Below are 72,089 nucleotides of genomic sequence, written 5' to 3' on the forward strand. Positions count from 1 at the left end.
GCTGGACCTGGTGCTGGCTGTTCCTCTACCTCCACCGTGCTACTCTGCCACCTTCCCCCTCTTGAATGTCAAACCTAGGAGGGCTTGACAGGTAACTGATCTCTTTCCATGACCAATGAAAAATTGGAAATGTAACTTTTTTCATGGTTAGTAAATAAAAGAAATTGAAAGAAAAGTAAAGGGTAACAAAACTTGGCAATTCTTTCAGATTAGATTCATTAGGAAGAAAACAAAAGGCAAAATATATGTTTTCCGATGGTCTTAGGTGACCCCTGTGGAAGGGTTGTTCGACCCCCAAAGGGGTCACGACCCACAGGTTGAGGGGATTCTACTCATCCCCTCAATGTCCCGAGGAAAAAGCCAGGTCTTAAGTGCCTTTCCAGAGGTCAGTTAGGATTGAGACTCATTGTAGTATTTTGGGGGGTCTTAAGTGCCTTTCCAGAGGTCAGTTAGGATTGAGACTCATTGTAGTATTTTGGGGGAAGATTGCTCCAAAAGTCAGGGGCATACATTCTAATCCCCAAAGAAAAAGGAGACCCAGAACAAGTTTAGTTTCTTACACAGAATATAGCTGTGGAACAACAGCCATTTCTATTCAAATATACCCCCATCCAAAGACTGGGTATTCCCCATTTGAAAGAAATATCAGGAGACTCCAGGGTGTGCATAAGGAAGGAAAAATGATCAGGAGAAAAAAAAATGCCAAAGCAGAAAAGAAAGATTATAAAGGATTGACCATATCTTTTTGACTGGAGCTAGATAAAAAAAATAGGGAATGAAGATTTTACAGAGAATGATGTAATTGGCTGGTTGGAACTTGCAACAGGAAGACTCTGTCTTGTGGTACTTTCTTGCCAATCCCACTTCTTCCAGCTTAATGGCCATTACCCATAAACCATCACTGTTTCCAATGAAGGAAAACAAAGCAAAGAGAAGATGGGGAGTTAACCCATTTGTCTAAAACAGTGGTTCTCAACCTGTGGGTCGGGACCCCATTTGGGGTCGAACGACCATTTCACGGGGTCACCAAACAACGCAGTCCGCCATTTCCCCCCCCCTTTTCCTTAGCTGTGCTACTCCCTTTTATTCTATTGGCTTTTGAAAGCCAATAGAATAGACTCTCTTGAATAGAGTCTAATTCTATTGGCTTTCAAAGCCAATAGGAATTGTCCAGGCTGTCTCTGCCCTGCTGAGCCCGCCAAAAGTCCCATTCTGCAAACGGTGCTGCACCAGTTGAGTAGTCCTCAACTTACAACCGGTTGAGTAGTCCTCGACTTACGACCGGTTGGGGGTCGCAACATTAAAAAGGTTGAGAACCACTGGTCTAAAGGATTTTTCCTCAAGCATTCTTCATGCCATGTTTCCACCCTTTGACCTGCATGCTTCAACCTGGCATGTTTCATCCCCGTGGAGTTTCTGCCACCTGCCTGCCAGTTCAGGGAGAAATCTAATTTGCCCACTGGCTGAGTCATCCATCTATTGCTGAAGGAGACTCACAAAAGGGGAGCATGCTTTCTGTTGACTCACTGCCCTTCTTTAGCCACTCTGTTGCCTTTGGTACTCTTGCTGGGAGTTTGAAGCAATCATAAAAGCAAAATGAGTCTGTGCTTCATTGGAAGAAAGAAAAAGTTAAATTTCAAACTGGATTGACCTTAACAAGAGAGGTTTACAAGTGGATTAGAAAAAACTCCTCACTACCCTGAATCCATCTGCCCTCTGCAATGTATTGAAAGATGTGCTGTATAATAGAAGTTGTCGCCTGGAAAAAGGAACAGATGTAGCCTGCTTCCTCTGGATTAAGAATGCTGGATGAAACAGTGGGTTTAATTGCATTTCCACAATCTATTAATCTCCAGTAGAGATTAAGGGAACAATATTCTTGGCCAAATGTCTTTATTGATATGAGGTCAAAAAAAAAAAAAAAGAATAGAAAATGTTGCTGTAATTTATAAAAGGAATTTTGCCAATAAGATGAAAAATACATTTAAAATGTTTAGATTGCTATTCATTTCTTCCAATATACCTCCAATGCTACTTATATGATTTTCATCTTTGTGTGGATTATACATACATACAAACACACATGCGGGCGCGCACACACACACACACACACACACACACACACACACACACACATGCACATAGATTGGATGGAAGAAAAGGAGCTGGACATCTCTTGCTACCAAAGTGGTTGAATGAGCTAGTGAAAACCAGTGAATGACCCCCATCATACACTGGGTAACTCCTGATGGACCCCCCTTTTTTATGAAAAGAAGTGTTGTGGAAAAGAAGCCTTAACTCAATTATATATTCCAACCGGGCACAATCCAGATTGGTTTGTCTGTGAAAATCACCACATTTTCATATTTTAAGATGGCACCTTGGAGACCTGTTTAAAAAGTTACATATTAAATGTCTTTCTCATTTTTACTTTACTTCTGCCTGCCAGAATTGGGTATAAAATAAAGGCAAAAATTCAATGGGGCTGGATCTTTTTTTTTTTTTATTGAAAATTTTTATAAATTTTTACAGAAAAACAAAATAACAATACAAAAAACAACATATACAAAAGAAAAAAACTAAACATGACTCCCCTTCCCCAACCCCCCCCCCAAAAAACCCCCCCCTTCCCCCCCCTGAGCTTCCCAGAGCAGGATATAGGCTTTATTAAGAAAGAATTTTAAAAAAATTATATATATATAAAAAAAGAAAAATATAACACTAAAATATATGTATATATATATAAAAATAAAAGTTATAGAAAAGCTATATAGTATTTTTTAATATCTAATCTAAATTGTATAAATTTTATCCATTTATCCCAAACAGCAAGAAAATTCTCTTGCGTTTGTTCCTTTAAAAAAGCCGAAATCTTTGCCATTTCCGCCAAATAAGACACTTTAAGAAACCATTCCTGTCCTACTAACAGCCTTGCTGCTGTAATCAAATTTAACATCAATGTAACCTCCTTTGTGTCACAATCAGTAACTATACCTAACAAGAATAGTTGTGGAGTAAATTTTACCCTCCTTCTAAAAATTCTCTGAATATTCCACCATACCTTAATCCAGAAGGCTTTTATCTCTCTACACGACCACCAAATATGATAATAGGTGGCATCCAAACAACCACATCTCCAACATTTAGGCTGTAGGTCAGGGTACATGAAAGACAATTTTTGTGGATCAAGGTGCCATCTATAAAACATTTTATAAAAATTCTCCCTTAAATTCTGTGCTTGTGTAAATTTGACATTTCTCACCCAAATAATTTCCCAGGTATCCAGTGGAACTGGTTCACCAAAATTCTGCGCCCATCTAATCATACAGTCTTTAATTAATTCCGTTTCTGAGTCCAATTCAACTAGAACCCCATAAATTCTCTTAATATGAGTTTGTCTTTGATCCTTCACTTGCCTAATAAAATTTCCATCTTCTCTGAGAAAACCCACCTTACAATCCACCTTCCATCTATCTACTAATTGCCTGTATTGAAACCAAGAATAAATAATATTTTCTTGTGCTAACTCTTCCCGTGATTTTAACTGCCAATTTTGTCCATCCCAACTGAGTAGGTGTCTATAAGACACCATATCCATTTTAACACCTCTTTTTATTCCTTCGATCGCATGCCAAGGTATAGCCCATAATGGTACTTTAAAATCACTTTTATAATATTTTCTCCAAATCCTAAGTAAGGAAATTCTTAAAATGTGAGATTTGAAAGCCCAATCCACTTTTTTATTAAATATTAAATAGGCATGCCACCCAAAAAGTAAGTCCCATCCCTCTAGATGGAGTACCTCAAGATTTGTCAAATTTACCCAGTCACTAATTAATGTTAAAACCACCGCATCATAATATAATTTCAAATTTGGTACCTTTAATCCACCTCTCTCACCGTAATACTGATTGGAGCCTTCTTATTGGAAATATTGAAAAATTAAACCACAATTAACTGTATACAAAATACATACTCTACTACTAAGCAATGGTAGTAGTAGAGCAATGGTGGAATATGTCTCCTCTATTGTGAACAGTGATTTTTGAACTGCCACTTATATCAGTTCTCTAGGGCATAATCAAAAGATTAGAAAATCTGCCTTTGCCATGCATTCTAAATCCATGCATCTTCTGCATTCAAAAATGCAACTCATAAGGCTATTAAAGTAATGTCAGTTGGTTTTAAGTAGTTGTTTTATAATCCTTGTAATCAGAGGTGCTTTGAGCCTTGCAATAATAACATTTTATATCATTTGAGTTGCTTGTTAATCTTGGGGGTCTTGGATAAAATTGAGTGCAGATGATTACGTTCTCCTCTTAATTTCATTTACTGATTGAACTGGAAGCAGTTTTCTTCAGCTATTTTCTTAAACTATTCTTGTAAGCAGATTTAGTTCCAAGGTTGCTCTTTAGGTATAGCTGTTTTGATAAATCTCTGAACTCTCCCATGAGGGCAGCTAACATGAGTTTCTCAACCATGGAGGAATATATGAAAGCCCATGTTCAAAGCAATGCAAAACCAAGCCAAGCCAACTCTTCTTTGAACATAAATAGCAACTGTTAACTTTATGTCCCTTTCTTGTTTCAAGAATACTGAAACTTTCACTTCAAAATCCTTCAAATTTCCAGAAAAATTCTGGAAAGACTTGTGCAGAAACCCTAACACTTTAAAACTATTTCATTATTATTAAGGATAGATCTGTATCTATCATTCTTCTAAGTCTAATGTCGTTGCCTTAGTTATAAATCTATGAGATAATTCACAAAGAAGAAATTAATAAAATTAGTCTAACATTTATTACATTTCTTAAAATATGTAAAATTCAAAGTAAATATTGTCAATTATTCCTGGAAAGGAAGAAAGAAGCATACTCTTCTGAAATTGGAATTTTCTCTGCATCATTTCATTTAGATGGTGCAATCCTTCTTTTTCCTGCATGGAAATTCCATTTCAATTTCTTTTCCAACAAATGGTGGAAAAATAATAACGTAAAAGACTTTTATGGAAACATCAAAACTCCACAGGACTCAGATGGAGGATGACTTGAGAAACACATGTATGATTAGATGATGCCAAGAAATAGCTTTAGGGTTCCTCAGTAATGTTTTTCTCAGTGCAATTTATCCTGGAAATGGTCTATTTCCCCATTTCTGCTGTATCAATGTACACTATTCAGGAATGTCCATTTGAAAATGTCATGCATTTCTGCCTAGGTATGTTTAGCAGGAAAGAAAGTCCACAATGGAGAAGAAATTTTCTTTGATGTTGGAAGAACACTTTGCTTGGGAGCTTACATTGGCAGAGATCTTCTCAGTGTAGTTTTGTTTTCTTACCCATCTGTAAAAAAAGGAGTAAATTGGCCCACCAGCATTTCAAAGACTGTCTTTCCAAGAAGTGTTCCTCTTATTCTACTTTTCTTTATCCCTGATGTCACACAGATGTATTTTTAAAACATGAAAAAAGGGTGGCTAGGATGCAGATGGTAAGGTTCAAATCAATTAAAGCTCAACAAGGGTTTCCATGGAATTTTCTTCTGTAAATCACCATACATAAGAATTTGACTAGTGACTGAGTGACAGTGATTAATCCAAGCCTCACTGAAGGAACATCTTTGAGTAGAAATGTTACAGTGATGTTATTTTTCTTAGTTATCAAGTACATATTTTGCTGCTGACCTGCACATTGACTCCTAACAAAATGAAACCTTCAAAACTGTTTTTGCAACTGAGAAGTTGAGTAACTGCTGTTGTTACAGGAAATAAATTTAAATGAAGAGGGAAAATCAGGAAATCTTATTTTAAAAGTTGACTATATAAATGGGAAATGACATAACTATGGATCCATATGATGGATGAAGCTGGCAAATAGATTTATTTTAAAGAACAACTGTGAAATAATATATGTACTCAGATGGCTTTTTCACAATAAGGCTCCTGTTTTTTTTTAGATAGTAGAAATGATTCTAGAAAAAGACAAAACTCCTAAATAGCTGTTCCCTATGAAATAAGATGTTCTTTCTGTAAAAAAAATTACCAAGCTATCTAACATAAAACTGTGTCTGACAATTTCTAGAATATATACTATATATATTTTCCATTTAACTGTACATATTACAGTTAGCAGAAAAAATATCTGGAAAACTTCCATTATACGAAGGATTGCACCTTCAGTATGTTTTATTATAGGCTGCTTTCAGTTTCCATTAAATTCAAAAGTGTTTATAGAAACACTGTTCATTAGACCTAACCTAACCTAACCCTAACCCTAACCCTAACCCTAACCCAAACCAAACCAAACCAAACCAAACCAAACCAAACTAATGTAACCACAAACAGCTGTTTTTATAAGCAGTTAACAAAAATATATCAAAAAACTCAGCACATTTATAGGAGATGAATATGGAGAAAGCAAGGTTTTAAGTAATTGCTCATTTAAGAAGAAATTTTGCTTTCAATGCTGTTGCCATAGCATCAATACATTGATTTGTAGTTGCTAATGCAGCAAACTGAGGTTGATGAAGGAAGCCAAATTGGGAGGAAAGGGTGAACAATGAGATATCAAAGATTTTATGCAGGCATAACAGTTTATTTAGATGTTCTGTTTCCATATTGCATAGATACTTAATAAGATGAAAATAATAAATGGCTAAGGCAAATTATCAAAACTCTTAGCTCTTTTCCTTTTTTATTTTCCAGCTTGTAGGCACTGATTTTTAGGGCCAAATTCTAACAAAGGTTTTGCCATATAGCACAGTTGTCAATGGTCAGTAAAGACTTATTTAGTTTATTAAATACCTCCTGAAAACAGGACTTTGAGAGAAGGAGTTTTGTCTGGAATTGAGAAAAAAAAATATGGCAGAATCTTGATCTGCGGGCCCTATGCTGCAAACAAACATATTGTATTCTTTCCTTCTCTTTTTCCTTCTCTTTTGAATTCTGTTCTTCAAAGCTGGTGACTTTTCTAAGAGCAGGGTGGATTTGCTACCAATTTACCATTTAACAAATGCAAGAGATACAACATAATGACAGCAGTCTGTATAGTTAGAGTCTGGCAGTGCTATTTATATGCAAGGAAAAATACACAGTGGTTGGATTCAGCCAGTTCACACCAGTTCGGCAGAACCAGCAGCTAATTTTTTTCCTCCAGGCCCAGAATGGACCTCTGGAAGCGGCATCCACACAGAGAACCGGTTGTTCACATTTTTGAATCCCACCACTGATTAAACATACCAGAAAAAAGAACAGGATTCAGTCATCTAGTTGAGCAAGTTAACCATAGTAATGATTAGAATAATTGTACAGCAACTACAAGGAAGAGAAGCAGCCCAAAATTCGAGCATTTGGTTGCTTTTTGCCCAAGAGTTCTATGTGAGACAGCAGAGAATTCCAAGCCTATTAGATTTTACTCACACTTTATGGGAAAAACCTCTCTGGTAGAACCCACTCCTGAAGCATTACATTTTTGCATCACTCCATTTGCTGCTAATTCTAGGAATTAGATGGTAGGTTATAAACTATAGCATTATGCTGAATAATAAAACTATGTACCATTTAGTCATCACTATCCTGTAACCCATGATGGTTCTAAATGAAATATAAGATTTTTCTTGGTCAGTGTTGAAGAAATATCTAACTATAGCTGTTTGTATGTGGAATGGAAAGGGGATTCATTTCAGACAGTATAATGTCTTGGGCCAATAATGCTGTACATATACGCAACATGGCAACATAGTTATTGTCCAGTCTCTTCTTAAAGACCTCCAGTGATGAAGCATCCACAACATCCGATGGCAAGCTGTTCCACTGCTTAATTGTCCTCACTGTTAGGAAGTTTCTCCTTAATTCCAGGTTGCTTCTTTCCTTGATCACTTTCCATCCATTGTTTCTTGTCCTGCCTTGTGAAATTGCAATGCATATTTTATCATTTACTTTATATTTTGATTGCATTATTTCTGTGATGAAATCAGGAAAAAAGAACACATGATACAAATAACATTCATTGAAAAAAATATTATTTGTCTTTCAAATGCAGGACTATTAAAATATTTGTGTCAGAATGATATAAGCTATGTAAATAAGTAGAGAATAACAACACGTGATGATAATGAAACAAGAATGCTTTTTCGGTATATCAAAAATGTTACATATTTACCTAATTTGTATGTACATTTTTATAGGTCCTTCAGTTCTTGGAGATGCCTATGGGGTATTTATGGACTGTCATCGAGGTGTGGAGCTATGTGGTTGTCATGATAAAAAAATGTTGCATTTACAATTCATCAATATATGAAATAACTTTAGCTGATCTTCAGCATTTTTGTTTTAGAAACCTAAGTAGACAAGAGTGATTCAAAATAGTAATAATAAATAATATAGATAGGAACAAAGACTAAAGAAAAGTCAGATTAGAAATTGGAAGAAATTTCAATTTCCAGAGGATTAAGAGACAGAATAACTTCCAGAACTGATACAAAAGTCAGAATAACAGTATGTTTTTAGCTTAAATAGGTTTAGAGACAGAACATATACTGTAAGTGTTGTAATAGTGGTTAAGGTATCAGACTAGAAACCAAGATTCTTGTTCTGCTTTAAGCTTGAAACTATCTTAGGTCAGACCCTTTCTCAACCCAAAGTAGCAGGAATGGCAAATCATTACCAAAAACCTTGTCAAAAAAACCCTGCAGGGACTTGCCCAGGCAGTCACCAGGAGTCAACATTGACTCAATTACACACACATACACACATGCAAACAAACAGGGTGAAATCTAATAATGCTGATGCCTTGCATGTATAAGAGCCGAGGTGGCGCAGCAGTTAGAGTGCAGTACTGCAGGCCACTTTAGCTGACTGTGTTCAGCAGGTCAGCAGTTCAAATCTCACCGGCTCAAGGTTGACTCAGCCTTCCATCCTTCCGGGGTAGGTAAAATGAGGACCCAGATTGTTGGGGCAATGTAAATATATATATATATATATATATATTATATATATATATATATATATATATATATATATATATATATATATATATATTTACATTGCTTACTGGTGTACACCGCTTAGAGAGTGCTTGCACTTAAAGCGGTATATAAGTCTCATAAATAAATAAATAAACCTGGTAATTGGGCTGGCAGATCTGGGCTATTGTTAGCTAGACTTTTGCAGGTAAAATGTGGTCACCACACTTGGGATTTAAAAAGAAGTTTAAGAGGTGATCCAGATCCTAGCAATGGGGCCTTTTGATTTTAATAACATTGGACTTCCTTCAAGAGCCCAAACATGGTTGTATTTTATTTTATCCTCTCAAGAAACTTTTTAAAGTAGGCCAGACTGGAATAAAATTATAAGAATTAAACAAACCTCACACTCACTGGCGCCAATGATTTTATCTAGTCTAGGAATGAAATATCCGAAAACAAGCAACCAAGCTTAGATACTACCAAGGACTCCACAGTTCAGCCTTACATATTGTCTCTTCTATTGCAAAACTTTTGTTAAATTAACTGTTTAATTTTTTTTCAATATAGAACCAAATGCAAGCTTAAAGAAATGTTTTTAACATAAAATTGAGAAATGTCCTGTTTCAGTGTATAAGGCAAAACATAAAGAGAACAAAATAAAAGTGAAATTCCATCCAGAACAATTCTAATGATACCCCTGCTGTTAATATTTATTTTACTTCAGTAGCCATATCATTTTGACAATACTCGGTTCTATTTCTCCCTCCTGCTTTATTACAAAATAAAATTGATTCTTTGTTCTCCTTTCTTTGCATTGCAGCTTTGGATCCAGTGATACAGATGCTCCTTCTACAAATAGTACAACCATCATTTGAAAATATCACTTTTGTAAGTAAGATACATTTGCAATTTAACAAGAAAGGTAAACAATGCCACACTCCAGAAACACTAGGAAAATATGTGGATAATTGTTACAATGTCCAAGCTTTTTTTAAAAAAAATATTTAAACATGTAAAAGACCACCCAACATAGCATACAATAAAAACAGTCATGAAATACAATTTCAATACAATTTCAACCATGAAAGAATAATCAAATATACAGGAAGCACCAGGCGCTATAGTACAAGGTTTGAAGTAAACCTCAAACATGTTAGAAGGTTACCAGATTCACTTTTCCAAAGATGCTTTTGGAAAATTGATATAGCGTGTAATTGATATAGTAATAGTGAAATGATTCTCCAAATCCCAATCCTTAAGTAAGTTACGTAGCCAAAACAATACAGGTAAAAAAGAGAAACTTTGATGGATTTCAGTAGGGCTTCCAGATCTAAGCTGCAAGACTTCAGGATACTATCAGAAAGCAGCAACATTTCTGAGTTTGTTTACCTTTATGCTGCTATATTGTGGTCATCTGGAGTTTTGAATCCCAAATGTGGTAGTACTAATTCCAAGGTTTAAAGAACTACATAGAAACTTTAGGATGAAAATATGTGGAAGTGAATCCAGCTAGAACCTGAGGACATTAACTTAGTTTGAAAAAGAGAGAGAGGCAAAGAAAAAAAGTGATAAACAGTAAAATTGCACGGCAAACTGGAAGTAACCAAAAAGAAAAAGGCAGGCATGGTGGAGGGAGCCTGGAATATTTCCACAAAGTGCCAATGGAATAACATAGCAGACTAGCCAAGAAAGGAAGAAGGACCAGTGAAAAGGTGCAAGAATAAAAAGGTTGAATTCAATTCAAGAAAATATAACAATGTTTGGGAATATATGATTAAGAAAAGGCCAAGAAGATGGGAGTTCTGGTGCTGATTTATGTATAAAACTATGCTGGGATGGGTAGATTTAGTGTTTTCTTTTCCAATTGACACTATTAAGTGACAGAATAGTAATATAATATATAATAAGGAGCATCAAATTAAGCTGAATAGTGAAAGTTTTATACCAAGCAAGAGATGTTACGATACTGCTCTGCCCAGCACATACTGTAGAAAACATCAAATTGGGAAAAAATTGCATATTTTATCAGGGATTATGCTCCATAGCCTGATATGGAGGATTTTAAAGAGGAAGTGAAATGAATGAATGGATCATGAAACAATCAAAACAGCTTGTCATGACAACTTCATTATTCTTTCAAGAACACAAATACAGTACCTCTGGATATCAATTAAATACTTGAATCAATTGAAGCAACAAACAGGATTTCTCTGGGTATCTGAAAAGGTCATTGTGGAAACAGAAAACTGGTCTAGGTAGACTTTAAATCTAATCCAGCAAAGGTTCTGTTCTTAAATAAAAAGCTTTTCTTCTGAAAAAAAGAAAAGAAATTTAAACCCTAAACTAATACAAAATAAAGAAAATATAACAATGTTTGGGGATGTATAACTAAGAAAAGGCCAAGAAGGGGGCGTTATGGTGCTGATTTATGTATAAAACTATGCTGGCATGGGAAAATTAGTAGATTTTACTGCATAATTTTGCTGCAGAAACTAAAATGTTTTAAGCTGCATTTTATTTAAGCCACCACAACTTCCATGCCATCAAATATTCATATTCTACTTAAATACTGTATAATTCAATAAAATGTAATGCTTTTGTAATTAAGCAAACAGTTTTTATTTATCATAGTATTTATCATTCTAAACAATCTTGTATTTGTAGTCTATGTGTTGTGTTTTGCATTCTGGTATTTTGAATGCCTAAAAAATACTCAGCAATACTCTGGAATTGAAATTGATGAACCCGTTTTTCAACATATTGAAGAACTGTGATGAATTCAAGACATTCAGCTGCTGTGTGTAGGATGTGTTTTGGACTTGTCAAATTATGAAGCAGGGTGGAGGATATTTTATTTGGCTTTATGTGAATCTTGACATATCCCAGACTGTAAGAGTGATATATTCTTAAAATTGTGTACACATTTAAAATTGTTGAGGAAAATAAACATACTGACTCCATTTATTAGTGAACTGAGATCATCAAGTATCTGTTAGTTTAGAGGACAAAAAATGAGAACATTTTATTATATCATAGCAGTTTTCATTTACTCAAAGATTATGTGGAAATGTAGAAAATATCCACTTTTGAGTTAAAAGAAAAATACAATTAAAATTCTCTTCTAAAACAATAACTTTATAGGCATTCTTCATTTTGAAAGAACATTAATTCAGGGGCAAGTATTGTAAACTTCTCTAGATATCTTGAACTATAACTGCCAATGAGGCTAGCCAGATGGTCAATGGACATAGTTTGTAAAACAGTTACCCAAAACATCTGGAGAAGTGCAAAAATGTTTAGTTTGAATCCATACTTTAGTCAAGGATATATCAACCCAGTTTCTACAACAATTTACAGATTGAAATTTATTTATTTATTTATTTAATTTTATGACCACCAATCTCAACAAGTGACTCTGGATGGTAAAAAAAATTAAAATGAAGTAAAAACAATTGCAATAATACAAACTAAAAAAAACCCAGAAGCAGAGAAAATATATTCCATAATTATCAATATAACTATGAAATGGGTCCCTGAATACATTTGGAGCCTTAGACCCTAGACAGAACCTAAATAGTCTTTAGGGATTTACAAATGGCAAGCATGGTGAGGGCTATCCTGATCTCCAGAGGAAGAATGTTCCATAGTGGGGCTCAACGGCAGAGAAGATACATCTTCTAGGTCCTACCAACTTAGCTGACATGATATGAAGCATGCCCATCCTGCATAACCAGATCAGATAGATAGAAACAATTAAGGAGAGATGGTCCCTAAGTAACCCATTCAAAGCCAGAAAGAGCTTTAAAAATGACAAACAGCACCTGAATTACATCCAGAAGCACCTTGGCAACCAATGCAACTCACAGAGTACTTGTGTTACATGTGCCAAATAGCCAGTATTTAAAATCATCAAATATCTTTAGAAGGCTATTTAAATGTAGAATCTGAAGAGAAAAAGGAAGTTTACCCTGGGTTGATTCTCATTTTGATTCCTTAAAAGACCAGAAAATGCTATTCAGTATCAATCCAAAAGTTCTTTATTGAGACCTTGAGAACAGTTACTGCAGGGGGAAAATGATTGGTCCTTGGATGAATATAACTGGTTGTATTACTTTATAGTGGGGAAAAAAAATAAAGATATGCAAACAACTACTTATAAATGCATATTTTTGGAAAAAACAATATAACAATATCTTTTAAAATCTGCATTTCACTGTAAATGTTTGTTATTGTTTATAAAAATTCAGCAATTTGTAGGGAAATAAAACAGGAGGGATATATGGTCATGAGAAACTAACAACAGAAACAGTGATTTCGCAGATGTTAAGCTTGATCACATCTATGGTTCAATAAATCTTCAGGCTTCAGTTTCTTGTTCTTTCAAATCTTCAGCGATTTCAAATTCATATTCTTCTTGTTCATTTCTCTCTCTCTTTTGTCTTATTTCTTTTACTGTAACAGTATAAATTTGGTTTATATTCTCTCTGAAATATGAAATAGTTTGCTAGTTTAATTTCTTACTAATTTACAAATTTCTGTATGTGCTTTGTCTTAAAGATATATGGACTTGGGTAGGAAACTATATCACAACATTTGGAAAGTGTTAACATCAATAAATTACATCAATACTTGCAATCTTTTATTGCATCTTCTCATCTGAACTATCTTCTCATATTTCTTCTGCTAGCGTAGAACAAAACTAGATTTACAGCATTCTTTCTACATATTGGATACCGATCAGTTTTCTCACCTAGATTTTTCCATATGTTTCATGATAGAGTAGAATTTATATAATCTAAGATCACTTGGGGAATAACCATTGTATCTTGTACTAGAAGCAAGACTGATTCCTTGATCATATTGTGTATATCCTGAAGCCAGCACAAGATAATGTACTTTTTCCTTAAATCATCTATTTTCCCCTGTCTTCCATCTAGTTGCTTTGGAAATATTATTTTATTGCTAAACTTTTAAATGGTGGATTACATGACTGGTTATGAGGGAATAGTCCTTTTTCATGCTCAAGAAGTTTTAAATATAGACTAAATCTATTCTAAGGAAACCCACTAAATATAGCAGTAGAGTATATGAATATTTATAAGCATGCCACAATACACTTTGCAACTAATCAGCTAAACTGTTGAATTGGAATTCATTTTCCACCATAATGAGAACTTTCATAGTATTATTCAAAGTGGAAAACCAGAGAAAGTTTGACTTTAATTAAGGTCAAATTAAATGTATTTGCAAATTTCAGAAAGTCTTCCTTATAATTAGCAAATTCTTAAGTACTCTAAGAGGTTGTTGCATAATATGGACTGAAATCTTTTATCCACTTACTTAGAGAAGTAAACCTATTTAATTGAATGAAGATACATTAAATAAAGTAAATTTATTTCAGAAGCAGCTTGGAAATTTATGGCTACTATGGCAGCCATAGGCTTATCTCAGATTATTCAGGACCCAATTTGGAATAGTGGTCACACATTGTCAGAGCAGTGATAATGTGATCTGAGGGGGGAACTTGCCCTGTCCCCTCTGTCATGCTCAGATCATGCCCTGATTATTTTAAGATTTCCACATACTTTCCCCTTTGCAGGGAGGCAGGACCTATTGATTGGTCTGCTCCTGGTGACGTAGGGACATAGTGAGGTTCCAAAGGGAGCTGGGAGATGTTCTTGAGGTTCTGCTGCATTGCCCTGCTGAGGCCCTGGCTACTACCTGGAATAAGAAAATAATGAAGGCCTTGGACAGGGTCATGTGACCATTCCATCATGGTCAGCACTCCCTATGTTTACAGAGGAGTTAAGGGAGTTGAAATGGGTCAAGAGACATCTAGAGTGCCATGGAGGAAGCTGAGGGATGAATCTGATTGATCACGTTCCAGCCACTATTAAGATCTATCTTGTTGTGGTAAGAGTGGTGAAATATAAGTATTTCTGTGCTCTTATTGCAGTGGTTCTCAACCTTCCTAATGCCGCGACCCCAACCATGTGGTCGTAAGTCGAGGACTACCTGTATTTCCCTGTGGGCAGGGCAGGAGGAGGCACGCACGCTCCACCTCCTCTCCTGAAGCTGCACACGGGCCATCGCCCAGCAATCGCCTCGGCCCAGGAGCACCGCACATGCGTGGTGCCGCCCCCTGCGCTGGCCGAGGCATAGCTGGCAAGCGGCAACGATGGCGCAGGCCGATCACCAGCTGGGCCACCAGCTGGCCCAGCCCAAGGGAGGTAAGGCACTCGCCGGGCCTCACATGCGCCAGCAACCCTCCCTGCGTCCGCCGCCCTCCCACCTCCCACCCCTGGCCCTCTTTTACTTACATTTAGTAGTTGCTCAGCAGGGAGGGATGGAAACATCCAGAAACCTTGCAGCACCATTTGCAGACTGGGGGTTTTGGCGGGGTCAGCAGGGCAGAGACAGCCTGGACAATTCCTATTGGCTTTTGAAAGCCAATAGAAAGACTCTATTCAAGAGAATCTATTCTATTGGCTTTCAAAACCCAATAGATTCTATTGGCTTTTGAACACCAATAGAATAGAGTCTCTTGAATAGAGTCTATTCTATTGGCTTTCAAAAGCCAATAGAATAAGAGGGAGTAGCACAGCTAAGGGGGAAAAAATGGCAGACTGCATTGTTTGGTGACCCTCGTGAAATGGTCATTCGACCCCAAATGGGGTCGCAACCCACAGGTTGAGAACCGCTGTGTTATTGTATCCACAGAGCTCTGTCTGACAACTGTGTTTAGGGTCACTTTTCCCTTTTCAGTAAAGGGGACTCTAAGGTTCATCATCAGGGCTATGCTGATAAATTTTCAATACCACCTTTTATCTGATGGGGCTGCATGGCTCCAGATAGAAGCAATATTTAATCTGGAGTCTTTCTGCCACCTGCTACTCAAGCACACTCTTTGTAAGCATTATAGAACAGTGATAGACAGATAAATAGATAGATAGATAGATAGATAGATAGATAGATAGATAGATAGATAGATAGATAAAAACCCAGCAGACACGGATGGCAAATTGAAATAAAAACAAAACATCTATCTCCCAATACAAATAGTTTTATAACTTGCTTTTTATGCTATTGCTAATCCTTTTTGAAGTAAAGATAACCAGTTTTGGAACTTTTTTTCTAGCAAGTTGAATATATTATTGGTGCCAGTAATTTTTTTGGAATGAGGTTGCGTAGAGTTGTCTTATACAGGTAGTCCTTGATTTACAACCACAGTTGAGCCCCAAAATTATGCTGCTGACCTTTCTTTTTTTTTTTTTTTTTTTTTTTTTTTTATTAAAATTTTTATAAATTTTAAAAAAAAAAAAACAAGAACAATACAGAACAAAAAACAACATATACAAAAGAAAAAAAAATTAAACAATACATATGAAAAAAACCCCCACCCCACACCCCTCCCAAAAACCCTCCCTTCCCCCCCCCTGAGCTTCCCAGAGCAGAATATAGGCTTAAGAAATAATAATAATAAAAAAATAAAGATTAAATTAAAAACTTTATATTTATATATATAAAAAAGATATCTATAATATATATAAAAATAAAACTTATGAAAAGGCTATATAATATTTTTGTATACCCAATCTAAATTGTATAAATTTTATCCATTTGTCCCAGATAGCAAAAAACTTCTCTTGCGTTTGTTGCTTTAAGAAAGCCGAAATCTTTGCCATTTCCGCCAAATAAGCTACTTTAAAAAACCATTCCTGCAATGTAGGCAAAGATTCCTTCTTCCAATATTGTCCAACCAACAGCCTCGCGGCTGTGATCAAGTTTAACATCAATACAACCTCCTTTGTATCACAATCTGTACCAATACCTAACAAAAATAATTGCGGAGTGAATTTTACCCTCCTTCTAAAAATTCTCTGGATATTCCACCATATTTTGATCCAAAATGCTTTTATCTCTCTGCATGACCCCCAAATATGATAATAAGAAGCCTCCTTGTAACCACATCTCCAGCATTTAGGTTGCACGTCAGGGTACATATAAGACATTTTTTGTGGATCAAGGTGCCATATATAAAACATTTTATAAAAATTCTCCCTTAAATTCTGTGCTTGAGTAAATTTGACATTTCTCACCCAAATAGTTTCCCAAGTGTCCAATGAAACTGGCTCACCAAAGTTCTGCGCCCATCTAATCATACAATCTTTAATTAGTTCCGTTTCTGAGTCCAATTCAACTAAAACCCAATAAATTCTCTTAATGTGGGTTTGTCTTTGATCCTTCAGTTGCTTAATAAGATTTTCATCTTCTCTAAGAAAACCCACCTTGCAATCCATCTTCCATCTATCTAATAATTGCCTATATTGGAACCAAGAATAAGTAAAATTTTCTTGTGCTAATTCTTCCCGTGATTTTAATTGCCAGTTTTGTCCATCCCATTTAAGTAACTGTCTATAAGACACCATGTCCATTTTAACCCCTCTTTTTATTCCTGCTATCGCATGCCAAGGTATAGCCCATAATGGTACTTTAAAATCACTTTTATAATATTTTCTCCAAATCCTAAGTAAAGAAATTCTTAAAATATGAGATTTAAAAGCCCAATCTATTTTTTTATTAAATATTAAATAGGCATGCCACCCATAAAGTAAATCCCATCCCTATAAATAAAGTATCTCAGAATTTGTCAAATTTACCCAATCACTAATTAATGTTAAAACCACCGCATCATAAGATAATTTCAAATTTGGTACCTTAAGTCCACCCCTCTCACGGAAGTCTTGCATAATTTTAAACTTAACCCTTGGTTTTTTCCCTGCCCAAATAAATTTGTTGAGACCCTTCTGCCACTCATGTAAATTAATCTCATTTTTCAAAATTGGTAACATTTGAAACAAAAAAAGAAACTTGGGTAGAATATTCATTTTTATCACTGCAATTCTTCCCATGAGGGATAATTGCAGCTTTTCCCAGTTCTTCAAGTCTTTCTGTACCCCGACCCACAAACTTTCATAATTGTTTTTAAATAATTTTGCATTAGAAACAGACAGCATCACCCCCAAATATTTTACCTTATTAACAATCTCAAAACCCGTCGAGTTAACCAAAATCTGCTTCTCCTGACTCGACCTATTTTTAGGTAAAATTTTAGTCTTATTTACATTAATCTTAAAACCCGAGACCAAACCATAATGGTGAATCAACTGTAATAAGTTTACTACAGAATAATCAGGTTGCGACAAAGTACCAACCAAGTCATCCGCAAAAGCTCTCAACTTATATTCTTTTTTATTAACATATATTCCTTTAATTTCCTGAGACTCTCGAATTTTGATCAATAATATTTCCAATGTTAAAACCAACAACAATGGCGATAAAGGACACCCCTGTCTAGTACCTTTCTCTATTGTGAAAACCTCCGAAAGACCTCCATTAACAATAAGTTGTGCTGTTTGTTTTTGAGATATTACCTTAAGGGCTTGTAATATGTTTTCACCAAAATTCATTTCTTCCATTACTCTTAGCATAAAATGCCAATTCAGTTGGTCAAATGCTTTTTCAGCATCTAAAAATATGAGCCCTGCAGAAACTTGGTTGTTCTTATCTAAGTATTCTAGTACATTAATAATTTGTCTAACATTGTTTTTCATATACCTTCCTGTTATAAACCCTGATTGATCTTTATGCACAAGATGATGCACCACCCTCATAAGCCTATTTACCAAAATTTTTAAAAATATCTTATAATCCACGTTTAAAAGAGATATAGGCCTATAGTTTTTTGGTAAAGTAAGATCTTGATCCTCCTTTGGAATCAATGATATAAAAGCACTACGCCATGAAGGATGAATCTCTAAACCCTGTAAGATACCATTAAAAAGATCATTTAATGGTTGAATCATCTCCTCCATTAAAGCTTTATAATAAACAGCTGTTAACCCATCCGTACCCGTTGCTTTCCCTAATTTCAATTGTTGAATTGCTGAGGCGATTTCCTCCTTAGTAATTAAACCATTAATTTCATATTTCTGATCCTCAGTCAGTTTAGGAAAACTTGCCTCAGCTAAATATTTATTTATATCTAACAGTTGTACATTATTAGATTTGTATAGGTTTTGATAATAATCCAAAAAAGATTTTTTAATTAATTCCTTCTGAGAAACTAGTTTACCCTTATAATTTATTTTCTCTATTATTCTCTGTCTCTGTCTCTTTCTTAATTGATAAGCCAACCATCTCCCCGGCTTATTAGCATTACAAAATGTATTTTGTTTCATAAATAATAAATTGGTTGCAGCTTGATCTGCTATCACCATATTAAATTGTGACCTTAATAACTTTACAGATTCTTTAGTACTTTCATCAGAAGGATTTAGAATCAAAGCCCTTTCTTTTAGTTTAATTTCATCTTCAAGTTCTCTACGTTTCTGAATCTGATTTCGCTTATAAAAATTATTCATTTTTATCAAAACACCGCGCATACATGCTTTACCTGCATCCCATACCATTGACATTGAAGTCCCCTTGTACATATTCAAAGCAAAATAGTCCTTTAAACACTCCTTTAGTTTTTGAACATTCTTCTCTTGTCTAAACAAATTTTCCTTAACTCTCCAGGATCTTCTTTCCTCTTTCTCTTGAATCAACTCCATCCAAACTGGACTATGATCCGTCAGTGATCTAGGAAAAATCTTTACATTCTTTACTTTATTATACAAATCCGTGGTAATCAAGAAAAAGTCAAGTCTTGAAAAAGATTGGTGTCTGTCAGAAAAAAAAGTAAAGTCTCTCTCCTCTTGATTACGTTCCCGCCAATAGTCCCTTAATTCCCAGTCTTCTTTCATATCAAAAAAGGCTTTAGGTAGCCTTGCTTGTTTAAAAAAAGGAGAGGAACCTTTCTTATCCCTTTGTGTGTCTAAGACACCATTCCAATCACCCATTAATACCACTGATCTATAATCAAGCACAGTTATTTTTTGGTGTAACTGTTTATAAAATTGTTCCTGTTGTTGATTTGGAGCATAACGTCCAACTATAAGTACTTTCTTACCATAAATACCAAGTTCAATCATCACATATCTCCCCTGGGGATCTGATTCTACCAGACAAGCTGGCAGGTTTTGTTTGACATATATAACAACTCCCCCCTTCTTCCCAGGTGCAGGAGATATAAAATGAGATCCCAAACGAGCATTAACTAAATATTTCTGATCTTTAAGTAGAATATGAGTTTCCTGTAAACAAATAACATCATTGGTATGTTGTTTCAAATAATAAAAGATTTTTTTCCGTTTCTGAGGAGAATTCAATCCATTAACATTCCAGGTCAAAAACTTTGCCATCTCCCTTGGCACGCAGCCTGGAGAAGACACCATCAAACTCTGACAGAGCTGCGTGTGTTGCATAACTCTTGGGTCTTGCTCCTCCCACCGGCGGTGATGCACTTCCAGGAGAATTCTCTTTGGGCTCTTTTTTACGTTGCTCTTTCTCTTTACGCTTATAAGCTGCACGAGTCATCCTCTGCTCTTTAGCCTCCGTTTGGCGTTGCTTTGCCACTTCTATCATCCCTGCGGAAACCAAATCTAGTGCCTCAGATTGCTGCTCAGGTTCCTTAGCACTCAAAGATTTCCGACCAGATGAAGTTGAGCCTGCACTCAGGACCGAAGTATAGAAATCTCTAGCTTTGTCAACTGTGTTCAATCTGTAACGTGTCCCAGCATGGCTCAAAACGATACCCATCGGAATTTCCCATCTGAATGGCATCGATCTAGCTTTAAGCTCATTGGTTAAAAAAGCAAAGTCTTTCCTACTTCTTAAGATTTTAGATGGGATTTCCTTTAGAATGATGACATCTTGGGCGGCAATCTGAAATCTTTTGTTGTAAAAAGCTTGTATAATCTCATTCCGCAGGGACTTCTTTGTAAAGTAAATCACCACATCTCTGGGCAAATTCTTCTGCTTAGCAATCCAGGAGTTGAGTCTATAAATTTTTTCTACTTCTCTCTGTAATTCTCCTTTATCCATATCCAAAGCCAGCGCCAGATCACTAAGAACCACCTCCATCAAATCTTGATTCATATCTTCCTTGAGGCCTCTAATCCTCAGAGCATACTCCATCTGTCTGTACTGAAACATCAAAATATCTTCTTGTGAGGAGTCCACCTTCCTTTCCACGTCTTGAATTTTGTCATCTAAAGAGTCAACTTTGTCTTCCACTTCCTCAAGCCTTGCATCGAGCTTAACCACCACAGTAGCCAAACCTGAAACAGCTGCCAGTATATCTTGTCGTAATTCATTATTATTTTCTTGCAATTTAGACTTTATCCCCGTTATCTCTTCTTTGAGATCAGATTTAATTTCTGATTTAATCTGTAAAACAAATTGAGTCATTTCCTCTCTCATTTGAACTACAATCTCTCCCATTATACCTCTAACCTCTTGCACTGAAAGTCCAGGTAAAGGAGGGGAGGGTGGTGGCTGAGCCGGTGGTGCATGTTTAGATTGTTGTTGTAGCTGTGCAGTGGAAGTTATAGGAGAAGAAATAACCTTGGGTACTGAGGAAGGCTGCTGCCTCTTTGAAGCCATTTTAAAAAACACAATTGTCACTTCCCTTTCCCCTCCAGCCAAAAAGGGAGGAGGAAAAAAAGAAAAAAAGAATTTTTAAAAAGAGACAAACTATAATCATTAAAAGTCCAGAATAAATCCCAAGAATAAGTAGTAAAAGAGCAAACAATTCAAAAAAAAAATTCTAAGCCAAAAGCAAAAGCAAAAGCAAAAAACAATCCTTAAAAAGGGAAAGTAAAACAAAAGAGAAAGGAAAAAAAAACTCCGACACTTTCAAAACGCCATCTTAAGTCCTTTCACTAGTATAACAAAGAAAAGGAGGAAAAATAGTAAAAATCAAAAGATAAAAAAAATAAACACCTAAAATATAACAAAAAATCCTTTAAACTGCTCCGTCCGTTTAAAAATTACTCACCAAAATGCTGTAAACACGGAGATAGAAGCGGCGGTTTCTTTTGCTTCCTAGGAAGCAAAAACAGCTGGGAGGCGGAGATCAGCAAGAGCTCCGAGGGAACACTCCTTTCACCCCCTCTAGAAATAAATCCAGAGGGGGTTCAGGGGTTCTACCTCTACTCTTGCGTTCTCTATCCCTTCCCTTTGCCCGGGAAGGGATTTCCGAGCCGCGGGCCAGCTGATGCGCGCTGCGCTCCGCGGCTCTGACACTTCCCCAGCTGGACGGCTAAAAGCTAGCCGCCATCGCCGTCGCCTCCCACCGGAAGCTCATCTGCTGACCTTTCTTGCCAAGTTGTTAAGTGAATCATGCAATTGTTAAGTTTTGCCCATTTTATGACCTTTCTTGCCAGGCTTGTTAAGTGAATCTGGCTTCCCACTGACTTTGTTTGTCAGAAGGTCACAAAAGGCAATCATATGACCCCAGGACACTGCAACCGTTATAAATATGAGCCAGTTGCCAAGCATCTGAATTTTGATCATGTGACCACAGGGTAGTAAGTGTAAAAAACAAATATAAGTCACTTTTTTCAGTGCCATTGTAACTTTGAATGGTCACTAAATAAACTGTTGTAAGTCAAGGACTGCCTGTAATGAATAAAGACACCTTAAAACATTGTTCCTGAAAAATGACACAGTGTTATTCCTTCTCTTGATGTGAACTACATCATTCCTAAAATAAACAGTGCATGTGAGCAACCAAAAATGAATTGATTCTTGGCCTAAGCTTCCTCTTGGCAGAAAATATGTTCCTTCCTATTTTAATATGATCACAAATGTAATTTGAGTGACAACCATCACTTTAATTTTAAACAAATTGGCCACAAGCCAGCCATCTGGCACAGTGTTGGCTGTTGACATTAATGAGTTTAAGTGTGCTTAACTAAGTGTTGGACTGTAGTAACTGTTTTAGTGAAACTAACTCCCAAATAAATATTTTAGCACCAGAACCCAACAGGAAGTCCATTACAGTTAGAAAATTCAAATATTAGATTATTTAGTTGAAGGAGGGAGGGGAGGAAGCAACAAGGATTAAGAGAAATAACAGAAAAAAAAAACATTTTTTCAACCTCTGATGTTGCCATGGTGATGGAAAAGAAAGTTAATAGTCCAGTATTCTAGCCATGGGATAAAATGACCCTTTCTGCTTCTCTTCCTGTTACCAAGATAGAAGGTACATTTAGCATAAGCTGAAAGTACAAGTACACACACTTAATTTTCTTATCCAGTTAAGATCTTTTAGTATTTCTTGAATGGAAAATAAAATAGCATTCCTTATTTTTAAAAAAACGAATAAAGGAAATATGGATCATCTGTTCTGAAAGAATTTCAGTATGTGTTATTGGATCCTATATTTGCACTATGGATAATTGTGGCTGCCAATTTGATCCAAATTCAGAACAACATTGAAAGCTATTATTTACCACAAAAATTATAATGAATAATTCTATTCTATAATGAATAGAAATTGATAGTTAAGATATATGCAAGAATACAACATTATTTTTGTTTAACTGTGATGAAATAGTAATTATTTTTTCCTTCTCTGTCTTCAAGTTCAAGATACTGTACTGCTTCTGTACCACCACCACTCCTTACCACTGCAGCATCCTTAAGTTGAAAGCTACTGATTAGACTTAGAAATAGGTTAAAAAAGTTAAATTACTGCATTTTAATTGCTCTCAATAAATTTTAACAATTTAATTTAAATTACAGTATTTTTAAATTTTAATTTAATTTAACCTTTTTAATTTTTCAACATTTTAATTGCTCTCTGTACATTTCTAACTCTTGATAGTTTAGTTCAATGTTTTTCAATGCTGGCAGCTTTCAGATGCGTGGACTTCAACTGCCAGAATTCCCCAGCCAGCAATGCTGTTGTTGAGTGAATCGCACAGTCACTAAGTGAATCCAGCTTCCCCCACTGATGTTACTTGTTGGGAGCCAGATGCAGAGGTTGCAAATGGTGAACACATGAACCCAGAATGCTGCAATGATTTTAAATACATGCCAGTTGCCAAGTGTCCCAAATTTTATCCAATGACTGTGGGCATCCTGTGACAGTCATAAGAGTGGGGACTGATCATTAGTCACTTTTTTTAGCACTGTTATAACTTCAAATGGTTGATAAATGAATGGTTGTATGTCAAGGACTATCTACTGTGTAGATAAAGGAGAAACGCTACAACAACAACAACAATAATAATAATAATAATAATAAAAGTTGGAAGGGACCTTAGAGATCATCTGGTCCAACCAGGGGCTCAGGCAGGAAACTCTATAACATTCTGGACAAATGGCTGTCCAGTCTCTTCTTAAACACTTCCAGTGTTGGAGCTTTCACAGCTTCTGGAGGCAGGTTGTTCCACTGGTTAATTGTTCTGACTGTCAGGAAGTTTCTCCTTAGTTCTAGGTTGCTTCTCTCTTTGGTTAGTTTCCATCCATTGCTTCTTGTCCTGCCTTCAGGCATTTGAAAAATAGCTTGACCCCCTCAGATACTGGAACACTGCTATCATGCTCTGGTTCTGCCTCTTTTGCCTAGCCTTTGTATATGTATCTGTGCTTTCTTAATCCAAATCAGTTCCTTGTATCTATTAGTTTTCCCCAGATGAAGAATACATTCTGGCAATGCTTGGATTAAAGGAAAAGAGCAGTTCCCTTTTGTACCCTTTTCAGAAGGCTAAAGCAGGATTTGATTAAAAATAAAACATAAGATATTCAATATGGTCTCCTTAGTGAGCTTCTTTTCCTTTAATATTACTACCGACTCTGACTTCTCAGTTTGTTCACACTTCTCCAAATAGGTTTTCTGATCTGCCATAACTAGTTTACTTCTTAACAAGTGCTTTCTTTGATATAAAATTAATAATTCTTACCATTTTTAACCTCTAGATCAGTGGTGGAATGCCTAGTAGTACCAACCTCAAGTTGGTATTCCTTATCAATATTCCTTCCTTGCTCTAATGCCATACACTAAATAAATAAATCCTTGGTTTAAAATCCATTAAAACATCTTTCAAAAATGTGCAACAAGTTTTATTCATGATAAGAATAGGTTTGCTGCAATTAATTCTAGCTACCCAGCAAATTTAAGCTTGTTCTGCTTAAACAAAGCAAAAAAAAGGAGTTAAGGATATTTAAAATATATATTTTAATAAATCCTTTTAAGACAATGAAACATATTTCAAGAAGATAGCTGAAAACCTTTGTACACTTTATTTTGAAATCAAGTATGTTTGATCTGTTCCTTCTATCCAAGGTATCTGCAGATTATGTCTTGTTATGTTAGAAAAGGAAATGGAACACTAGAATTTCAATTTTCATGATCCTTTTCTTATTTGGGCAAACTTATTTTGGAACAATCTAAAACAAATTTAGTCATTTTTGTAGCACTAGGTACAGTTTTCAGATTGGAAGTATAAATGTCTAATTATTTGCAAAAGGAAAAGCAGTAATATACAGACATATATTCCATTCTTCAGGATTTTACACTACAGACAGTTTTCAAGAGCTTAGTCCAGAGGTCCCCAAACTTTTGGGCACCAGGGACCGGTTCCGTGGAGAGAGATTTTTCTGTGGACCGGAGGGGGTGTGGTTTTGTGTGCTGCCTGCATCCCACAGATGGGGCTTTGCCTGTTTGTGCGGACCGGTTGCTGGCATGCTGTGGCCCAGTACTGATCCACGGCCTGGGGGTTGGGGACCCCTGGCTTAGTCAATGAGCTGTAGTATTTTTGAAACTGGTATAAATTAATATTTGCTTTGGACTTCTGTGGCATTCTGTATGCAATCTCTTTGTTTCTCTGTCTTTGGGTATTCTTACCTTAATCTAATTTAACTCACTGTTGCAAGTCTTACAAAGGAAAAAATAATTATGCAGCTCACTTTCTCTCCCAGTATGTATGTATGTATGTATGTATGTATGTATATATGTATATGTATTCAAAAGATAAAAACGAGCACCAGGAGGTAAAACAATTAAATGTTTAATAAATAGATAACTTAGCTTTCGATGGCTGTATTGCTGCCATCATCGTCAGGGTGTTAAAAGCCAGAGGATGGGGGAGCTCGTTTATAAGCACAAACGCGCCTGCACATGGCTCATAGACCCTGTTATGGGGCCCGGTCAATTGATCCTCCCGTCACTCATGTTAGAAGTATTTCTGAGTTCTAAGTTCTTGCAGCTGATTACTTCTCTGTTGTGTGCGGCTCCTAGGCTGGGAGGCAAGCATTCCATGTTACTTCGCACCAGAGTAACCTGTGTAACTGCAGACTGATCCAGCGATGAAATGCTGGATCCGGCTATCTCCCTCCCCAGTGTCTGACGTATCACTCTCAGGGGGCATGCCACCCCTATAGGGGAAGATGGGAGCACGGATGGAGTGCGATCAATCGACCGGGCCCCATAACGAGGTCTATGAGCCGTGTGCAGGCATGTTTGTGCTTATAAACGAGCTCCCCCACCCTCTAGCTTTTAACACCCTGACGATGATGGCAGCAATACAGCCATCGAAAGCTAGGTTATCTATTTATTAAACATTTAATTGTTTAACCTCCTGGTGCTCGTTTTTATCTTTTGAATATGTATACACCCAGGAGACTACGTTCCTCAATTTTTAGGTTAATTTTTAATATGTATGTGTGTATGTATGTATGTGTATATGTATGTATGCATATATGTGTGTATGTATATGTGTGTGTATACAGTATATTGCATGGAACTAGACAAATGCACACAAAATGGAATTGACTGTAGAGTGAGGAGGACGAGATGGAGGAAATGGAAAATCAAGCAATTGATGTCCAATTTGTGTGGACTGAGGTTGATGGAATTTTAGTTTTTCCAGAACATGTGCCAGCTTGGAGTAAGGCACAATAATTTTCACTTTTTTTTAGCTTGCAAAGTAAGTAGGAAAAAGATGCTAAGACATTGTTTGAGGGATCAAGCAATTGACACAACAATGATGTGAATGTTTTCTGAACAGCAATGAATACTTGCATATGGAAAAATACAGCTTTTTTTCATTCAGGTGATCTTGAATGGAGGTATTTTACAAGTGAGCCATTTCTTTGTGGGGCCTACAACTTTACAATTAAGGAATTCTGCTATATATCAAATGCTAATTTAAAATGAACAAGGAAGAAATTGATTGTCAGCAATATGCCAATAAACTGATCTCATAAAATAATATAGGATTGGGTTGAGTTATGCCCAATTATATTTATCTGAGCTGAATGGATCACACGTGCAGTATGTGAAAAATAATGGCATTTTATTAAAACAGTTATGGAATGCTATACATCTCTGTCTCTTTTCTCTCTCCACATTATAAACTTCAAATTTATGCCAAAGATATACTGAGATTTTTTACTGAACCATTGTAACAGAATGGGGTGGGGGTGAAGAGAGAAAATCTGTGATGGATTTACTAACAAATCCACAATCTTTTGGTTTCCAGCAGTCAGTAAAAGGTCTGTGTTGGCCTTTTAAAAATATATTTGAGATTACATACTAAAGTATATTGCTAACGCTCCTTAGATTGCTCACTGCTCTAAATTGTACTGATACATACTACCAAGATAAGACAGGGTTTGGATCCTGTTTACGGAGAAAGGTTTTCTAACCTTGCCTGAATTTCAGCTTCTCCTAAAACTGCTTCTTAGAACTTCCTCAAAATTATGTTTCAAGATATTTCAAGAGCTGCCACTGTATGCAGCCAGCAAGAATGGGTAGAAATCCAAGTTCCTGGTTAGCACAACTTGAGGTATTATATCTTCCTACCACCCTTCTCCATTTAGTAGGTGTTCTGCTGGATTCAAGCCCCAAATAGCAGCTATACCAGCACAAGCTGGCATTTCTCAGGGTCATGAGCAATTAGAAATTGGCTGATAAGCTGCTACCATGGCAACCATTATGCTGTTATGCTGTGCAGAATCCTTGACCCATATGAAACTACTCAAAGAAATGTCAAACTCTCGATCTTGAGAAAACTTTCATTCATTACGGATCATATTGCATGAAAAATATGATGTATGCAAAAATACATTTGCTTTTTTAATTGCTTGGATTGGAAGGGCCATTGCCTTCTGTTCTGGGGATATTTAGAAGGAGTTAGAGGATGAAAAGCAGGGATTTCAAAATTAAATAAGTATCTGTTAGGAATACCAGGAAGAAATATTTGAAAATGGTTTAGAATTGTAGCCATTGTTTCTTTCAATGCATCAAATCTCACTTGTTATTGAAGCCATTTACCCTTTAAAATGAAAGATTGAATTCTTACCTAGTGGAAATTTTTTTATTTTTTATTTTAAATTGCTTAAGTATTGTCTTTTTTCATATCTGTTAGAAAACTGAAGCATGATTGTATTGCTTTGAGTGACTAATGGTTGTTCTGTGGCTATTAGGAATTGTCTTGAAGTGCTAGAAATGTCTGTGGTGGAAAGTAATTTTACATGCTGTAGCATTTGAATTTTTCCATTGGGATTTATGCATTTTATAATTTCATTAAGATTTTAATGTAGAATTAATGCATATATATTTTAAAAGCTTAAACTTAATATTCCCCTCCTTTTCTTCAATATTTTTATTACTTTTAAGGAAAACCACATGAATACTAATTTTTGATTTGTGTAAGGGGGAGTTCAGGAGTAATTTAGGATAAGACGGACTATATTCAAAGTCATTCACAGTGATCCTGCATTATGAATTTATTAAGCAGACAAGGAAGCATCAGGCTTACAAATTTTATTGACAATATTATTATCACTTTAGTTAGGGCTTCCATTTCTGGGCTGCAAAATTCTGGCAACTAGAGAGTGATGGAATTGGAGTTTTCTTTATTTGAAGCTTCTTTGTCTTCTTTTTTTGTTCCCAGGTGTTGTTATCTCTACCATTTTTGTTCTTTTTATTTTGTGCTGTTTTCTTGTTTTTAAATGTTTTTAACAATTTCTACACTGCCCAGAATTGCTGTAAGTTGGGTAATATTTTAATTCTTTTTACGATTATTATTTCATTGCTGATGTTCAGTGGATTTTGGCAATTCATACCTGGTTGTTTAACCATGTTCTTTCTTGCTTGCTTTCCTTAGGAATTCTAGGAAGTAGATATCAACTTAGCTCAGCAGTGGACAATTAATTTTCTCAAAGGGCCATATGAGAAATTTGGGTTGCTGTGCAAAATTTTATGATTTTGATTAGCTGCTATTCATAAGAATACATGATACATTTACATTTGATTTCTAATTTCTGATTGACCTCACACCGGCTGGATAGGGACAGCCAAAGGGCCAAATGTGGCCTAAAGGCTGTGAAAATGCCCAGGCCTACATTAACTCCTCCTATTTTTCTCTGCAACAACTATGTATGGTAGTTTGTAATGAAAGACTGAGAGACTGATCGCCAGTCACTGGTGAGTTTCTATGGTTAAAGATAAGCTAGAATCTTGTTCTCACAAATGCTAATCCATTATTGTAACCATTACCCTTATACCATGGGTCCCCAACCTCTGGGCTGTGGCCCACTACCAGTCTGTGGTGGGAGGGCGTGGACATGCAGCTCCATTTGTGTGAGCAATGGGCACACATGCCTGCTGCTTGTGCAAATGGAGCTGTGTGCATGCATAGGCTCTCCAGATGCTCATGAGGAACCATCTCCACTCCCACCCACCAGTTCACAAAATTGGAAAGGTTGGAGTCCGCTGCCTTACACTATCAAGCTAAATCTCTAAATATGTAAATATTTTATAAAGATATGAAAAGGATAGGTAGAGAAAACAAGAGAAGGCAATAATCATTCCCAGAATTCCAAATAAAATCAATATAGTTACTCTAGTTAAATAAGTTACTTATAAAATCCTTCAATAAATGTTTAAATTTCATGGATTTTGTTTGCTAACTAGTTTGAATGCCAATTTACAAATTACCTTTCCCTGCTAGTCCTTTTTCCCCACATTGCCTGGACAACTATCTCCTCTAGCACTTGAGTTAATCCAATGTATATGTTAACCTGTAGAGAATTAATTTGGCTGTGTAATCTTCCTAGTTTCATTTAAGACATGTGTATGCTGACAAAAAAAAATGTGATTAATAACTTGTTTGTTGCAAAGAATGAATGTTTGGCCAAAGAACCAAATATGATCATGTATAAGAGCTTCCTCTACTTACCTTGTTAGATAGAAATAAGTGTTGCGTATATCAGGGAACCATAAGAACATAAGTAGTGCCTCACTAGATTGGTCCCCTGGTCTATGCATTCCAATAGTCTAATCTCACAGGGGCCAATCAACTGTACAGGGAAGCCATCTATTTAATCAGAAGCAGCCAAACAGGACTAGAAACTTTTGGTTCCATGACTGTCATAGCCATTGATCCTCATAACAAAGAGGATAACTATTTTAAAAAGTGTGTGCTATTGACAAGAAAGAATAGTATCAGAAATGATGGGTATTTAAAGGAATGCGGATTGAATACTAAAGTGAGCAACAGAATGAAAGTGTTATTAATTTATTAGATTTATACAACTGTTTACATTATGTAATGTTGGGTGACAACCATAATGTAGGAAAAAAATCAATAAACAAAAGCATAAGAAAAAATGAATTAGGATCAAATCACACAATAAATATATGAAGTATGAATGGATAAGAGGAAAGGGGAAGACTAAGAAAATCATGGCTGGAATGGATCAATGTGACCCTCTCCCAAAAGGACAGGTGTAAGTTTTAAAGGGCAAAGGGGAAGGGTTGTGTAGATTTTTGAAAGCATGGATGGTTTACAAAAGTGGAAAGATATGGAGAGGTATAGTGAATGGAATCAATACAAACTGTTCAGCTATATTCCTTTTCTTCTGTTCATCTCTTTAATTTTGCCCTTACTATTTCTTATTCATTTTCTGTGCTTCACATATGTGGCTTATTGTGAAAGAGAATAGCATGTTGGATATGGGTGTGTGTAGGTGGCAGGATTAGTAATCATATTTGCATAGGAGGGGGAGGTAGCAATGATAAAATTATAGTTGATGAATGAGATTTGTATTCAAAAGCATTGCACAAATGTCCTTATTTACCCAGTTGTCATCGGAATTAATTAATTCTGAACATTCTGCTTTCCATTAAAGTGGCCTGCGACTGGCATTAGTTGAGCCTAAAGTGGCTGACCTTGTAAGTTTCTGCTTTTCCCAGCTTCTTTTCTTTTCCCATTTGTCATTTTCTAACTCCCAGCTGCTGCTAGTTTCTTAGCAACACTGATTACCCTTTCCACTGTGTGACAGTTTGCAAATTGTGTACGATATTTTTTTCTCCATCCGGGAAAGAGATGTGCATCCAAGAACTGAACATGAGAACCTACTACATAGGTTTTACACTGTAGCATTGGAAAGATAAATGATTAAAACCTGATTATGCTTGCCACTAGAAGCCTAAAGATTTGGAATTTGAATGGACAAGTATAATGAAATATGGGACATTTATACAAAATACAGTAGGTGAAAAAGAATGTTAGTTACATAAGTGAATTAAAAATAAATATATATGCACTTGAATATTTACATTAGATAAATATATATACAGAATTGTAAGGGTTAATTGAATTGTAAGGGTTAACTGTTAAAATTATATACTTTGTTTTTTTATCTTTTAAATATATTTATGCATTGTATTTTCATTGAGAATATATGCATTTACATCATAATTGTATTTGTTTTGTCTTTTTCTGTTGCTATTTAATTTAAAATTTTAAAAAATTAAAAAAACAATAGTTTTCATCTCAAAAACAGATTTTATCAATTATGGTTACACACTATATCAATAGTCCATTTTCTTAAATAAATCTATGTTACATATTCAAACTAAAATTTCCTTCATACTTCCGTCACAGTAATAGTATATAATTTTCTTGCTTTTTCTGCAAGCAGATCATTCACAACAGTTTACTCTTTTGTCTATTCATAGTAGTAAAAGTTTAAAATATTTTAGAAGTACTTCTTAAAGCACAGTCTAGTTTATTCTTTGGTAAGTATAAAAAAGTTTAATTTAGCACCATAAATACATATTACTACACTAAGTATATATATATATGTATATCTCTCCACAATTTATCTCTCCATTTTGCTTTTACCAACAAAAATTAATACTTTCTGCCTTACTGATGAAGTAAAAAAAAATGCAGTAATTCAGAATTGCTGGGTCTTCTGAAGAAAACCTATGTCTATGCTTTGGTACTATCCATTTAATAAGGGTACCATTATTCTTATTAAGGAACAATTATTCAGTTATAATGTGTCCTGCACTGACAATATACGATGACTTGTTTTTAAATAGATTATTCTAAGTAAAAATATATAAATTGATTCATGAAATCTTGAAAGGATTATAAAATTAAGGAGTTCTTGAAATTAGGTCACCAAAGGCTAAATAACTGAGAAATAAAATTTAAACACTTTATTGGTATTGTGTTTCTTTACAGGAAGATCTCAAGTTTAAATATATTAAGAACAAAAAAGAAAAGGAATGGAGACACAAAAAGGTAGCCAAGTAGTGATTTCCACTGGGAACATCCTTCTCCAGCTCATCGTTTCCTGGCCTAATATCCATGAAATGGGTTGGGTAACTTAAGAAAGATATGATAGATAGGATGGTTGGGATATGAGACAGCAATGCAGGGTAAGGGAGGGGAAGTAGTTTGTACATAGTATCAAAATGTTAAAGTTCCAATAAATTATGGAAATAAAATGTTTATGTAATAACAACAGCACTTGGATTTTTATACTGCTCCATAGTGCTTTACAGCACTATACCAGCATATTGCCCTCAGCAATTTGGCTCCTCATTTTACTGACCTTGGAAAGATGAGTCAGCCTTGAGTTGGTCAGGATCAAACTCCTGGCAATAGGCAAAGTTAGCCTGCAATACTGCATTGCACCATAATTAAAAGTTTGCATAAGTTTCATATATGTAGTAGTTCAGCAAATGAAAATATACATTTATTTGGTTTACAGCAGCCTCTTCTAAAGGAGCTGTCTTTGAACATAGAAAAATTTAATGCATCTATCTTAAAAATAGTACTGCACAAATGCCCCATTTCATACAGTGCAAGTAGGGGAAATGAGTGTATTTGAATAAGAAGATGATATAAATATTACTGGGGACTGGCTCACTCTCCAGATAAGTTTTTCCAAGTTCACAGAGAAGCTTGAAAAGAAGATGGGATGCTTTACTAAACAGCAGAGAGTTGGTGAACATAAATCACTTCTTCCATTTCACTTTTGAAGCATCTCGCATGCACGCATGCACACACACACACACACACACACACACACACACAGAGAGAGAGAGAGAGAGAGAGAGAGAGAGAGAGAGAGAGAGAGAACAGATAGATGTAAGGAATAAATAGTGTTTAAAGCACCACCTTTGGCACAGGAGTCCAGAATTCAAATTCCAACTGATACTTATCTTACCTGTAGACCTACCTACTTCAAAATATAAGAGAGAGAGAGAGAGAGAGAGAGAGAGAGAGAGAGAGAGAGAGAGAGAGAGAGAGAGAGAGAGAGAGAGAGAGAGAGAGAGAGAGAGAATAGGAGAGTCATGCTGGTTTGTACATCATCCAGATTAACAAGATTTGTGTCAGATGTTGAGGAACCAACATCTAATAACTGAGGTACTGGAACAAACCATACATGAACAAGAGAGGAGAACTTGGAATTGATAGAATGCTTCTACAATAGCAGACCTAATGAAAGGGATATATGTAGCATTTGAGGAAACTATGGATTGACAGAAGACCTTTATCCACATTAACTGAGAAACAGCTAGTTATTTAATGTTTCAACATAGTGAAGTGGAAGCTGCTATCTCAACTGGAGATAGACCAACTACACATTACATCTCATATTCAAGAAAATCAGGAAACAACTGGATGTGCAGCCAACACCTGAAGCTGGAACTTCATTACCACCCTCTCTATTACAGAGTACAGCTGCTGATATGAGGCATAAGATCATAGATAAACTAGTTACAATCAATCCTCAAGACAGATTACCAAGGCTCAGTAGAGAAGTGCCATCAGATAATATGCTAGGACAGGGGTAGGCAACCTTGATTCTTTTATGACTTATGGACTTCAACTCCCAGAATTCCTGAGTCAGCATGGCTGGTTCAGGAATTCTGGGTATTGAAGTCCACAAGTCATAAAAGAGCCAAGGTTGCCTACCCCTGTGCCAGGAGATGCCAATAGAGCCTTCACAAAAATCCCTACTATGGATATTCTTTGACTCATGACCACAATTGAGCCCAACACTTTTATTGTTAAACAAGACAATTGTTTAAGTGAATTTTGCCCCATTTTAAAATCCTTCTTGTTACTGTTGTTAATTGACCATTGTAATTGTTAAGTTAGTAACATGGTTGTTAAGTGAATCTGGCTTCCCCATTGACTTTGCTTGTCAGAAGTTCCCAAAAGGTGATCATGTGACCCTGAGACACTGCAACCATCATAAATATATGCCAGTAGCCAAGCACACAAATTTTGATCATGTGACCTCAAGGATACTGTGTGAAAAATGGTCTTAAATCACTTTTTCAGTGCCATTGTATCATTGAACAGTCATTAAATGAATGGTTGTAAGTCAAGGACTACCTGTACCACAATAACTGAAACTAATGAAGAGAAATATTAGCTCCCCATTAGAAGTAATGTGCATTGATAATTTATCATTCAAAATTATCAGTTTCCTTGCACTCTGTTATCAAAATAGTATGAATAATATTTCAATATTATAATTTTAAGCTGCACAGAGTTATCCTTTGTTAAGATGGGCATCCAATCAGATAGATAGATAGATAGATAGATAGATAGATAGATAGATAGATAGATAGATAGATAGATAGGTAGGTAGGTAGATAGATAGATATAGAATGAGCTTCCAGCATAGTATTTTTTTTTCAATACTTACTCAAATGGATAGAATTATTGAGTTCCATGAGTGTGCTGTATTGTGATTTTTCCCTAGATTTTCAAATATCACAATACAATTTACTATCTACTTAATATCTATTTTTAGGTAATAATATTAGAGCTAAAAATAATAATCTTCTTTCCTCTCTTTACCAGGAAGTGATATTGCAAGAAACACTGTTCTATAATGGAATTAGACCAGGGCTGGGCAAATGGCTCCATACTCATTTTGAAAGATGAGCACCGAAAAAGCATCAAGGATGTCTATGTGTTGATTCTGCTTGATGTCTATAACTTAACATGCAGATTCCATAAATCTAAAGACTTTGATTTTTATTTGTCTCTCTGCCTCCCTGCCCTTAAATATTTTGAGATTTCTCCTTCTCCCATTCATATCTTTCATCACTCAGTATGCTATCATTCCATTTCTTTCAATATTTATTCCTCTAATTTCTGTTGATTGTGCATATTATATTTTTATTAAAAGTTTAAAAAGAGAATAAGATATGTAAACACCATACATTTAAAATATTTTAGCCTTTGTGACCATTTTGATGGGATATTTGTGAGACTTCTGAGTCACAGATAAAATCCCTCTATATGGTAATTAGGCTTAGAATACAATAGCAAAAACAAATATGTAATAGAAAATATTTAAATATTATGCAGTAATGTAAAGTGTATTAAATTAAAGTAAAGCATATTCCTTAATTTAAAAGTTAATGTATGTAAAAACAAAGATAAATACAAAATATGGACTTGAAAGATACATATGTATGTCATCATCAATATCTCATTTTTATTTTTTTTTTCTATCTTTGTTTTGTCTTAATTTGTATCAGTCTCAGATCTCCCTTCTCCCAATTTTATAAAGATTACATGACAGATTATTTGACATTTTTTGTCTGTGTATTTTACTTTATGTCTGTGTACATGGATGCATTTGTGTATTAATGTAAATGATTTTCTCTAATATATTAGGAAAATGATCACTGGGTGAAAAAGAATGGACAATTTGATGGCTGTTAAACCTTGAGTGAATTTTTATTTGTACAAAATATGAAATTAAGCTGCATTGCTGTTCATTTAACTGTGTTGGAGGAATATATTTCCCCCCCATCTCTAGGCTAGTCTAGTCAATTAGTTGAGCAATCAATGGAAACTTTTATTTATTTAATAGATAGCTTAGATCATGTCACATATTTGGTTGAGCAGGAAGACAAGAAAAAAAAAGAAAACATCAAAATACCAACTGCATTTTTTTTACAGGCAAGTAAACTATATTAAAAATATCCAGCATTAGTTCCAAAATAATTCCTTTCTGACCAGCAATTTGATGTCCCTCAGATGTTTGAACTGTAATACCTGAAATACCAGCCCTTAGCTACTTTTATCTGGCTTATAGAAGTTGAAATCCAAAGTGACTGAAGAATGCCAGTATCTCAGTTCCTAGTATAGAGAATATAATTCGGAAATAGATTTTGACTGGAACTAATATATTAACTCCAATCTGATTCCTAGATAATAGTGCTAATTTTTGTAATAGTACAATATAATTGTCAGACCTGTCCTGACTTGGTCCTTAGGCAAGAAAGACCCTCAGCTCCATTTATAATGAAACATATTCTTTACTAAAAGCCAAGTGGTTTACACTATAGCAAAGCCAGAACTGAAATTCATATGCCAAACTTTCCCCGTTATCTTTCCCTATCCAGGTCCTCCCCCGTTCCTCCCTCTTGATGATTTCTTATTGTCCAATTATATTTGAATAAATTGTTTTGGGAACTGTCTCTTCAATGGCAGGTTGGTTGGTGAGCTGTTGTATTCTGTTCCCTGCAATTTGACCTTGAAATGGTGTCTTTGGAAGGTACAATGAGTAGTTAATCTCCCCCATTCCTGACTGGTTCCCTCCCCCATACTTCATGGCAGACTGGTAGCTAGTGAATGCAAAGCTCAAGCATATGATGGCAGTTCTGACAATAATTATAGGGGAAAAAATAGCAAGACCTTTGACAATTTGAACTGTTCAAAGTTTTGGAAGATATTAACTTGAAGAGAACTTTATAAAAAAATAAATTAACTTACCCTTCACATAAAGTGCAAATATTATTAGTGGAGATCTAATAAAACCTTGTGAAATACAAAAGAGAACAACACAGGGATGACCATTGTCTTCTCTCCTATTTATTTTGGTTCTTGAAATACTGAATAGAGATATAAGTTAAAAAGAGAAGACTTGGGAATAAAGATTTAAAAAGAGACATGTAAATTAAAAGCTTTTGCAGATGACTTGGTTTGGTTTTAAAAGATCCTTTAAAGCATGGGTGTCAAACTCGTGATGTCATGTGACATGTTGCCAGCAATGGGATGGGCACGGTTTTGGCCCACGGGCTGGCAGTTTGACACCCCTGCTTAAAGAAATTGATATATTAATGGGAAAACTAAATAGGTTTTGGTGCACTTGTAGATTTTAAGATCAACAAGCAGAAGATTTAAGGTATTAACAGAAATATGCAACAGAAGATTAAATAGAATTGTTGAATAAAACAGGTTTTAATTTTGAGAAGAAAGAAAAATATTTGGATATCAGTGTGACAAATATGTATTGCATATTATTTCATAACTTTGTTAAGACACGGAATGAAGTTTAAAAAAGATATGTTAAAATGGAAGAACTTATAATTGTCATTGCTGGGGAGAATTTCTATGATCAAAATTAATGTTTTGCCTAGAATCATGCTCTTGTTTTAGACAATACATGCATCATTTAAACAGTGGCAGAAAGATAGATTTAAATTTATATTTCAGGGGAAAAATATAGGGTGTTGCAAAATGCAAGATGCAAAGGAAAATTGGTCTAACTGATTTGAAATTGTATTTTGCAGCTTGCTATTTAGTTTGGATGAAAGATTGCGTGCTGCTGAGAAATAGAAGGCTCATGGAGTAGAAGAGCATTAATTTGGGTGGCATGGATATCTGTGGTATATGGCTAACCTATTGTGAGACACTAGAATTTTGTCAAGGGAATATAATATAAATATAAAATAAATTAAAGAGAAGAATCGATATAGTTGGAAATGATTGTTTTATCTACAGTTATTCGAAAGTTTTAAAGTAAAAAGAGTTTATTGTAAGATTGAATATTGTAAGATGGAGTCTGAAATAGAAATATGTACAAATGATGAACATAATTGCTAAAATTAATAAACTATTGAAATTTGAAATAGAATAAGAACAAGTGAAAGAATGTATGATAATGTGGTTTTAAAAGTTTGGTTAATATATACAGCTTGAACAATGGGAAAATATGTTTGAAAGGACTGAAATTTATATTATGTTATAATCTTAAAGAGATTTTTTTATAAAATGATGCACTATTGGCATATATCACCAGAGAAATTGTCTAGTATGTATAAAGACATTTCAAATTTACATTGGAAATGTGAACAAGATGAGATATTTTGTCATATTTGATGAAAATGAAAAATTAGGAAATTTGGGATTCAAATACATAGACTGGTTCCAAGGGTTTTAAAGATGAATATACAATTGAGAAAGTGGTCTTTCTCTTTGGGAGTGATGGACAAACAATTGGAAAAAATATCATTAAATTTTTGTTTTTAAATATGTTCTTGTATAAGATTTTTTATGTACAAAGATGGAAAATTTTGGCATTACCAATAATGGAAGAATGGTTGATGAAGATGATAGAACTTGAAGAGATGGCCAAATTGACTTCTTTGACCAGAGAAAAGACAGTATCTACATTTACTGCTACTTGAAAAACCCTTATGGATTTTCTGTGTAAAGTAAAAAATAAACTTTAGATGTATTGCTTTGATGATCAGACAAGATAGATTATAGAGAGAGGAGAATCATGCTGTAATCTCAGAGCAAGAGATAAATTTATCATGGTACTTATAACTGCTGAAAAAAAAAGCCTGGAAGCCACTTTGTATCTTTTTTCTTTTCTTTTTTTCTTAAACTTTTAATTTTCTCTCTGATTTCTTTCTTTTCTTTTCTCCTTTTTTACTTTAGGTTAGTTGCTTTTAAAACTGGTAATATTATTAATGGATGTTGTAGGCTGGTTCACATGATCTTATCTCCAGGAATAAGAATTGATGGGAAAAGAAAATATTTTATTTAAATTGAGTGTTTTTTGCAGATTTTTTGACCCAGAAGTAACCCTGGATATTTTTGACCCAGAAGTAACCCTGGATATTTACAGCAGATAAAGTTCTCAACATTACATTAATAAATAATTTCTAGAATCCAATTTTGGAGTGAACGTTTTTTCCACTTTGCCTTTTTTTAAAGGAGATACAAAAATACCAATAATTAAATGGAGAAATATTAGAACATGTGATAAGATCCTGATTATTATGAAACCATAGAAGTGGTACTGAAGCTGCTTATTCCAAAACTGCTTGTGTTAAAAGCCAGATAATGGTGCCAGATATAAATGGTGCCCAAATACAGAAACATTGGAGAAGGAAAGGCAGAGGCTGGGAATAAAGACACAAATCAGCCTGGAGTTGTGTTCCCACAAATGATCTAAGTCCAACCCCTTTTGAATCTCATTAACTCTTATCTAGCATCAATTCAGTATTCTTGTATATAGACATTGAGCAAGAAATCAATTTAATTGGAACTTAACCTGAGGTCTTGAATTTTTGTACCTGATAAAAAGAATTCTTTATTACTGCTTAAAGAACGCATGGTCCCAAAAATTCAGTGTAAAAATCCAGTGTTATTTTTTATTCAATAAGTTACTTATTGTTTATTCAGCTTTCCCTATTAAGTTTAACTAAAATCAATACAACAACCATTACCCCCCCCCAAAAAAAAAATTCTAGAAATTTCAAGCCATAAGCTGCATTACTTCCACAGCAGCAAGAGGAATGTGCAAGGTAAGCAAAATAATGATTGTACATTTATTAACTAATAGAAAAATCAATATCTTACACTGTCATAAATAAACAAATGAACTGTCCCTGAAAGAAGGCAAAGATCTTTTTAAAAAAGGAAAAAAGAGTATATTTCACATTCAAGGGTATAATGAATTGCATCCTCAACTTGCTTTTGAAAAGAACAAATACTTAAGATGACCCATTCTGAGAAAAGCAATTCAGATGATAATTTGCATTTTGTGCCTTCATTTTGAAGCTGATGAAGAGCGGGTATTAAATTTGAAGAAATTATTTGAACCAAATAAACACAATGAATATGTGACAAGAAGATGAAATCTGAGTGTCAGTAATGAATGCAAGGTTATCATACATTTCAGTATCTATTGTTCTTCACTTGATGACTTCTTCATTATGTGGGCTAAGAGTTTTTCTAGTTTAAGCTCAATTGATTGCTATAATTAGACTTTAGTATTACTTCAGGCCTAAGGATATTATAACTCATTTCCACTGACATTATCTGACAAACTTGCTTTCCTTGGGCAACTTGTTTTCCTATTCTTTTCACCTGAAGCTTGCAAAATATTCCAGCCTACAAAATCTTTAGAAATTCTTCTAGATTGCCCATATTTCTGTAACATTCACTTAACCCGTAAACCAGGATTAGGCAACTTCCTTGAACCTCAGAGATTACACATCGATAAAACATATTTTACCAATTGTAAAGCAAAAAAATCATACTTTTGTCTTCTGAGGGTATTATGTGGGACTTGTAGCATCTTGATGACACAAAAATAAACTTTTCAGCTCATTTTAGGAGGAGGTGGGACAATGAAGGGGTAAAATGTTGCCTTAAAACTTTTGAACCTATTTCATTCATAAGAAAACTTAGAAAGGACCTGATTTTTCTGAGCCACAGGGGGAATATAATGCAAAGCATAAAACATTTTGTTCCATGTATTTTGTCAAGGGGAAAGATAGAATTTTCAATTACGCAGTTATTTTGAATTCTGATTTTGTACTTGGTGCCACTACCTCAACTAAGAAAGAAAGATTGAATATTGAAAGGAAACAAAATCTTGGTGGGGAGAGGCAGTATCTCTTTTTACTTGAGCTTTAAGAGTCAAGTGAATATGGGGTTGCTTTGTCTCTCTGGATCCCCAGATCATTGCCTAGATTGGAAATGCAAAAAAGGTAGATGACCACTAGCTGGAGGGAGAGACAAAAGAAATGACATTCTCTGCTGCCATCTAGTGGTTCTATAGATTTTTGCTATTCAGATCTGATAACCCTAACAATGTTGGAAGTCCAGTCTAGTCCTAATGGTACTTATCTATATAATTAAAAAAATGCCTCAAAAGTAGTATGCCAGACTTTTACATCATATTTTTAAAGGGATTCAATTATAGACTCTCCTGTTGTTTTTCTAAATAATTTAAAGGACATCTGAAATGCAATATGCAAAACATAAGAGTGTAACCATGGACAAAGTTCAATTATACTGTTGTTTGCTCATGGCATATTATGATACCGCTGTATTCTGTATTTAGGGTTGGCTTTAATTATGAGTTTGTTTGAGAAATATGTCATTGGGAAATGGCAAACAATAGTTCATTTTTAGGATTTGTTTAAAAGACTTTATTTGTAAACATGCAAAACATTCATCAGTATTTTCCACTTTCATCACAAACTTTCTAGCTTTCCTGAACTTCAATATACCAATGTTTCCATGAAGTTTGCAGAAGCTGCTTTTAGTGTGAATGAAATGGTGGCACCAACAGACTACAATATCTGCTGCAGTTCCATCAGGTTCCATAAGTTATTCATTAAAAGCTCCATTTAAACATTTGGTTTTCAGAGTTCCAGTTAAATCCCCACAATACCAAAATCATTCACATGATGCAGATCTGATGCATCAGCCACACAACATGAGCTTGAACTAATCCAACAGAATGATGTTGCAATACATGTTTGGCTATGCATCTGAGTAGGAAAAATCAAATGCATACGTGCTAGGTCAGTGGGACCTAGCTTTACAACAAAGCATGTGAGAAGGTTTAATAATACTAGTAATATTAATAATTCTACTAATAATACTACCAATAATAATACTGGCAAATCACCAGCTGAATATGGGCAGTCTGACAGAGTAGCTAAAAAGATTAATGCAATCTTAGATTGCATTAACAGAAGTATTGTGCCCCTATAGGAGGTAATATTTCCATTGGGGGTCTGTTCTGTTTAGAGCTTTAGATACTGCAGTTTAAAAGAAACCCGGAGAAGCTGGAGAAACTAGAGCAGGTTCAGTGAACTACTAGAATGGTAAGCATCTCTCTGAGGAATGGTTAAATAGCTGGATATGTTTCCCTTTCCAAACAGAAAATTAGGGAAGGACACAACAACCATTTACAGATATCTAAAAGGTCATCACCCACAAGATACACTAGTTGTATTTTTGGTTGAAAATGAGTGCAAGCCAAGGATCAACTGATTCAAATTTAAAGAACGATGATTCAGACTTAATATTATGCTAAGTTTCCAAATGATAAGAATGATTAAGCAGTGGTTTCCTCTCACTGGAAGATTTTTCAAACAGAAGTATTTGACCAACGATAGGGAATGGTTTGATACCACATTGTTGGGCTATCTGGCCACCACATTATCTTCCATCTCATACAGTCTATGAGTTTAATGAAGTTGAAAAACTGGCAAAAGAAGCTGATTTTTATCTTAAATACAAATGAAATTAAATATATAAAATTTATTAGCGTACTTTATGCTTAAACATAATACATGTATTTATATCAAATGGATTGAAATGGGGAAGGTAAAATTAGTGGCATTTTAAACTTCTTAATAACAATTTGGAAATATTATTGTGAACAAAAATTAAATGTGTTTGAAATAACCTGAAAGGAAAACTTCCAAAGCTTGAACTTCTGGAATATCTAATCAACTAATGCCAAAGCAAAACTAACAAGAAGGTCTCATGGTATTTAAAAAACTTATGTTTTTATTATGCTACAATGCTTTTTTGGGTTATAGTCTATTCCTTAGATATTTCTGATTAGTAAATATTAGTCTGTAATAGTTTATTCCATTTCATATTTGTTATGGTTTAAGGTGTTTTCCTAAACTGTTACACATCTTTGTAATATCTTATAAACTTTATAATTCAAGTCTTGTTACTTACTTACTTACTTGCATTCCTTAGCCCTTATGATTGATTTCGAACTTTATTTTACTATATTATGTACTTGAAAAGCAAACACTGTTTTTAGCCCATATTCATATATAAAACAATCAATTCATTTCTTGGTTGCTGAAGAAACAATTTAATTTATGTTTTTACACTACGCTGTTAAGCAATGGCATAGATGCGAGTCATGTTAATGGACACAAAACTATACTAAGGCTGTAAATAAAATGTGCAGCAACAAGACCATGCATTTCAATTAAATTAATAAATCTCAGATTGCGTTCATTCCATCAGCACAAATGAAGAGACTACAAAGTAGTGTCTCAAAATATAAAACATTTTAAAGTATGAGCATGATGTCAGGTTATCAAAATACTACACATTTATTTTAAAAAACAGTCCCAACTTTCCAACATATTCTCTCTCTCTCTCTCTCTCTCTCTCTCTCTCTCTCTCTCTCTCTCTCTCTCTCTCTCTCTCTCTCTCTCGTCAAGCTCTAGTGCACTGCAATATAAATATATGTCCTTTCAGTGTTGTTGGATAGTATTTCCCATCACTCTTCACCATGCTGATTACAACTGTGGATTTAGAGAACTATATTTTGCTATCAGTACTCAATTGTGATTAACAAATGGCACCTAACATGGTATATATAAGATAAAGAAAAGTATGCAGATTACATGCTGGGCAGTCATTGTTTTCTTTGAACTTCTTTGTAGAAAATATGGACCATAATTTGGAAAGAAGAGAAAATAACTCTAGATAAGAATTATAGCAATCTATCAAACAACTGGCAAAAAGGCTCTTTTCCCAATCTGTGGGATCACTACGACTAGTGATTGCATAATATCATCACCCAAATCTAAGTAAGGTGCTATCTCTGCTTTTTGTATATTTCCAGTTTTCTTAACCTAAAACCTGTTTAACCATTTCTTAAATGAACTGGCCACTGAAAGGCTGATTGATTCTACTTTCTGCCTCATTGAATTTGACAAAAGTATGAATATTTTCAATAAATTTACGTGTTTGGCTAAATTGGTATTTTAAACCAGAATAAAACAGAAATTGAAATGGGAAGTGTTATGTCCCGAGCCTTTGCAAACGGCTCGGGCATTTGCAGGCAGTCCCGGGCAGGTGCAAAGCTGCCCGGGACCAGACAGGCTGTCGCCAGCGCCGTGCGCATGCGCGGGTGCTGGCGCGGGAAAAGTAACCCATTTACCCGGGAGTTGCCTATATAAGAGGCTGCGAGGTGTTTGGGCGAGGCTGAAGCCATCTTCCTGTAAGCTGAACGCTGAATAAATGAAACTGAGAACTCCAGCTGCTTCTCGTGTCTGTTTTCCCGCCACGGACTCAACACTGGCGACGAGGATGGGATGCCTTGCACTACCTGGAAAGGAAGAAATGTAAGCTTACCCAAGGAGTCCTGAGCGGCGAAAGAGGAACGGCGTTGACTCGGTAGCTGCCCGCCAATCCGGTGCGCATTCGGGGGTAGGCTGGCTGATAGACCCGTCTCCTGAAGATCCGAAGATGGCGAAAATCGGAAGGCTTTCGGAATTCGACGTCTCACATCCAGAGCGGTGGGAGTCCTACGTATCCAGAATGGAGAACTACTTCAAGGCAAACCAAGTGAGGGAAGATAGCTTGAAGGCGACCACCCTGCTTTGCGTTTGCGGCCAAGACGCCTTCGAAATCGCAGAAAACCTTGCAGCACCTGTCCCAGTAGAGTCTGTAAGCTATGCAGACCTGAAGAAGCTGCTGAAGGAGCACTTCCACCCCAAGGTGTCCGTTATCTCATGGCACCACACCGTCCACTTCTACAGGGAGAAGTCCAGCTGAACTCCGTTGGGGGCGCCAACTTACTACTAGACTTGACCGGTTGCATCCGGACAGACTGCCTTCATCTACCTCACATCCTAGGGCACCTAGACAACTACTTGTGGGTGCCCCGGTTTGGGCTCGCAATTACGGGCCTGGTCATACATGGGTCCCCGCTTCTGTGTCCAGGATCACAGGTCCTCTCTCCTACGAGGTTGCCCTGGACAACGGTCGTGTCCTGCGTCGGCACATCGACCAACTTCGCTCTAGGCGAGACTTTTCTGCTGAGACTCCTGGGTCTTTTCCAGGGGGGGAGGGGGACCCTTTGGAGCAAAGGGAAGGGCAAGAGCTACTGCCCATCTCCACTGAGGGAGCCACAAACGGCTCGTCCCAAGGTTCTGCAATTGCTCCGAAAAGAAAGTCATGGAGCTTACCCACACAACAGGCACTCACGCCTACTCCAGCCAGGGAGTCACCCCGGGGGCATACTCACTTTCCACACACATCACACAGCACTCCAGCAACGGAGGATACCCGGGGGCATCCCAACAAATCATTCCCCGCAAGAGAACTGGCACACAATTCCCAAGGTTGGCCTGACCTTACCCCAAATCCTACAGGGGGTCAAACATACACAGAGTTAGTCGAGGAACCAAGTCCCGACTACAACAACCCTAGCACAAATCAGGGAACACCTGAGTTTTGGGAAAGTACAGAAACCCACACGAGCCCGAACACAGAATGGGGTTCAGGGAATGGACAGCCTCCTGACAGGTCTTGGACTGACCTAGGAGGTTCTACAGAGACGCCCAGCAGCGGCTATCACTTCAAGGGGCCTGAGGGTCTACAGCTAGGTAGGTCAACCAGGTCACAAAGTAACAGAAGCCCTGGCCTGACGAGCCCGGTGGGCAAGCAAGCAGGCCAGGCATCGGGGCACAGTCCTTGGAAGACACCAGGGCACAATAGAGAGAACAGGCTCACGCCTCCCTCCAGTCAGGGGAATTATGCCAGTAATCCAGAGCTAAGAAGGTCACAGAGAGCAAAGAAATCTCCCAAGTACCTAGAAGACTACATAACATTGCTGGCAAAGCAAAAGCCAGTAAACAGTGGGAACATTGGGGAGCAAAATGTCGTATAAAATAAATGTTGTATGTTGGTAGTAGTTTTAGCCCGGGGGAAAGGGGTGTTATGTCCCGAGCCTTTGCAAACGGCTCGGGCGTTTGCAGGCAGTCCCGGGCAGGTGCAAAGCTGCCCGGGACCAGACAGGCTGTCGCCAGCGCCGTGCGCATGCGCGGGTGCTGGCGCGGGAAAAGTAACCCATTTACCCGGGAGTTGCCTATATAAGAGGCTGCGAGGCGTTTGGGCGAGGCTGAAGCCATCTTCCTGTAAGCTGAACGCTGAATAAATGAAACTGAGAACTCCAGCTGCTTCTCGTGTCTGTTTTCCCGCCACGGACTCAACAGGAAGAATAATTGAAGTCCATTTTATTCCTTGCCAAACAACTATATTGAGATAAATCCTTCAGAATTTGGACCATATCTGAAATAGATTCTATCAGTATATTACTTTTATGTCATTATCAAGATGTGGCTTGCTTAAGTCCATTTCTTAGAAATTATTTTCATAGAGCCTTATCTGCAGACTTCAGATATACATTCAGACAAACAAAATATATTCATTGTTCATTCTTACAGGTAAAGCTCACTTGCTTGCATGAGCAAATCAGTACTACCTATCTGTCCCCGTACCTGCAACATTTGGCATATTTAAGGAAGAAATAAAAGAGGTAATCAGAGATGGATCTTTTAATTGCATCTTTTCAATTAGCCTAGTTTCTCTTCTATTTTTTCTTTCTTTCCTGGAAGTTTGCTCTCTGGCAGACAACAAAGAGAAATGACAATCTTGTCCACTTCCCAAATGGTTTTAATCCAGGAAACAATCAAGACCAGAACTCTCTGAAATTTGCAGACATGGATGCTGACAAAGGCAACCAATACAAATATTTTTGGCATTCAGTCACCCTGGTATAGGACAAAGGGGTTAGGAGCGCACAGAATGTCGGGAAAAAGCTTGGATTCCTGTTACATACAATGAGAAAGAAACGAAAAGACCAGCTGTGGAAGTACTGACCAGGCAGCCAATTTTTCTTTTCATTAGAGTAATAACATTCTCTTTGGACCATTTCTAGGAACTTTTATTACAAGCATAAAGATTAAAAAAGTGTGTGTGTGTGTGCATGTGCATATTCCAGGCTAAAATCCATCCATTCAATATGTGTCTATTTTTCTTTTTAATTTTCCCAATAATTTAAAAATGGGTTCTTTACATTTGGATGAATCATCACACAAATGAGTCCAAGTCTGCTTAGAAACAGCGTCTGTGCCATTCAATCATACTTACTTTCAAAATACTGTGCAGGGTTCACAGCTCCATGGATGGCTGCCAAAATCCAGGCAATCACAAGAAGCAACAAAGAAATATAGAGAACATTCCAACTTATTATTACAATTTAGTGATCATCTGGATTTTTGGAATCCAAATCTGGTAGTCTTAAAACAGCATGCATAAGATTGTAACTATAATATGATCTTTCTAGGCATGTAATTTAAAGCAGAGGTCTCCAGCCCCTGGTCCGTGGACCAACATTGGGCCACGGCATGCCAGAAACAGGGCCATGTAAACAAGTGAAGCCCCATCTGCAGGAAGCAGGCAACACACAAAACCATGCTCCCTCTGGTCCATGGAAAAACCTCTCTCCATAGAACCAGTCCCTGGTGCTCAAAAGGTTGGGGTCTCTGCTTAAAAATACGTTGTTTTTTAATGTTCATTTTGCAAAGATTAATGTATTATGTACTTATTTAGTGGCATATTATTATTTTTTTAAATTCCTTTTGTGGAAAGTATTATCTTTTTGACTTTGACATGTCATACATTGAAACAATATTCTGTTTACCAAGTTACCAGTTCTGCCTATTTTGTATCTCACAAGGTGACCTGCTTGCCAATTTCTTACTTTCTTGTTTGTGAATGGTGACGGGGCTATATTTTTGTATTTACATGATTATGCCTTTTTGCTTAATCTGCCCCCTTTACCCTAAAAATGCTATGAGTTGCTTATCTAACAAGAAAAATTGATCCAGGAGCATCTTGTCTTGTATCCAGTTTTCTTGTTAGTTATGTTGTAAGCCACCCATGGTTAGTTTGGAATGAGGCAGTACCTAAACTGCATCAAATAAATAATAAATAAAAAGGCAGTACAAGTTAGCAATGCTGCAGATTTGGCTTTGCATTAATGATATTCAACAACTTGATTTAATTTTTCTTAGCAGTGATAGGATTTTATTGCTATGGGCTGAGATGTAGGAATTTAAGGAACATTTTACCTACCTACTTGTTTATCCTTGGGTTCTGCTTCAGCCCTGGATATTAGCTGATCTGATCCAAATCTTCAAAATTATAATGAGTGAATTATACTTTCTGGTTTCTGATGGCATACTTTTCTGTACTTCCTACTCATCTTTTACTTAACATATAGTCCACATAAAGCTCTGTACTTTCCATGTTGTTGTTTCTGTGAGAATACATTTTGTCTCTGTGAAATAGTTACTTTCACTATGTCATATTGAGTTGGAAACAGTTTTTAAATATGCAGTAGATGTTTCCTAAAGTCAGGGGAGGGTAATCTTCAGGTCCTTTTTAGCTCTAAAGTCTGTTTCTGTAGGCTTCATATATTAAAATTTGATGGCAAGATTGCAACTTTAATATGTAAATATCAATAATAGAGGACCTATTGAGGCTAAATTCTCCTCTAAAATAATGATGAAGAATAGATGGAAATTCCAGCCCTGCTGTCATCACCATATGTATAGATGGAAAGACTGTTGAATTTTCCATTACTTTTATACCACCGCAATTGTGCATCTCTAAACAGTTCACAAAATCAATTCATTAAATAGCAAAACCATAAAAACACATCATATTGTTCATTACAAATAATACAAAATTAAGACAGTGTATTGCCAAACAGATGGCAGGCAAAGCAGAGATGTTAATCTCCAAAACCTTGACAGAACAGTTTTTTAAACAGCTTTCTAGATCTAGATGATGATTAAGGTACAGGCCAATCAGACCTTGTGAGTAGAGAGCTTGTTTGAAAGAATCAGGACAATGAAGAAGAACATTTGTAGCTCAGGGTTGAGACGAGGGGTTCTTGGGGCTCTCTGAGTTTGGTTGTTTTCTTGCAGATGTCTCATTACCTAAACTAGGTAACATAATCAGTGCTGCAGTGCTGTAGACATTTTGGGATCACATACTCTAGAGTTCCACTGGTTAAGACCAGAATTTTAACTCCTTTCAAAAACAATGTCAGACTCATTGCCCACAATATTAGCATTATTTGTGTCTGCAGCTGGAAGAGCTGATAGCGATAGCACTTTCTATACTGCTTCACAGTGTTTTAAAGCCTTCTCTAAATGGTTTATAGAGTCAGCATATTGCCCCCAGCAATCTGGGCCCTCATTTTACTGGCCTTGGAAAGATGGAAGGCTTTAAGTAAACCTTGAGGTAGTCAGAATAGAACTGGCTGTCGGTAGAATTAGCCTGCAATACTGCACCACCAAGGCGCTTATAGAATTTCATTCTGTATCAGTTGCAATTTCTGGATAATGTTCAAGGACAAACCCAGGTAGAATGCATGCAATAATCCAGTTGTAGGTAAAGAGGCCATGGCAGTTCCCAATCCAAGAAAGTCCATATTTAGTATATTACCTGCAGCTATGCAAAGACATGTCTGGCCATACTTGCACCCGTTGGTCTCAGAGGCTCCATAAATCCATCCTGACAAATGAATCTGCTTTTTTAGGAAGAAGTGGAACTACTGAAGAAGAAGTAGTTCCCAGCTATGGGGCTACTGAATAACCAGACTAGCTATTTGATGGACTATCAGCCAGGGATTCTGTCTTGCCAGGATTCAATTTTAACTAGTATTATATTAGTAGATCTTTATAGCTTCCACTAATGGGTTAAGGACCTCTCTTGTTCAGCTTGAAGTGAAGTGTACAACTGAGTATAATCAACAACTTCATATAGATACCCTGTTTCTCCGAAAGTAAAGCCTATTCCCAAAATAAGCCCTAGTTTGGGGTGAGGTACACACCTAAAAATCAAGCTAGGGTAGAGGTGTGGAGCTGCCCCCCGCCCCCTGCACCCACTCACCTTGCAGTCAGGCCTCTCCTCGATAGCCCACTTCATCTGTGGCATCTTCTGTAGTCAGGCCTGCATTTCTCAGTCACTGTAGCCGAGAACTGAGCTATGGATTGAATCCATAGTTCAGCACTCGGATGCATAGGCCTTTCAGAAAGGCCTGACTGCAAAATGCAGGCCAGAATGCAGCTGCAGAATGAAGCTGCTCCTTCGGTCAGAAGAAGTGGGGCGGCTGGGCAGGGCTGTCATTGCCAGAGTTGAGTATAAAAGATACCCCCTGAAAATAAGACCTGGTGCCTCTTTTGGAGGCAAAAAAATAAATAAAAAAAAATAAGACCTAGTCTTATTTTTGGGGAAACATGGTTATTATATGAAGCATGGGAAGACACACAATATAAAGAATATTGACTGCTCATATTCCACCAATATGAAGTGGCACCATCACTAAGGATGGAGCAGTTCAATTCTTTTGAGCTGTCCTGGAGGATATCTTCTTCAATGGTACCACATGCATCTGAAAAATTTAAAAGGACAGGGAAAGCTAGACATTCAAATCATCCACATGTGTGACCCAGGCAGTTTTTATTTCCTATCAGTATATCCAAAGCAAATATCCCCAAATTAAGGGCAAAAATGTCAGTTAGAAAATTGGAAGGAACCTAGTGGTACATAAGAAATAGTAGTGCAAATAATATCTGTACTGCACTTTTTTCAATTAGTTCTCTTTCAGTTTAATAAAAGAGAATTTGTTTTTGTGAAAAGTTAGAATTTTAATGTACTGTAATTCTCATTAGTGGACTGTACTTTGTTTTGGCACAGTATTAATAAAAAGTATTCTATGTTCCAAGAAAACTTATGAAATAATCAAACCAACAGTGTTTATGTCTGATGAATAAACTGAGCAAACATTTCTTAGCTCTTGATGAAACTAAACAAAGCATAAAAAATATGATGCTAATTACAGTTGCCATTCTGTCATTCTTCTTCAGTTGTGTGTGTGTGTGTGTGTGTGTGTGTGTGTGTTTTATAAGCCATTGTATGGTGGAACTGAATGGAGGGCTATTGTCTATCATTGCATGAAAAGTCCTTAAATAAATAAATTCTCTTAATCCCTGTAATTTGGCACTAGCATATATCTAATCTTATTCTTTTCTTACAGCTCTATCAAGAGAATTGAACTGGGCTGGTAGTTATTAAGATACCTATATTTTTCCAAGTTTGGTAAAGGAATAGTCAGAACGTATCCTCCTTGAGTTCAGATATAATGAGCTTTTAATGATTTGAGCCAAAAGAGAAAAAGAGAGAAAAAAAAACCCTATTATTTTTCAGCACAGCTCATAAATAATTTTCCAGGCTTTGTCAAAAGAAAGGAAGAAGTGGAGGAGCTCAGGGTGGGATCTGGCTGCCTTTGCTAAAATCAGTTTGGCTTCTAACATCTAGCAACTTAAATTTTAGAAAGAGGGGAAGAAGGGAAGAAAAGCAAATCATCTACAGAATGAATAGCAGTTAACTGACATCAAGACAGCAGGCAAATTCCAGTTTTTCCCAAGATCTGAGAGATACTCAGGGACAAATAATATTTTCCCCAATAATTCTTTGCAAAGGGTTACCAATTAGCACCCATATTGCTCATAACTGTGACATGAATGTACCCTGGCAAACATTTATATGTCTTCATCTCATTCTCAAAGCGAAGTGACTTAAAGTCATTTACAATCAGCACAACCTTGGCCATGGACTCAATCCAGTAGAGTGATAATGTGATTGTGGTATGGGCAATTTTAGGCTGCTGCAGACATAAACTTTCCCTTTCATTCATTAGACACTGCTCACTAAGGCCATTTTGGCTTGGACTGCAGACAAGACCAGATAGCTGGCTTCCAGAGAGGCACGTGTCCCTAAAATGTTCAACTTCACTTTTCACAGTAGCCGTACAGGCTCCTTTTATGTGTGGCATTATCAATGGATTGAAAGAGAAGTAATTTGTTTTAGAAGTTTCATGTGATTAACCCTTGAACAAGTGCTAATTCTGGACTGCTCAAAGAGTTTGTTTAAAGCACGAAAGAGAACCAGATTCTGCCACTTGGGTTTAGTGGGTTCAATCAAGAATAAGTGCACAAGTCCTTCTCTTCTGCTCACAAGAGGTTTTGTGTAGCTATATATTCTACTGTTGTTGTTTTTTATTCTTGAGGAGAATGCTATTTTCTTCACAAGCTACTCCCACATACTGCCAGCAATATTATTTATGACCAACACTGCCACTCACTTGCAGCACTTGTTGAGGAGTGAACTCACTGATTATTAGTTGCTTCTTCCTGCATCATCTCATTATTCTCTACATGCTGTAAACCTGAATGACAGAACAGGAACAGAGGAGGGGCACCAGGTGAAGCAGCAGTTGTCTGCTATTTGGAGTTGTCATTATTCTTTGATTGTCATGTACAGAGTGTATATAAAACAAAGGTCATGGTCCTCAACCTTCTGCCATTCCTTTGACATGTCAGCCAGCCTATTTCCCAACCTAGGAGTTGTGCTCTTTTGAAAGGAGAACTCCATTCTCTTTTACCTCACGCCCCTGGGCTATTTTGGATGTGAATTCTGAAACATCTGATCTGATGCAGATGCAGAGCCAACATGAACCTGCAATTGGTTAGGCAGCTTGACAGGAAACTAAACGTCCTGCACCTCCCTAGATTTGCCCAGTCCCACCCTATGAGTAGAGATATGTGTGGTTGTTTTTCCTATCAATACATGATGTTTTATGAGAAGCGTAAGAAAATCAGGAGATTCCATTCATGACTTTCCTTAACTTGTCCCACTTTACAAAGCCAAGAATAGCATCAATTCCAGCTAGGTACTGAGGCAGAATGTGGCTCAGCTGTCAGGATAGTGTCAGTGGATTAACTGTAGGATCAGTGAACTACATTTTAATGTGGCTTCTAGATGTACTTTGAAGGAAGAAGAGAGGTGGGGAGAAACCTAGCCATCTTAATGAATATAATGAATCAAATTTCCTGCTTAAATCCTTACTCAAAGACCAGTGCAGTGCCTTGAAGTCTCAACACAAACTTCAATAACTTCATATCTTTTGAGGAAATGCTTCCAGGCTTTGGCTGTCAGTCTTGTCTCTCTACACTTCTGGCTGCTCCCTTGAAATTTTAATTTGCTGTACAAAGAACAGCACTAGGAAGCTACATCAACAGATAGATGACATTAGAGTTCTGTTAGTTCATTAAAAATGCTGCATTTCTGATTGTAAAGACTCTGAGAACAGATTTATGTTGTTGGCTGGTGATTGCAGCTTTCACTATTTATTAATTGTCATGCATAGAGCATACAGAAAACAAAGATCCTGGATATCCCCAGGATGCAAAGCAGTAGTTCCCTAGGGAATATGACTGATTACAATCCCGAGGAAGGCAAGATACAGTATCACTGAACATTTCAGATGCAAAGGTGTTATATGACTGGATTTTGCTTGATCAGATAACCCAAATCCTTCATAGTCACCATGACGCCAGCACAATGCATCTGGTCTAAACTTCATTATAAACAACTGATATGATGTGAAATCTATCCTATGAGGCAGATTGCATTACATTCCCGTTAGATAAGCACAGTGTAACATCAGAGGTAATGAGACACAGCAGGAGTTCCAAACTATAATAGGTATGTCAATAGCTGGACCTAGTGCCTAATTTCAACACACGCCTTTTCTCAAAAGGAGATTTATTAAACATGTCTATAAATACTAGCCAATTCCAAACTGTTAAATTCCAGAGCAGTCCAAGCAATATTATTCTCTACTTTGTGCAAATGAGCGAGAGACAGTCTATGCTCGGTGAATAATACAAATTTGATATAGGAGAAGGTTTATTTGAGTTTATGAGCAAGCAGACAAGCCCTTAAGAAGCAGAAAAGTTTAGTTTTTCAAATTAATGATAGGCAGACAAAATCTCCATTATTATTTTTGCTTGTGCTCATTCAATTGGATAAAAAGATACATTTTAGAAATTATTTCAAAGACCGTACATTTTCTCAAAGGAACAAAGATAATAATTTCAAAGAACTTCATCGATGGCATGTGGATTCCTGCACATACATAGTTACGAGTTATTTCCAGGCTGGGTTTCTTTGGAAAATATTATGGGATTGCCCTCAGTGTACCTCAGAATTAGCCAGGCTACTGTTAGGTTTCCCAAGACAGGCATGAACCAGGCTTCAGATTCCCAGAAACTTGAGCAGCACAGTTGGAAGCTAAATATTTATTATAACTCAGGAATGGAAGCTATTATAAGCAGTTGAAAATCACTGAGCTTGGAAGGCTGGTTCAGAATGTGTAGTTCCTTTAGTTCAAATTCAGTGCATTCACTTTCCATGTTGCCCTTTTTTGTTTCTTGTCCTGCGTTTCTTACTCTCTCTCTCATTAATGGCAGTTGAATGTTTATATTCTCTACATTTCTGCTTTGGAGATCTCTTGATGCTTATGAAATCCTGTATACCACCCTGTCCATCCTCTCTCTCCTCCCCTCAACTGCCTGGATGGGCCAAGAATTTCCTCTGTTTTGTCTTCACTTAATAATGTAGGGAACTTGGGCCTCCCCTTCTCTCAGTCCCTCCAAATCTATTGCCATAAAGTCCTCTGAAATAGGGGCTAATTTGATTTTTATTCTGCCTGTATTACTTTGTAAGTAACTCAAGGCAGTGAACATACCTATTACTCTTTCCTTCTCCTGTTTCCCCAAAATAACAACCCTGTGAGGTGATCCAAAGTCACCCAGTTGGCTTTCATGCCTAAGGCAGGACTAGAACTCGTAATCTGTCCATGGAGATTCTCAATCATCCAGGTCATGGTTGCCCCAAACATATTTTTCAAAAGGCAACTGTACTTTCTTAGTTTTTTCTTTGAACTGAACTGAAGAAGCTTCTTGGATGAGAAGTGAAATGTTTTTTAAAAAAACCAGAAAGTGCAATTATCTTTTGAAGACCAGTTTTGGTCGTAACGTCCTGGTTTCTAGCCTGGTGCCTTAACCACTGGTCCAAACTAGCTCTCATATCCCCCATGCAACAGACTTTATACCCTCTTTTATGCTCAGTCATTCAAAACAATTACACGTTTCATTCACATCATTCATGTACTGATACCTTTGGCTATTTGCCAGTAATCAAATTCTGATACTTGGGGCCTCTTGATTGAATCATAGAATCATCAGGCTGGAAGAGAGCTTGGAGGTTTTCTAATTTACTCCCCTGCCCAGAGACAGAAGTCCTTATTCTATCTTGGATAAATGGTTGCCCAGTGTTTTCTTGAAAACCTCCAGCAATGGAATACCCACAAGGTCATTTGCAAAAATATTTGCTTTCTCATTCTCTAGCAGGTGTTTTTGGCTCTTTTCAAAGCTTTGATGAACCAAGTAATGAATAATTTAATTTTGCATAGCCTTGATTATGAATAGTAAACATATTGTATACATTTGAACTGTACATTTGAACTCCCCAAATGACTAAGCCATTTTATACCTATAATAGCCACAGTGGCAGTGGGGAGAGCACCAGCAGTTTTAAATCCTCCTAAACTGTTCCTGGTTAGGGCTGTCTAGCCTGTCTATTTTCCAGAGAAAATGTTATTTTCCCCAATAAGTTTATAGTAATTTGGAATTCTTATAAAATTATTGGAAATATTCCTACAGAGTCATTTGTATATTATTTTAATAAAAAGGCTCATGTACCTATCAGTGTATTTCCATAAGTGCCCAGATGTAATAAGAAAGCTCCGAAGAGAAAAAAGATACAGAATTCATAAACTATACATGGTTAAGGGCTTTTGGGTATAAATCTTTAAGTTCAGGCATTATCATAAAAACACCTCACTTTCTACTTTCAGGGGAGCTAGATCTTGAACAGTCTATTTTCAGTTGTTCTGTTGTAAGTAAGCCTGTTAAAATAAAGGAATGGTTATGACACTTTTATTCTATAGTGCTTCAGAGGTTTAGGAACAGTTGTCTTTTCTCCTGATTCTCTTCATGCCTTAAAGGTTATTTGTATCATAGTACATAATACATCAACCCAAAGAAAACACTATGTCTTCTAATTGCTTATTTTAAAGCCTACTGTGAAAAAAACACAGATTAAACATATTGTCAGAGAAGGGGAAATTGATGTGTTGCTTGGCAAACAGGGACAGTGCCTACCAAGGTATAAAATCTCCAGCAGGGTTTAGGTCTTTTGTATTTCTAATATTTTCTGGCTGCCAACAAATGGCTGTGTGGGATGTAATGGAATATTGAAGGGTTCAGAAGTAAATTTCAACAAATGGCTGAGTGTGAAGGAAAGTTTTATTATAAAACTATTGGAACAAAAAGTCCATAGACTGAGTAAAGCTCAGTAGTTATAAACATATTTCATCTGTGTTTTCCAAATGATTTCATTTCTTTCTTTTTTTAAATGTAGAAATCTTAAACATTTACATTTATGTTGGAAAACAACAGATCTCATTTTGCTGGTGGTACAGGAGTAAGGAATGCTGGCTGAATTCATCAGAGAAATTATCAGATCCATGTTTGTTTGGACTAATTTGCAGACCTGAAACTGACCATCTGAATGAACCTATTTTCCATAGAACTAGAAGTGGGCACTATTTTTGAAATTTTTTGCCAAATTTATGGGCAGGAAATTGGATAGATGATTTTTTCCAAATTTTCTCCTACAGTTTCTCAAAATCAGCATTCTATTTTTAGCAACAGCAGCTGCACTATATATAAAAAAAGCCAATCGGGAACAGTTTTCTCCCAATATTTACTCTTTGTATTTAACTGAAGATCAGTTAAAAATAGGATATAGATGCAAAATGGTATATAGAATACAATACAGGACATTTGCACATACCTTTGGCCAATTTGTAATGCTGACTTTACTATCTAAATTAACCTCTTAAGTTTATTGTTTCCTACCATCTTTACAGAGGATACTAACATTTAGTTATTAGTGAAAGTTTAAGGATTATTTTTTGAGGATTATCAAAACAAAAATAAATGTGAGCTATTGAAATAAAGCTTTTTTTCAAAGCTTCAAATTTGCTTTGAAAATCTTTTGGGGGGGGAAAATACCTTCAGCAATATTACTACTTGAAAAAATAGAATTGTTTTAAATAAACTTCCTTCAAGAAATGTGTCACCTGGCTCTTACATTCACCTGTATAGCTTTATTTATTTATTTTTATTTATTTCATTTCTTCAATTTATGCTTCCCTGTGTCAGGAAGACACAGGGAGGTTTAAAGTATATCTAGAACAATACCATAAAATATCCATGATATAATGAATCAAGAAGAATGAAATCTCAGCACAATACAATTCAGATAAATGCACATTCTGATGTTGGTCTGTAGCAGTCAACAAATGGGCTGCATATTCTGGATCAAATAGAGCTTTCAGTTGTCTCCAAAGGCAGCCTCATGTGAAGCCTAAGCAGATGTCAATGAGGACATGATTTACCTTGTGTTTCTTTTGAAGCTTGGACAGTCATATACCAGCTGAAGCTGAACAAAGCCCCACTGGCCATGGATTCGATCTGCCAATTCTAGCACTAGCCAGGAATCTAGGAGAGTCCAAGTCATGCACCTGTTCTTTCAGAGACAATACTGTATCATCAACAGACAATATTGAGGATATCAAGACTGGAACAACTCATTGGGAAAAAAATGGAACCACTGCAGATGAGAGCTTCTAATTCCCAGTCCTGACATGACACCCAGAGAAAAACTTTCACAGATAACCAAGAGTTTAAATCAAATGTATATTTAAAAAGTATTCCTTTAGTTTACAGGCAGGAGACATTTTTGTATTTAAAGTATTTTTGCTGCTTTTACATTGTGTTTGTGTATGTTTTAATTCATATGATAATAAGGAAGATGCATGGGATCCTAATAATCTGAGATTACCCAGGAAGTGAAAAATGTAACCTAATAAATGAACAATTACTGTGGCATTCATGGAAAGGAAAAAGAAAAACAAACAAGCAAAGGACACACCATTTGTACTTGTTTTGTTCATTAAGATTTCTCAGTAGATACTTATACCTCTTTGCAAAACAGATAAAGATTGTCATTTTTAGAAACACAACTAAGATAAAGCTGTCATTTTATGTATTTGGCTCTGGCTGACCTATGACTGACATAATCAATGGCTGTCTTTAGATCAGGGACAGATAGCAACCTGCAGCAGGACTTCAGGACCCAGGTAATTACTTTGAGTTGCCAGATCTCTTGTCAGACATCTTTAGCAGATTTTGGTTTTGGTGGTTATATAATTTACTTGTGAGTCACAACTCTGGGTAACTTGAAAGCTTATAGTTGTATTTCAAATCAAGTGATGTAAACATGTAAAAAATCATTTTGCTATTTCTCTTTAACACAGTTCTATACAACATTTTTTGTAACCCTGGCTTTGAGATCCATACTACGGCTGCACTAATATGCATAATGAATATGATTACAATAAATGCTACAGTACATTACTTTACGTTTAACAAAATTAGATATGGCTAATACCATAAGGGTTTTGCCCCTCTCATTAATTATTACAATTTCAGTCTCTGGAGGGTTATAGTCAGGGCTTTTGGAAGCTAACACCTAAGGCTTTGTACTTCTTCTCTAGCACAAAATAAAGTTGACCAAGATTTAGCTAAACTAGTAAGAATCTCCCTTAATATGATGATTATATTGAAAAACTCAATATGGTATTCTTATATGAATATAAGTCTTGCTTTCGGCTTGATATCAGTTTAGACAAGGCCCAAACCTTGGGCCAATCAGTTTCCTTCAGTCTGAAGACAGAGGCAATGGCAAACCACTTCTGAAAAATCTTGCCAAGAAAATGGCAGGGACTTGTCCAGGCAGTATCTGAGAAACCTATATGATTGAATATGGGGAAAAAAGTAGATAGTACCACTGAACATAAAACACAAAGATAGGTGGTAGTCTGTAGGATAGGTCATATGGCATATTGCTCTTTCCTTCAAGATTTGGTGCTGTCTATAGACATCTATATTGTGAAGACAACTGTCTTGTCTTGCTTAAAAACAGATCTTGAACTAGTTTTAAATTAATAAATCAGCACAAAAAGTGGGAATAGTTAAATATAATAGCTATAAAATTACCACTGTCTGTCAAAAGCTAGCTGAACCAATGTTCCTAATGTTCCCCCCAATCCTTGAGTGAAATGTTAAACACACACACAGAATTATAAGCAGGCAAACTGAGATTTTCTCACCAGAGTTTATGACGCACATGTTCTTGGCTTCCCAGTTTGCCTCCAACAATGCTGTTTAAACACATGCAGCCCAGATGTTCTGGCTTGTGTTAGGTGCTTGCTACGTTGTCATTATCATAGCTTTTTTGTGATTTTGTGTTTTCTGACATCAAACTACCAACAAGGCTATAGATGAAGTCTAGAGAATGGCATCAAATGATACATTTTCATTTCCTCTTGATAAGTACTTTCACATGTGCTTGCTAAAAGCATTTCACTGTGCGTGGTGTTTATTTCTCTGTTGCTTTGGAAGTAACTGCAGTGTTTTTACTAGCTTTCATGGGAAAATCTTTTACCATTTAATTAATAGGCACACAGCTGCCTGGAAAAGCCACAATCCATCTCTGTCAAGGCCTTATGCCAAGTCCATCCTCATCTGCTCTGCTCCAACCTGGATGAATTGCTAGAAAACAAACTTCTTTTTTATTGTTAACAGAAACATGGAATACAGCAGAGAAAGTACCTTTCCTCAAAATGCAATAGTAACTGCGAGTGACCAAGATTTTATTCAAATGGAGCTTCAAGTAAGATTTCAGTACTGCATAGTAGAAACATCTAATACAATAAGTACAGATTCATAATGTTTTAAAATTGTATGAGAAGGTCATATCTCTGAATATACGTAAGTTTTTAGAGTTGAGGAGGCTTTATTGTTGGATATTTTTTAAAGGTACTCAACCAGTTTAAGTCAACAGTTTCAAATCAGCAGTAAAATCAATTAATTTATTTCCCCAACTTTATCAAATCATTGCTACATTCATTTGCCTATTATGGTTTCTCCTCCTCCATCAATTCTATCTCGTTTATCCCTTCCCTCTATTTTTCTTTCTCTTTTTTACACAATTTTCTTTTTTCTTTTTTTGTATCTGTGATGGATACTGCATTTTACCCCATCAATGATAAGACCGTCAATCACACTCTCTACCCAAATTTTAAAGAGTTCCAACCTCTATCTACATTATTTTCCAGAACAGTAGTTTTTTTTAAAGTCTTAGCAACAAAGAAAGTAATAGTGAGGTATCAGTAGGATTTTCTAATATTTGGAATTTCTTTGGCTTTCAGGATGTTCATATTGTCTATCTATTTTGGCAGAGGACAAAATTGGCTAAACAATTTTCCCCATAGGGGTAACTTTCAGCTATGCTGAGATAAGTTAGTTGGGAATTTTGAAAGCCACTTTTTGGGCTACTGCTGTGCCAAATGCACCTTGCCATATCTCAAAATTGTTCTCCTGCAAAAGGAGATATATTTTATTTTTATGTTATTCTTGAGGGGTTTTTTTAATGTTAAATGTTTCTTAGTGGTATTTTTCAGTTTATTTATTTAGAGAACAAGCATGCTTAGAAAAAGGATCCAGAATGAAGAACTGTTGTTTGAAAGGCAGAAGAAATTGGCTATCATGGTAAACAAAGAAACATGAAAATGTTTGTCATTCATTCTCTTTTCTTTTGTGAAGAGGCAGAAGGGCAACACACGGGCCTGAGAGGACAAGCAAGGGACTTAGTTACTATTTGGTATGTTTGCTCTGATTGACTAACAGTTCTCTATGCTCAGCTTTTGGCCAGAAGATGCAAGTGTTAATTGGCTGGTGTTTAAACACACACACACACACACACACACACACACACACACACACACACACAATAAACCTCTGCACATTTACAAACATGCCTGTGATAATAGTGTCTAAATAAATCTGAAAATACTAAAAACAGATCAAAGCAACGTAGAACGGAATTTTATATTGAATTCAGAAGAGTTGGGAGATGACAAGGTTGATGGTCTGGGGTTTGGATGTAAGAAATATCACAGAACTAATATATGCCAAAAAGCCCCTCTCTGAAGGGCTCTCTGAGGGAGATGGGTGGTTATGAAATATGAAATATAAGTAAAATAAATATCTGTTAAACAACATGATTGCCACATACAGTGTAGAGCTGCTGAGATGCAGACAAATGCAGATTTCTAAAGTATAATACAAATTTTGATTTTTTTTTTCACACTGATAGCATACAACTAAAAGTTAGCCTTCCAGATTTCTGGATTCTAATTAGAAGAGCATATGAAAAGAGCAAATAAGATACATTGTGATAACCCTGCTTCAGCTCCATTCTTATCCTAGTTCTCATGTTCAGGACAACATTTTATGTTGTCTTATGTAGCCATGGAGAATATCTGTATGATGTAAAATCCTAGATAATAAACATTTTACAGGTTGTCGAGAGGTCCCCATTCTAGAAGTTTTTTCTGAATATAAGGAGGTTAGTGAGAAAGATGACTAAGAGGTGGATATAACTTATTATGTTGGTTGTGATTTTCCCTTCTAACTTATTTCTATAAATAATGTTTATAATTAAAGAGGATTAGAGTTCATATGTAAAAAAACAGCTGTTATTTTATTGAAAATCTATACCATCCAGCAAGCTGTCTGTATGATTAGACAACTTAGACTTAAGTTCACCTTTGTTATCAGTCCAGTGGACAATGATGTTTCTTCAATGATTTCAATATGGTGATCTTGTTAAATTGCATTCAGTTTTTTTAAAACAGATATCAGATTGTTATATTGACACCCAATCTTCCTCGTTTCTCATCAAGGCTTGAGTCTAACAATGTCAGAGTTTAATTAGGTAAAATAATAATTTCATTGTTAGATTTATATAGCCTTTAAATTGATTGAAATATTTTCATGACCTGGAGAAAACTTCATGGCAATGCTGGAAAAGCATTCCAAATTATTGAAAAACCTCTTAGAAAAAGGATTTGCAGCCATCAATGTGATTGATGGTGATAAATAGTTGTAGAATTCAGTTATACATCCGAGCTTAGATACTTGGATTGAGTAGTTTGAGCTGTAGAAATTTCAAATAGAATACCCAACAGTTTGGTCACCACACATTTTATTTATTGAAAATAAAATTTGATTTATAATAGCTGTGTTATAGAATTAAGCAACAGTTATATTCTCATTCACTTGAGAATATATAAAATTAAATTCAATGGGATTTAAACTTAAAAATGAATTGATTCACCTCTGAAAACATGTTTGGCAAGGAAATATTCATGGCTTTCTTTATTAAATGGCAAAAATGGCTATTTCCCCTTGAATTAACAAAATGTAGTACATTGCACAAGTTGGCATAAGATTAATATAGAAAACTAGAGTGCTTCATCCATTAAGTGTTCTCATTTCTGTATGTCCGATTGTTCTGCACTAGTTTCACTTTCCTATTCTCAAGTTTTTTTATTGGTGTAAAAGTCTAATAGAAAAATTTTTAACTGCAGGTTCTACACTTCTGAGCATTTAGATCAGGGGTATCAAACTGCCAGCCAGTGGGCCGGACGCATCATCTGGAAGATGTGCCCACCCCATTGCTGGTAATGGCAAAACCGTCTCAATACGTTGTGTGAAATCACGTGACATCGCGAGTTTGACATGTCTGATTTAGATTCTAAATGATCCCAGAAATGTAAATTAAAACATGTCCATATACAATATTAATTCATGGCTTTTCTGTATTTTTCTCATTTACATACATAGAAGCCTAACATTTTAGATTCTGTTTTGTGATCGCACCTACAGTGTATTTTGGGTAGATAAAAGGTAAACAAGTCTCTGCAGATTTTACTCTGCTAGTTGTGGCCCATCTTTTATCTCTTTTTCAAGGCCATTGAGCCGTCCAAAGAGGTTTCCATGGTCATGTTGCCAGCATGATGTTACAGAGTGCTGTTACCTCTCCACCAAAGTGGTATCTATTTATCTACTCACATTTGCCTGCTTTTGAACGGCTGGTTGGTAAGAAATGGAGCGAGAATGGGAGCTCATCCTGGTCATATACTTTGGGTAGAGGATAGTTAATTTTAAATTCCTTTATAAGCCATTCCAAAAATTGTAGTTGTTGTTTGATGCATCACTTATAACAAGTTTGTATAATTTCAATAATCCACCAGATCAAATCACTATCTATTATGGAGAGTAGCCTGTACAATAATCAACATTACTTCTTATTATTATTGGCTGCTTGGAATAGAAGACAGGCTGCAGGACAACTGAAATTGCATAAAATGTGATGGCCTAATTCCTTCAGTAAGGAAAAGCCTAAGGATTGTCCATGTACTGTATGCTCCAGAAAACTGCAATAGCTAGAAACTTGCAGTATTCACAATCTCTAGCATTCTTCTTATGATATTTCTTTAAATGAGGATGAGACAATCTATAGGCTATATACAGTACCCTGTCCCTTTCAGTGTTTTTTTTTTTTTTTGTGGCTTCCAAAATTCATACAGGTAGTCCTTGATTTACAACAGTTCATTTAGTGAGTGTTCAAAGTTACAACAACAGTGAAAGAAAATGACTTATGACTGTTTTTCACACTTACAATTATTGCAGCATCCCCATGGTCACGTGATTGAAATTCAGGCACTTAACAATCAACTCATTTTTATGATGGTTGCAATAGAAATTTTGACTTTAATTGAGATCATAAGTTGAGGACGACCTTCAGTTGCCCTTGAAATTCAGTAGAGGAGCTTGTTGTCTGCAATGCATTATTGTAACGCCTTCATAATTAGTATAACTTATTTTTTCTGTTAAAATCTAATCTATATTGGTTGTATTTCTGTCTATTTGTTTGAATGTTAGTTGCTTACAGATCACCTGCTAACTTTGCTTCTTTCAGTTTATGTTCTGCCCCTCCTCACTTCATTGAGAGTTGTTTCCAAGAATCTATAAAAAGAATAATGGCTGTTAGACAGAAAAAGCAAATGTAGCATTATTGTGACAAATACTGTATTATTAAATTTGCTATACTATAGTAATATAACCATGAGAAATACTAAAACATGGACCATGAGAAATACTAAAATATGATGTTACAGATTTTAAACAATTAGTCAATTATAAAGGAAGGATAAATTAAAGATGATATATAGCATGTATCTGATCCTCCTTTCCTGAATTGGCTGATAAATATCCACTATTTTCATTTATTAACAGTCTGAATAAATCTCAAACACATCCTCCATGTTCTTCTTGACAAAATTCCCCAAATACTATCTCCTCAAAACAAAGAGAGTTTAGGTAGGTAGACTATCTAAACATCAAGAAAAGAAAAAAACCCTATTTAGATGTTAACATGTATTTAGATATTAAAATATAACTGAACAGTGCAATAAATTGATCAAAATATGTTAAAGCAGCAACATTAAATAAGTATACCTTCAGAGGTTAGTATGCAGTTAAACCACAGCACATATGTAATGCACAATTAAGAGTGCTAATATTAAAGTGCATTTGTGCTCATTTATACAGGCAATAATCCATGTGTAAGTTATGAGCAGGAGTGTAAGAACATTATAGTGCCAGAGAACAAGGGGTAATTTTATTTTTTGGTAATTCATCTCATAAAATTTCTTCTAAGTTCTCAAAAGACAAATTTCCATTCAAACATTCATTGACAAAAGGTCGAGTAATAGATTCATCATCTAGAGTCTGCATCTGGCTTTTCATGACAGAAGGCATTATGTCTTTCTTAATTCTCTCAAACTAACCCCCTTTAGAATTATTTATTCAAAAGAACTGTGAAGTTGATGGCAGAGGTAATCTGATAAGTTAATGGGCCTAATTTTCTGCCAGCAGAAGAAAATGGTTGTTTATTTCTCTGAAACTCCAAAGTGATAAGGCTAGGACTTTCAAAATGTTCTTTGTTAATTAAATTTAAGCTTATTCTCTTCATATTCTTCCTGATTTTTGGTTTTGTTTTCATTGATCCACAACACATTGTAAACAATCATGAAGAAATAAATAAGAAAACTCAGTATCAAATTGGGAAACCCTTCAAATACGTTTCTAAAACTCTGGAGAAATCAGATAGAAGCTGTTTCCCCTCATCTACTGTAGGTGGAAATTTATGATGTTTTGTTTTATTTAATGATGAAGGATGTTTGTGTAGAGACTTCATGAATTGAAAATATTGAAAGAAATGATAAGACCAGAATTATCTCTACTCTCAATTGACTCAAAGATATTCACTGTAGGAGAAATTCCCTAAAAGCAGAGGAATAAAATATGACAATATCTAGTTAAAGTAGTCTATGATCAACACTGAAACAATTTTAAGATAATTCCTTCTCCCAGTTAACTGTAGTAGAGGTTGTGCAGTTTAAGATCTGAGTGACTTATTAGCTTGATAGGCCATGTATTTCATTTGATATACTGCTGGATATATTATAATAAAGAATACTAATTTGGTTTATTAAATCTGTGACTTTTAAATAATATACGAATGGGGTGCTACATTTTAGACACTTAGATGAATGGCTCCACTACTTTAAAAGGGCTTAATTAGTTCTGTCAAAAGACTATAGCTTATACTACATAAACATTGGTGAGTATATGTAATTCATTAGAGATGCTTCTTACCAATTTTGCATAATGGTTTCTTGATTGTTCAGTAATGAATGATTATATATATATTCCTATAATTTTAAGGACATTTGTTATATTTATTTTCTTCTTTCACATTCTCAAAATTCTTTCCTTTTTAGATGTATAGCCATTTCATCATAATAAATATTTTATAAACTTTTTGAGGGCCAACAAATCCCTGTAGATGAAAAGACAAAAATTTTCTTTCTTTTGATCTTATAGTTGTAGCTGGACAAAAATACATTTTTAATTAATCTTACTCCATTAACAACATATACTAAGTTGCAAATTGGATGTTAAAGTGCTCAGATGTTAAATAAAAGGATGGGCAGTCTTTTGATGAATGGGGGCCATACATATAAGTTCATGTAATATATGTAGCTACAGGCAACATTCTCTCTCTCTCTCTCTCTCTCTCTCTCTCTCTCTCTCTCTCCCTCCCTCCCTCCCTCCCTCCCCCCCTCTCTCTCTCTCAACATTTCCCCACTTAAATATGTAAGTCCATTTTATTTATTGGTATATTGGCCCAATCAGAATAGACATTGGGGAGTGTTTGTGTAAGTCCTAAATTAGGACTTACAATATAGTTTTGATGAGGGATATCTCTCTACAGTACGTATTTTCAGCAGTAGGTGTAAGAGAGAGCTGGGGATATGGGAAGCAGGAAAGTTTAGGAACATTTATGGCCATACATCACCTTGTAGGGAGATGGATGGTATAGAAATGTGATAAATAAATGGGGCCTTATAAGACATTTGGCAACCAGCATGCATTTATATTGTTGCAGAATTCTGGGATCACGTGATTGGCATTTAGGACTTTTCTGGTCAGCTTCCAACAAGTAAAATCAATTTGGGAAGCTGGATTCACTTAACAACCAGACTACTAACTTATCAATTGCAGTGATTCACTTAACATCAGTGGAAGAAAGGTCGTAAAATGAGGCAAAACTCACTTAACAAATGTCTCAATTAACAACAGAAATTTTGGGCTCAGTTTTCGTTATAAGATGAGGACTACCTGTATTTAGATGAGATTGGAAGTAACCATCCAGGCCCAATGGGCAAAACCTCTGGGAAAGCACAAATTTGCCTTTAGTGAGATGGGAAGATACTGTATATAAATTTAATAAATAAATGAATGAATAATAAACAAATAAAAGCTCAGCATGGCTGTGATGAAAGAGATGAGGAAGAAGGGAAAAATTCTAGTTGAGATGCATCTAGAACTATGGATTGTTCTTTTCATATACATTAGAATAATATCTGTTTTAATTGGTTCCTTGTTTGCTCCTCTTTTTTGCCATGCAAAATGAAATGCAGTGTATAGCTTTTCTACATTTATGAACTATGGCCCATTTCCTGTTCTTGTTTTGTAATTTGAAATTTAGTCTCCACTAGCTGAGTAACTGCTATTTGATACCTCATGGATTCCAGCCGAATGCAAGTTGTATAACCTTTGCCATCTTTTGAATTAAATCTTTACTTAAGCCTTGACCATGTCTGGATAATGTTTCCATTTCTTGTTTTGATTTTCCCTCCCTCCTAGTACACCATTTGTTTCATACATTATGGTGTCTTGGCTATAAATCCATGAGCTCCAGTTCTCACTGTATTTCTAATTTGGACCCAAAATCATACACTGATGGAAACCTCACAGGAAAGTCTAGTCTAGCAACAAAAAAAAAAAGGTGAGTGGATGCATGAATGGATAAGCATTGCCTATAGCATTTCCTTAAGTTTATGTAATATAAGAATAGAGAAACTTTTCTTTACTGAATTGTCTGTGAGTTGTCCATACACCTCTTTTCCTGCTGCAATAAACTAAGATTAAAGGTCAGATTTTGTCAAGAACAGATATGGCAATTTTTCTCAAGATAAATTCTGGCTGAATGTGACAAATCTTAATGTTAATACTGCTAATATTTTTATATCTGCTTTGATCTTATGTTAAACTGCCCAGAGTTACTCGGGAGAGTGAAATGGACAGCATATAAATTTAATAAACAAAATAAAACAAGGACTTTACCTTAAGGCCAATTTACCAATTCTTCTTGCTCACTCCCCCCTATACCTTATAAATCCAACCAGGGACTGAAATTTTCCTGCGGAAGATTTTATAGCCATAATGAACCCAGTTCTCAGCTACAATTTCATCCATATTGTTATCTCTGGAGTCATTACAGGTAGTCTTTGATTTACAACAGTTTGTTTAGTGACCATTCCAAGTTACAATGGCACTGGAAAAAGTGACTTAAGACTATTTATCACACTTACGACCGTTGCAGCATCTCCATGGTCATGCAATCAAAACTCAGACTTCTGGCAACTGACTCATATTTATGATGTTTGCAGAGTCCTGGGGCCATATGATCACCTTTTGCAACCTTCTGATAAGCAAAGTCAATGGGAAAGTCAGATTCACTTAACAACCACATTACTAACTTAACAACTGCAGTGAATCACTTAACAACTGTGGCAAGAAAGGATGTAAAATAGGGCAAAATCATTTAACAACTGTTTCTCTTAACAACATAAATTTTGGGCTCAATAGTGGCTGTAGGTCTACCTGAATGTGGGCCATATTAACACAGACACACTTAGATGAATTTGCATAGAAAATATGTATAGTGAGAACTGAAAGTGCATGTGATTCTTATAATATGAGATGAAAATGATACAGCAATAATATGTAAGTGGGTATTTTTAATGTCTTTAATACACCTCCAGGCATTATGCATTAAAACACTTAGTGTATATAAATCCAATACAATTATGTAAAGAACCATAGTTTGCTTGCAAATAATAAAAATAATAGTAACCATTATTATCATCTTCATTTAAAAATTATCAGTTGCTTAATATAGACGAAATATTCATTTATTTCATGTATTTACATAAATCTCTCTTCTATTCTAATGCGTATGCATCAGTTAGGACATACAAGTGATAGCAATAACCATATAATGAGTGAAAGAAAAGAAAAAGGTAAGAAGAAATGGAAACCAATGCACCAGCAAATCCTTCAAAAAACGTATTACAGAAAAAGAAAATCAACTCAGTTTTTCTCTTTCCCCCCACTGCTGTATTTTAAATATAAGGAAATTCTTGGGGGGAAAAAGATATTGAGACACATTCATCCATACGGCAGAATGAGAGAGAGAGAGAGAGAGAGAGAGAGAGAGATGCTTTAGGAGAGAAGGATTATAGTTTTATTAACTAAAAAATATCAGGCTTTGAATAACAGACTCTTAGTGATATTGTGTATTATTTCTACACATAATGCTCTTTTAATTGTGTCCCAATTGTTTGCCCTGAATCCACCCTGACTGAAGTCCCTCCTATCAAAAAGTAATGTTCTTATGTATAGTAGAATTGCTGCATGATATAAATTGTACTAGCCTGTTTTGTCAAGGAAGAAAGAAGTTAGAATGGTTTACTACAGGGGTTTCAAACTGCCAGCCCACAGGCTGGATGTATCATAGCGAAATTGCGCCCATTGCTGGCAATGGCAAAAAAAAGGCATGATACATTGTATCACGTCACGTGAGGTTGCGAGTTTGTCACCCCTGGTTTAGTAAAACAGATTGGCTGGATAGAATGTTGTGTTGTGTCCTCGTTAGAGGAAGAATGTATAGCTTACCTTAAAATTAGGGAAGGAATGAGCAAACTCTTAAGGGAGGACTTGCAGAAAAGATCACATAATCCTGAGAAAAAGAGAAATGTGAGAAAGAAGATCATCCTAAACCTGTGTTGATTTTGTTTAATGTAAGATGGGACAGAGATGAATTGTTCTACCTTAATATAATAAAGGGCATTCTTGGAATCCCTGTCATGCCTCTTTCTTAACTTAAAATGTTGACACCTTGATTGCAGTAAGAAAACAATTGAAGGATTGTTTTGTCCCATGATGTCATACTATAACTAAAGTGAATTGGCTATGCAGTCTGGTATTGTTATACTTTATTTGAAGTAAATACAGTATTTAAAAGCAGAAAAGCTTTAAAGCAGATAAGCAATATATATAAACTGTTAGAGTGAACATAAAAGCAATAGAAAAGATTTCAATGGGTTTGTTGAGTTCATTAAACTTTTGTAATTCTCATATTAAATTGAATGTCATGAGCATTTAGTACACAACTTGAGTTGATATGACTGATGACACTCATCTATGAATCATTCATATAGATTCAAACATAATGAGCTTTAGTTTTATCATCCATGCCTTGATCCAAGTAATAGTTTCTTCCAGATAGAGAAGGCATGTCAAATTGCTGGCCCATGGGCTGGATGCGTCACGCCAAAACCACGCCCATCCCATTGGCGGCAATGGGGAAAAAGTCACAATACGTCGCACGATGTGATGTGACGCCGTGAGTTTGACATGCCTGAGCTAGAGTGATGCTGGATGCTATGATTTCTGAATGTTTCATGTATGCATCTTTCTAGGTCCAAATATATACATCCACATATGTATTTACGCACACATATGTGCACATGCACAAACAAATCTCAAGGCCTTCTCTCCCTATTCCCATCTCTTCTATTAATTCCAGGAATGCAGACTGAGACAGTGCAAGGCTGGTCAAGCTCCTCAACCCTTAAATTTGGCAACTGATTCCTATCATTCTCAATCGGTTTACTTGTGCTACTAAGTTTAATAGAATGGAGTTTCTCCTTGTTCTGCTACTTTGGATTTCTAAAAGGAAAATTATTAAAGATGCAATTAAAATAGATCTCATGAATTATTAAAAGGAAGTCCCTCCAAATTCTGAAAAGAATGTGATATAGGTTTCTAGGAATTTTGCAAATAAATAAATATTAATACAAGTTAAAAAGGCAATTTCTAATGTCCCACTAGCAGTAAAGGTTTATTTGCATACTATGCATAATATCTTGTGACTTCTTTGAGCAGCTTTAAAATTTAGAACCATTGCCTTGGAACTTAAGTGAATCTTTGCAATTGCAATCGCATTTTAAAATGATTCTTTGTGGGATTAATAAACAGTTTCTTTTCATGATTTAGCATTAAAACAGGACCCTGCCAATTGAGTAAATGAGCAAGACAGGGACTTGCTGCAGAATCAGGAGACAGAGTGTGCTGATACCTGAGTGCCTTCATTAACCTTTTTGATTGCCTTGAAATCACCCTCCTGTAAAGATGGCTTGTTTACTCCTCATTATTGAAAGCAAGTTAGGCAGAAATGTGCCTAATCAAAGTTCCACTGGATTTAATGATGCCTTTCTTGAGAAGCATCATGTTTTATTTATTTCATTCCAGCGTGGCTCACTGGGAAATTTTCAAGGGAGGCAGGAGGCCAGGAAAACAGACTTGCTTATAGCTGGATGCTTCACTAAGAACCAAAATATGACTACCATAAGTCTGTAGTTGGCTAGTATAGCCAGTCATTTGGTCAGCTGGCTTAGCTGCCTAGATAATTATCAGTGAAGTGCAGTACACAGAGATTAAAAAGATAATGAACAATTGGGAAGCCATTCCTCAGTAGACTTTTAGAAAAATGAAAAAGACAGAAAAGGCCAGAAAAGGCCTAAGTAAAGGAAAGCCTGTTGCAAAAGCAGTAGAATAGAGTGGAATCTAGATGGAGAGCTAAGTAATAATAGTAGTGTTCCAATAGGGGTGTCAAACTCACAACGTTATGTGATCTGCCGTGACATATCGCAACTTTTTTTCTATTGCCAGCAATGGGGTGTGCATTGCATGATGCATCTGTCCTGCGGGCCGGCAGTTTGACACTCCTGATCTAACGGGTTGCCACAAAGAAGAGGGGTCAACTTATTCTCCAAAGCACCTGAAAGCAGGACAAGAAGCAATGAATGGAAACTAATCAAGAAGAGAAGCAACATAGAACTAAGAAGAAATTCCCTGATAGTACAGTTAGTCAGTGGAACAACCTGCCTCCAGAAGTTGTGAATGCTCCAACACTGGAGGTTTTCAAGAAGAGATTGGACAACTGTTTGTCTGAAATGGTATAGGGTTTTCTAACTGAGCAGGGGGTAGAACTAGAAGACCTTTACTCCAAGGTCTTCCAACTTTGTTATTCTGTTATTCTGTAATGTTGGTTTTTTCCCAGTTCTAGCAACATAGAATATCATGTAAGAGCACAGTTTGGGACAAGCAAGGACATTGGTCAGTCTTCTCCCAGTCTGATTTTGGTGCCCTTGGCACCTCCAATTAAAATAGTTAAAAACTTGTTACAATTGCCCAGCTAGGAAGCACAGAAAATATACAGTATGGCTAAATTAAGTTTAGCATAGTTAAAAATCAAATCCCTCCAAATGCCCCAGGAAAACCTTTAAAAACAAGACACAGTACTATAGATTTTGCCTCAAT

The 72,089-nt window shown here is 35.9% G+C and overlaps 1 long non-coding RNA gene across 1 annotated transcript; it reads left to right on the top strand.

The window, feature by feature from the left end:
- Positions 1-9,778: 9,778 nt before the first annotated feature.
- Positions 9,779-35,805, top strand: LOC120313358. Its single transcript, XR_005558136.1, has 3 exons — positions 9,779-9,847; positions 32,395-32,454; positions 35,038-35,805. It is a non-coding gene; the product is annotated as an uncharacterized LOC120313358 (long non-coding RNA).
- The last annotated feature ends 36,284 nt before the right edge of the window (positions 35,806-72,089 follow it).

This window comes from Crotalus tigris, unplaced genomic scaffold (genome assembly GCF_016545835.1).
Source record: "Crotalus tigris isolate CLP2741 ecotype Arizona unplaced genomic scaffold, ASM1654583v1 scf7180000018628.517256, whole genome shotgun sequence".
Lineage (NCBI taxonomy): Eukaryota > Metazoa > Chordata > Lepidosauria > Squamata > Viperidae > Crotalus > Crotalus tigris.